The sequence below is a fragment of the Triturus cristatus genome, chromosome 6 (assembly GCF_964204655.1).
Source record: "Triturus cristatus chromosome 6, aTriCri1.1, whole genome shotgun sequence".
Classification (NCBI taxonomy): Eukaryota; Metazoa; Chordata; class Amphibia; order Caudata; family Salamandridae; genus Triturus; species Triturus cristatus.
In genome coordinates this window covers 526,890,758-526,962,846 of record NC_140589.1, presented here as the reverse complement: position 1 = coordinate 526,962,846, position 72,089 = coordinate 526,890,758, and positions in this window count along the sequence as shown.

Here is a 72,089-nt window from a genome sequence, read left to right as displayed (position 1 = left end):
TTTGTGTTTTTTCATAGGGATGAGTAGTAGGGTGCTGTAGCTCCTGAGGTTCCTTGTCTGACCAGCCCTCTTGAGTTTAGCAGCCAAATACTCAGGTTTTCCTGTGTGCAGGGCTTTGTGTGCGAGGCAGGTAGTTCTGAAACCGGCACGCAATTCAACTGGAAGCCATTTTAGTTCCCTGAGTGCTGGTGAAATGTGGTCGTATTTCCTGATTCAAGTGACCATTCTAGCAGCTGCGTTGTGAATAGTTTTCAGGGGAGCTAGGTGAGATTTTGTTGTACCAGTGAGTGTGGCATTCCCATAGTCGCATCTGGATAGCACCAGTGATTGGGTGGCTTGTTTGAGGTCGTTGGTTGGGATGAATGGTTTTATTTTGTTAAGTAGCTCCAGGTTGACAAAGGCACTCTTTGCGGAGTTCTTGATATGTTTGGCCATGTCGAGTTTTGAGTATAGGGTGATTCCTAATGATTTTACGTAGTGGGTCAGAGTGTGATTGTCATTAAGAGCATCCAAAGCTTTTAGCCATTCTGAAATATGAGGGTTCTCTTCTTTGTTGGAGATGAGGAGGATTTCAGTTTTATCTTGGTTGAGTATCAAGTGGTTAAGGGACAGCCATTGTTGTATTTCTTTTAGAGTGACATTTAATCTGTGAATGTCATCTATGGAGGAGGTTTCTAGATAGATCTGGGTGTCATCTGCATAGAGGTGGAAAGGGATGTTAGCATTTTTGAGTAGGGTGGTGAGGGGTTCCATGTATATGTTAAACAGTTGAGGTGAGAGCACTGAACCTTGGGGGATGCCTCTATTGACGGGGTGTAGGTCGGAGGTAAAATCTTTTATTTTTATCGTTTGTGTAACAAGAAGGAGAACCAGCATAGGACCACCTCATCAGCACCTACTCTTTCTTGCAAAGCCTTGATGAGAAGTTGGTGATCAACCATGTCAAAGGCTGTCGATAGGTCTAGGAGACTGAGGAGGCAACATTGGTCGGTATCGAGGGATTTGTGGATGTCGTCTGTGATGTTAAGGATTGCGGTCTCGGTGCTATAGCCTTTTCTGAAACCCGATTGGTGGGAGTCAAGAAGGTTGATGCTATCCATGTGCTGAGTCAGTTGTTGGAGGACGCACTTTTCAAGGAATTTGGATAGAAGGGGGTGATTGGAGACGGGTCTGAAGTTATTCAGTTCCTTGGAGTCGAGGCCTGGTTTTATTAGTAGTGGCGTGACTTGGCCAACTTTGAGGCATTCTGGTATGATGCCGGTTCTCAGGGAGCTGTTTATGATCTTGCACCAGAACGGGGCTATGGAGAGTTTCAGTTTTTTGGTCAGGTAGGTGGGTATCGGGGCAAGGACATGAGAGGCTGGTTTGGAGGTGGAGATCAGTTTGGGGATCTCAGTTTCCGGGATTGGTTTGAAAGACTTCCAGGTTTTTGTGGGGTGCTTGAGCATGATATCTACTGTCACTGTGGGCAGGATTTTGCAGACGGGGTTGACCTTGATGTCCAGTGAGAGCTCAATCTTAGTGATTTTTTCTTCGAAGAAGTTGGCAAAGTTTTCACACAAGTCCTTGGAGACCTGTAGGGAGGATTACGGGGGCGTGGAGATTTGTTGCCTGATGATTTTGAACAGTTTGGTGGGCCTGTTTTTTGCATTGTCCAGGGAGGCACAGAAGAAGGTGGATTTTTCCCTGCTGATGTGTTTTTTGTATTTCCTTCGGGCTACTTTGAGTTGTTCGAGTAGGCTTGAGGAGGGGTTGCTCCTCCATAGTCTTTCTGTAGCTCTTAGTTGTCTTCTATCGTTGTTAATGTCCATGTTGAACCAAGATCTGGATGGGATGTTCCTGTTTTTTTTAGTTTCAAGGGAGGCTACTTGATCTATAATGGATGATATGTTTGTTTTGTAGTGGGAGGTGAGTTCTGTTGTGGATAGATCATCCGTGGAGGCAGTGAGGGGAGAGTTAACCCTTCCATCTAGGTCAGTCATGTTAATCTGAGTGAAGTTTCTAGCCCATTTCGGAGGGTCATGGGTGGGGGGTTTAAGTGTGATCGGCTGAGTGAGACGGAAAAGGATTAAGTGGTGGTCGGACCAGTCCATGAAAGGGATGTTGATATGTTGATACTCACCATGTATGGTGCATATTTGAATGAATGGTTTAGGACACGTTTTAAAGGTTCTGTCCATCATCCAGGTTTGGCATTGTGTACCTTTCATTAAGTTGTTTGCAGTAGAAAAGATTAGGAATCGTTTTTCATTATTTAGATTGTCAAGTAAAAGGAAGAGTTCCTCATTATGTGTAATTTCCAAGTAGTCTGGTAATTGTATGTCTTAGTATCTTCTAGGAGCAGGTTGAGTATCGCTGCTTTTTTTTTTTTTTTTGAAAGGCCAACAAATGAAACTAAAAAAACACTATCTCCCCATAGGATGTAATTGGGAATATATTAGAACTGTTTATTAAATACAAATAAATGGAAAATTGGAAGAAAAAAATTAAAATTTTTAAACATAACAAACAATATTATGAAAAATGTGGCAACATTTGTAAGTTATAATAAAAAATTTTGAATAAAATATGTACACTTATTTAATATATACTAATTAAAAATATGTTAAATAATGTTGAATAAATATATGTAATTTTATTTAAAATGTGTAAATATTATATTCAATTTATATTAAATGTTAAAATACACATTAATAGAAATATGTATAAAATATGATTTTTTTGAAGACATTTCGTTTACTATAATTTATAATTATTAGTTTTTAATTAAAAATATGTTCAATTGTCTAATAAATACAAATTGTGAAAAAATAAAATGCATAAATATGTGTGACATTCTTTTATTATACTAAATGTTGTGATCGTTTTATACGTTAAAAAGTCTACATTTACTATTCCTACTCCAAACTAAACCAACTTGGGGAAGGTGCTGCACACTAAAAGAGTCATATTTACTATTCACACTCACACTCCAACGTGAACAACTTGAGGAAGATGTAGGACACTAAACAGTTTACTTTAACAATCCTCACTCCAATCTATCCCAACTCATATAATGTTTTGAACACTAAAGAGTTGATATTTTCTCTTACCACTCCATCCTAATCATATTTTGGAAGGTGTTGTACACTAATGGGATGCCATTTCCTATACCAACTCATAGAAGGTGTTGGACACTAAAGGGGTGAAATTCACTATTATTACTCTAACCTAACCATATTGGGGAAGGTGGTGGACTGTAAAGGGGTAACATTTACTATTCCCACGCCAATCTAAATCATCTCATAGAGGGTATTGCACACTAAAGGGGTGACATTTACTCTGCCCACTACAATCTAAACCAACCTGGTGAAGGTGTTAGACACTAAACGGGTGACATTCACTATTTCCACTACAATCTAAACAAACCTGGGGAAGGTGTAGGACAGTAAAGGGATGACATTTAGTATTTCTAATCCAACCTAAACCAACTCATAAAAGTTGCTGAACACTAAAGGGGTGACATTTACTAGTCTCACGCCAATCTTAACCAACTCATTGAAGATGTTGGATACTAAAAGGGAGACATTTATTATGCACACACCATTCTAAAGCAACTTGGATAAGGTGTTGGGAACTAAAGGGGTGATATTTATTATACCCACTCCAATCTAAGCCAACTTGGGGAAGGAATTGGGCACTAAAGGGGTAACATTTACTTTTCCCACTCTAATCATAACCAACACATAAAAAGGTGTCGGATGCTAAAGGGTTGACATGTATTATTCCCAACCCAATCTAAATCAACTTCGGGAAAATGTTGGACACTTAAGGGCAGACATTTACAAATTGGCACTCCAATCTAACCTTATTGGGGAAGGTGTGGGACAGTAAAGGAGTGCCATTTACTATTTCTAATCCAATCTAAACCGATTTTTAAAAGATGTTGGACACTAGAAAGATGACATTTACTATTCCCAGTCCAATCTAGGCAAACTTATAGAAGTGTTGGACAATAAAGTGGTGACATTAACTATTCCCACTCCAATCTTCACCAATTTGGGGAAGGTTCTGGACACTAAATGAGTGACATGTACTATTCCCTCTCTATTGTAACCATATTGGGGAAGGTGTTGGGCACTAAAAGGATGACATTTACTATTCCCGCTCCTATAATAACCAACTCATAAAGATGTTGGACACTAAAGGGTTGACATGTACTATTCGCACCCCAATCTATACCAACTTCGGTAAGGTGTTGGGCACTAAAGGGGTGACTCTTACTATTCATACACCAATCTAAACCAACTTGGAGGATGTGATGGACAGTACAGGGGTGAAATATATTCTTCCCACTCCAATCTTAACCAACACATAAAAGGTGTTGGACACTAAAGGAGTGAAATGTATAAGTCCAACTCTAATCTAAATCATCTTGGGGAAGGTGTTAGACACTAAAGGGATGACATTTTCCATCCCCACTCGAATCTAACCCAACTCATAAAATGTGTTGAGTATTTAAGGGGTGACATGTATTATTCCCACTCCAATCTAGAGCAACTTGGGGATGGTGTAGGGCACTAAAATGGTGACATTTACTATTCCTGCTCCAATCTAAACCAACTCCTAGAAGATGTTGGATACTAAAGGGGTGACATTTACTATTCCCACTCTAATGTAAACCAACCTGAGCAAGGTGTTGGACACTAAAGGGGTGACAGTTGCAATTTCCATTCCAGTCTTTAGCAACTCATAGAAGGTGTAGAACGTTAAATGGGTGATATTTAATATTCAGACTCCGACCTAAACCATATTCATAGAAGGTGATGGATACTAAAGAGGTTTTACTATTCCTACTCTAATCTTAACCAAATTGGGGAAGGTGGTGGACAGTAAAGGCGTGCCATTTACTATTCGCACCCTAATCTAAATAAACTTGGGGAAGCTGATGGACACTAAAAGGGTGACATTTATGATTCCCACTTCAATGTAAATCAACTCGGGGAAGGTGTGGACATTTTATATTCCCATTCCAATCGAAACCAACTTGGAGAAGGTGTTTGACACTAAATGGATGACATATACTATTCCCACTCATATCTAACCATATTGGGGGATGTGTTGGAGAGCAGAAGAGTTACATCTACTATTCCCTATCTACCAAACCTAATCGGGGGTAGGTGTTAGACGCTAAAAGGGTTACATTTACTATTCCCACTCCAATCTAAACCAATCTCATAGATGGAGTTAGAAACAAAAGGGGTGACATTTACTATTCCCACTCTTATCTAAACCAACTTGGGAAAGGTATTGGAAACTAAAGGGATGACATTTTCTATTCCCACTTCAATCTAAACCCAGTCATGAAAGGTGTTGAACATTAAAGGCGTGACATTTTCTCGTCCCACTCTAAACTTAACCAACTCATAGAAAGTATTGGAAACTAAAACGGTGACATGTACTGTTCTCACTCCAATTCAAACCAACTTGGGGAAGGTGTCGGACACTAAAGGTATGCTATTTAGTATCGGAACCTCCAATCTAAACTGACTTAGTGAAAGTGTTGGGACACTAAAGGGTGACATATACTATTTCCATTGCAATCTAAACCACCTTGGGGAAGGTGCTGGACACTAAAGGGAGGAGATTTATTATTCCCACTCTAATATAAACCAACTCATAAACGTTATTGGACATTAAAGTGGTGGCATTTACTATTCCCACTCCAGTCTTAACCAACTCATAGAAGGTGTTGAACACTACAGGGGTCATATGTACTATTCCCACTCCGATCTAAACAAACTTGGGGAAGGTGTTGGAAACTAAAGGGGCGGCATTTACTATTCCCACTCCAATATAATTAAACTTGGCAACAGTGTTGGACACTAAATAGTTGACATTTTCCATTCCCACTCCAATCTAAACATATTGGGGAATATTTTGGATAGTAAAGAGGTGACATTTACTATTCCCACTCTGATCTAAACCATCTCATAAAAGATTTTGGGCCGTAAAGGGGTGACATTTACTATTCCCACTACAATCTAAATCAAATTGGGGATAGTGTTTGACACTACAGGACTGACACTTGCTATTCCCATTCAAATCTAAGTCAACTCATAGAAGGTGTTGGATACTAAAGGGGTGAATTTTACTATTCCCACTCCAATCTAAACCAAATTGGGTAAGATGTGGAACACTAATGAGGTGACCTTTAATATTCCCACTTCAACATTACCCAACTCATAGAAGGTGTAGGGCAGTGAAGAGGTGACATTTATTATTCGCACCCCAATCTAAACCAACTCATAGAGGTGTTGGACGCGAAAGGGGTGACATTTACTATTTCCACTCCAATTTAAACCAACTTGGGAAAATTGTTGGACACTGAAGGGGTGACATTTACCGTTCCCACTCTAATGTTAACCAATTTATGGAAGGTTTTGGAAACCAAAGGGGTGACGTTTACTATTCCCACTCTAATCTAAACCATCTTGGGGAAGGTGTTGGGCACTGGAGAGTTGACATATACTATTCCCACTCCAATCTAAACCAACTCATAAAAGGTGCTGGACACTAAAGATGTGACATTTACTATTCTCACTCCAATCTAAACCAGCCTGGTGAAGATGTTGGACACTAAAGGGGTGGCATCTACTATTCCCACTCCAATCTAAACCAACTTGGAAAAGGTGTTGGACACTAAATGGGATGACATTTACTCTTCCTACTGCAATCTAAGCCAACTCATAAAAGGTGTTGAATACTAATGGGGTGACCTTTAGTATTTTTACTACAATGCTAACCAAATCATAGAAGATGTTGGACACTAACTGGGTGACGTGTACTATTCCCACTCCAATCTAAACCAACTTGGGGAAGTTGTTGGACACCAGAGAGGTGACATTTACTATTCCCACTCAAATCTAAACCAACTTGGGTAAGGTATGGGACCCTTAACGGGTGACATCTACTCTTCCCACTCCAATCTAACCATATAGGGGAAGGTGATGGACAGCAAAAGGGTGACATTTACTATTCCCACTCCAATCTAAACCAACTTGGGTATGGTGTTGGACACTAAAGTGGTGTCATTTATTATTCCCACTGCCATCTAAACCAAATTTGTGAAGGTGTTGGGGACTAAAGGGTGGCATTTACTCTTTCCATTCCAATCTAACAATATTGGGAAAGGTGTTGGACATTAAAGGGGTAACATCTACCATTCTCATTTCAATTTAAACCAAATCATAAAGCTGTTAGAGGCTAAAGGGGTGAGTGACATCTACTATTCCAACTACCATCTAAACCAACCTGGGGATGGTGTTGGACACTAAAGGGGTGACATGTACTATTCCCACTTCAATCTAAACCCAACTCATAGAAGGTATTGGACACTAAAGGGATGGCACTTACTATTCCAACTTCAATCTAAACCAACCTGGTAAAGGTGTTGGACACTAAAATGGTGGCATTTACTATTGCCACTCCAGTTTAAAACAACTTGGAAAAGGTGTTGAATACTAAAGGGATAACATTTACTAGTCTAACTCCAATCTAAACAAACCAGCTGTTAGACACTAAAGGGGTGACATTTACTATTTACACTACAAACTAAAATCAACCTGATGAAGGTGTAGGACACTAAAGGGGTGACCTTTGCTATTCCCACTCCAGTCCTAACCAACTCATAGAAGATGCTGGGCACTAACGGGGTGGCCTTTACTATTCCCACTCCAATCTAAACATTTAAGGAAGGTTTTGGACACTAAAGGGGTGACATTTACCATTCTAAATCCAATCTTAACCAACTCATAGAAGGTGTTGGACACTGGAGGGATGACATTTACTATTCCCACTCCAACATTTTAGAACTAAATGTGGGAAGCAGGCGGAGAGGTTGAAAAATTCTGAATACTTGCAATAAAGTGGAAGGGGTTTTGGATAGCTTGTGGGGGACATGAACTCAACCAAAAAAGAGTAAACAATGTTCTCCTTCAGAGGGTATCAATTCCAGGAGTTCAAGTGGCCTTAGGTTGTACACCAATGCATCCTTGGTAGATAAAGTTACAATTGGCCAAGCATTTATTCGGAATGCTGCATGACCTTTTGAGACTGGATCAAGTCTAGAGAAGTTTTGGCCACACATTTTTTTTTCTATGTAGAGGCTTTATTTTTGAAGCTCCTGGTTAAAATATACATTTTTCAAGTTGATTTTGTTTTTTGCATTGCATCCTTTTTGATGCTTACGTTTATCCTGAATTCTATAACTCTCACGGATATCATTCACATAAAGCTCCCACTGCTCTAGATGACCAGAGTGATTGATTTTGTTTGTCTGCTGAGAGACAGGTACATTTAATAGAATCGTCTCCAATTTAATGAACAATACTAATGCATTGCCTTTCCAATTCAATCTCTCTACAATCGCCAAGTTTATTTTTCCTGTTGTCAGATGTAGTTTCTTTAATGGCAGATTGTAATTTGATATTGAAATTACCTGTTGCAGATGATAATTTTCTGTCTGCAACTACTGTGTGAAATAATAATCAATATAAAAGAAAAAGGGGTCTCTAATACATTGGTTCTGATGAATACTGTTTGGCTGAAAACCTGAAGCTAAATCGGGTGGGACAGTCAGGGTAATCAAACTCAATTGCTAGGGATTTACTAATATGAACAAAAAAGCTTTTCTAGCATGTTTAGACCAAATGGTTGTTTACTACTGGAGGAGATAAAGTACTCTGACTCCAATTTTCTTAGGAGCCTTTCCGATTTCCACCCTTTCGGTTGGCTTTCACCCTTTCATTAATAAGATATGACCAAGTGTCAGAAATCAAACCATGCTTACCTTTCCAGTGTCTTAGGTTCAGATGAGTCATGACATTTTATCGGCTTCATATGTTCAAAGATCTGTTTTTCATGGTAATGATGGTGCTCACAACGTAATGTAATCCACATTGGCATTCCAGGACATTTACACAATGATTTGTTTGCCATAATATTCTTTTCTGTATGTGTTCTTTACTAACAGTGGGTAGCTTCAATCTGTCATTATTGCAATTCTATTTGCAAGTTTTACATTTCCCACACTTAAGGAATTTTCTTTGTTCCTCCAACCAATGAGTCATTATTTGGTTGGTAACATTACTATGTACTGGTATGTCCCTTCTGTATTTAGGTTTACAATAAAGTAGTTGTGGGTTTGTTAGACCTGGCACCTTGGCGTGAGTTTCCCTTCCACTTTTTGCTGATGTGCCTCATTGTGTTTTGTTGGTGTTAGCTGCTCAGGGCACTGTGTCACTGCTAATCAGTGCCACAGTACAAGTGCTCCCTTTTGAAAAGTGTATTCATTGATTGGTGTCCATGTTTGGCTTATTTGGTTTACTATCAGCCCCTAGTAAAGTGCACCAGGAGTGCCATGGCTTGTAAATGCAAATGCTGCTGGTAGGACTTCAGCACTGGTTGTGCCACCCACAGACGCGGCCTGTTAAAATGTGTCTAAGGTCTGCCACTGCAGAACCTGCGCGCGGTCTGGTACTGTCGCACTGATTGCGCAAGTGCACCTACTTGCCAGTCCCCAAACCTTCACTTAACTACATATTAGTCACCCCTCTGGTAGGCCCAAGGGCAGGGTGCATTGTAGGTATAAGGTAGGACATGCCCTGATGTGTGTGGCATGTCCTAATAGTGAATTACAGCCATTTTTGTTTTTCACTATTGAAGGCTACCTGCTCTCCATAGGCCAGAATGGGCTGCTGGAATTACTACACGCTGTAATCCCAGTGGACTCAGAGAGCATGGTAGAAAGTCAAGTATAGTGTGCCTGAACTCAGAATAATAAAATACTTATTTTAGTGAAGTTTATTTTAATATCCTGCGTTTGTAAATACTACTTTTACAAAGTTAGTATTTACTGACCTGGCCATTTCAGTCCGCCTCTGCTGTGTGTGTGTGTTCTGCCTAGTAACAGTGAGGAGCAGGGCTGGGGAATTCCAGGAGACAGGCTGGCTGCCAGGTGGTGGGTAGAGAGATTACACCAGGATGGAGGAGTACACCTTTGACTCTGAATAGACCTGTGCTCTGCCACCACAATGCCGGCTCCGCCCCCTGTGGAGCGGCTGATGTCTCTGCCCTGCTGCTGAAAGGAAAGAGCAGAGTCACCACAACAAAGTGCTCCAAAACTGGACTGAGCCAGGCCCAGGGCCCCTGGCGACAAAGAACAAAAGAATTGTGCTATAAAAGAAGGAGCCCTGCTCCTAAGAAATCAGATCCTGTTTGCGCCAAGAAGAAACTCTGCCTGAAGGAGAAGGACCTGGAAAAGCTGCATGGAGGAGTACTGTCTCTATGCCTGAGAGACTGGCCTGCGGTGGGTGCCTGACTGCTGGAAGGAGAGGAAAAGACTAAAGGAAAAGACTTTTGAATCAACTTGTGCTTTGAACAATCTCCAAGGGCTTGCTGGTGAACTTGCCCCCTGAACTGCGCCCCAGGAACAGTGGGCGCTACCTTTCCCCAAGAAGAGGAGAAGCTGCTGGAGGCGATCCTGTGATGCTGACCCCTGAGGACCTGTGTGCCCCTCATCTGAGCACCGCGACATCTGCCACCGGGGCTACTGCGAGCACCGCAAAGACCTGTCTACCTGGTCCAAGCACCGCAAGCATCTGCCCCCGAGCTGTAGCTCGCAACACGCAAAGAAGAAATTGACTAGGCTCCGAGCGCCGAGCCTCCGCGACCCCCCTGGCCGTGGAAGCGCCTGTAAGGACCTACGAAGCCCTGTGTGTCCTCTCTGTGAAGCCGGCAGCGCGACGCGCTGAAGAAATTGCCCCCGAGCTGCCCCTCCTGCTTCGACCCTCTGGTGCGTGTCCGGAAGCCTAGACGTGCCCCACGAAGCATCGCCATCCTCTGACCTCCAGGGACAGCAATGCGACGTGGGACATCCCTCACCGACTTCTTTAGCCGCCAGGACCTTTGCCCAAAAAGAATTTCAAGGTACTGTGTGCAGCGTGCGTTGGTACGACCCGTCCGTTGCTTGGTTCAGGCCGTACTGACGCTTTAGACCCGCTACGCTGCTCGCACGTAAAGCGTGCGCTTTAGCAACCTTCGGAGCGACTGTACGAAGCGATCCGGAAAGGTACGAACCGCCCCCCATTGAAAGTATAGTACGTTGCTCACGCGAGAAGCGTGAGGTTTGGGAAGAGGCGTACCGAACGTGTACGACACGTACCTACGAGGGTACGGTCCGTACGGTTCACGTCCCGAGTACGCTTGCTCACGCGAGAAGCGTGAGAAACGGCAAGAGTCGTCCAAAACTTAGTACGAAGCGTACAGAAGGTGCTACGAAGCGCACAGAACCCCAAAGAAGCCTATTTTAAGTAGAAAAGTGCAATTTTAAGAACTGTGGACTGCCTAAAAAGCATTTAAAGTAACTGGAACCTTATTTAAGTGAAAGAACTGTATTTTGACATCCTGCTTGAAGAAATCTTTTATATAAAGAACTTTATTTTGATATAAATACAGCCTTGTGTCTTTGTGTGGTGGGGTGGTGATTATTGTGTGAGATATCTTCAAATCATCAAATCAAAACTTTCTTTATTCGGCCTTCCGAGGAAAGGTCATAAAAGATACAAATACAAATACATGATAAAATGTCACATTAAAAATCCCATTCATTTAAAATTTCATCACAGACAAGAATGATCACAGTGATATCAATTCACAAATTTAAAGTGGCAATGCAGTGAAAATATCTGGGTAAGAAACATCAGTTTGATTAATTACAGTTGGTTTAACGGTAAAATCAAGAAATAGATTAAATCAGCCTAGGTTCGGTCTATGTCGCCTGATGTTCTGTAGGAAGTTAGAAACAATGTAGACCAGCCACTCCCCCTCGAGTGACTGTAAAAAAATTAGAGCTGGGAGGCAGGTACGAAAGCCCAAGCGTTTTAATAGGGGGATTAGTAATTTTCTTCGTTGTTCCGTATAATATTTACAGAAAAGGATGGTATGAATTGTGGACTGGGAGGAACTCCCATCACAAGGGCAAGGTGGTAGTATTTTAGCCCAATTGTTTCTCAACGGAAAAACTACTAGACGGTGAAAGAGATTCAGTCTAAACCTAACCAAAAGGAACAGCCCATAAGAAGTAATACTATAAGTTAGGTAAGGCTGGATCCCGAATGCCATCTGGACTGTTAGCTTCATAACCTCTGAGTTAAGTCTTAGGTCTTCAAGATGGTTAAAACAAAGTTTATAGAAAACCTTCCTTGTTAACTCCTGAATCAGAGAAGGGTCGTAATAGTATTTTACTAGCCCTAAATCAGTAAAAAAAAAATTGACATAGACTAACTACCTAGATCTGTGTACATTATCAAGGGCCTTACAGTCTTGGATGATTTTTGGGGTAAGGACTGTTTTTTCTGACGACCAAATTCGGTGCCACAATAGGAGGGGCTGGATTCTTGCCAGGTCTGTCACATACGGAAGACCCAGTTCCAGGTGGCAGGAATAGTTTGCGACTGTAATTGGTAGAGCGAGAAGGTATCTCAAAAAACCATTCTCTATTGCCTGGATGGGGCCCACAGCTGCATGGCCCCATACACCCGCTCCATATAGGGCCACTGATATACATTTGGCTTTATAGATTTTAACCATTTCCGCAGGTGCTTTTTTCCCAAGTTTCCTGGAGAAACTCACAAGTGCGGAAGTGGTTCTCGCAAATTGCAGTTTTCTCACTTCGACTGCTGGTTTCCAATTGAATTTTTTATCAATCATGACACCTAGATACGGATATTTATCAGTGGTCGCTAATCTTTCTTTGTTCAAGTAAATAGGTCTAGTTTTGTTCTTCTTGCCACCGCCCGCCTTCATAACAAAGGTTTTCCCGATATTGACTTTGAGGTCCAGACTGGCCATAAAAAGTGCATAGCTGTTTAGAGCCCTCTGAAGTTCGTTTGGGGTGCGGGCCAATATCACCGCGTCATCCGCATTCAGGAGAGCTGGTATGCGGCGATTGGCTACCATAGGAAGGTCCTGGGCTCCTCTCATCATCTCCCTCTCCAGACCATTAGTGTAAAGGGTGAATAGAAATGGAGCCAGGACGTATCCTTGTCTCACACCCTTCTCCACCCCAAAAGGTTCAGTGAGTTCTCCACTGGTCCCGAATCTCACTCTGGCAGTTGCGTCAGCATAGAGTTCTCTCATAAAGGTGACTGCAGTCAGGTCCATCCCTAGGTTTAATAAGATGGACCAGAGTTTGGAATGGCTAACGCAGTCAAATGCAGCTGACAGGTCTACATAGACCATGTAGAGTGCTCCAGCCTTGATATTAACATATTTGTCAATCAAAAGTGATAGATTCAAGGCTTGGTCTATGGTCCCCGGACCTTCACGGAACCCATATTGTAGGTCGGATAAGATGTTATTTTCTGCTGCCCACTCCTGCAAGCGATCAAGTATTATCCGCCCCATCATTTTCCCCGTTGAATCCAATAGGGAGATGGGGCGGTAACAGGAGACTAAATTCCTGTCCCCTTCCTTAAAGATCGGAACTAGGATAGATTTTTTCCAGGATTCCGGAATGCCGGTGGTACACAGTGCGTTGAAAACCCTAGTCAAAAGAGGGATCCAAAGTTCGACACGGGTTTTATAGAAATCTATAGGGACCCCGTTGGGGCCCGGGGCCTTCCCTTTCTTGCTTGCACTTCAAGCCCGAGTAACCTGGTCAAGTGTAATGGGTAAATCAATAGGGAAAGGCGAAGGCTCTTGACAGTAAAGATCGTTGTCCATGACATCAGTTGGTAATGAATTAATCTAAAAAAAAATTGAAAAATGATCTACCCAGTCCCTTTCGTCTATAGCGACCTCTACTCTTGGGAAGCTACCCTTATCAGTGAGAAAAGGTGTTTTTACCACTTTCCAAAAAGCAGTGTTGTTATTAGTAAAACAGCTCTCATGTAGTTCGTCCCAGAGTTGTTTTTTTAGCTCCAATTTTCTTTCCTTTATAGCAAAATTATAGGCCCTCCTCAATTTAGATATTTCTACGGAGTCCCTGACTGTTTTACGCAAAGCGGATTTTAATTTAGAATAGGCTGCTGTGCACATGTGATTAAACCAGCCGTGTCTGTTCTTAGCACAATGGCTCTTTTTTGCCATTAGGGCTTGTTTGACGACCTGGATCACAGTGCCAAAGTTAGTGATAACATCTGCGTCTGAAGTAGTCAGGTCCAAGCATTTCATAATGGACGAATATGCTCCAATGACCACAGTGTTAACAGTTTCGATTGGGTCAACTAAAGCCCATTTCAGAGAGTAACCGTTTAATCTGGATAATTCTAAATTATTTTGGTCCAGTAAACTAGGGATTTTAGGGTTGGGCCTGTTGGAAAGATAAAGTGTAATACTAATAGGATAGTGATCGCTCAATACGATCTGATGAGTATGAACACCGTTTGAAATCAGGATGTAATCGATGGTGGAATTACATCCCCTCCCGTGATAAGTAGGGGCCGGAAACGCGTTTAAATTGAACAAATTATTTGCGATTCCCAAATCTAACTTAAACATGATTTCATTTAGGGAGCTGCCTAGAGTCGAGTGAGTAAAATGAGAAATAGGATTATCATCCTCGTCATTTAAGCCGCATAGAAATTGATTAGAGGCACCACAAATAGTCTGGTTAAAATCACCACCCCATATAATAGTCACCTCTCCGGCTGATTTCTTAATGGTAGATGTTATTAGAGAAGAGATGGAATTAATTATTTCCACTGCTTCTCGGTCAGAGAGGTTATTATAGTAGTTGACCAAGAGGAAAGAATCTCTCGCATTTAGTGTAAGGCTAAAGAGCTGAAAGTTAGGGTCAAGTTTTATGATCCTTATCTCGTCCAACTTGATCAGATTTGATATGTAGGTAGTTAATCCACCCTTAGCCCTGCCAGACGCAGAAGGTTGGGCAGGTGAAAAGTATGTTCTATAACCATCCAAATGAATCACTGTTGTCAGCCATGTCTCCTGTAAGCACAGAATGTGAAAATCTAAAATAAAATTGATCCAAACGTCATTCCCTAGATTGGAGCGTAGACCAGCTACGTTCCAGAATACAACCGCTGTTTTTGATTTGCTGGTCTTTTGATCGTATATGGTTATAGGATATAATAGAGGGGTCGTAGATGTCGTCAGCTCATCTATCGATTGAGAATCGGTATTTAATACCAAAGGTAGTGAGTTCCTAATATCCGGTACAGTGTGGATTAATGGAAGAAAACAAAGGTCACTATTTGCTTGTACCTTCGTTGTGCCGCAAGAAGGGCCACGAGTGTGATCTCCTTAAGAAAGTCAGTCGACGTCCTCGAATCCTCTAAGAGGGGAAAATCGATTGGAAGTGGGTAAATTAAAATTGAAGGGCCCTACTTGGGGCCGTAAGTAGATGCCGGGCTGTGTTAAGTTCCTAGTTAGGTTCTGTGGATAGAAATAGGTCAGGTCATAGGTTCTAATGGGACTCTGATCTTGACCTTGAAACCAATTAATTATATGGCTAGTTGCCCTGTGATCTCTGAAATTGACAATAATCACATCGCCTTCAATTTCCTTCGGCCGTGAGCCAACCCAACCAAGTCTACGGAGATTCAGGATTTGACCATTAATGTTAGGAGGTAAGGGCCTATTCTGTCCCAACCAATGCATGACCTTGTTTTTTAGGTCATAATAACCCTCTTTCTTTCCTGTTTCCAATACTGGAACTCCTGTCAAAAGTACAGCATAGGGGACCGCCTCCGGGGGCAGGTCTATATGATGACAATTAGCACCATGAGTTTTACTCGAGGCAGTGACAACAGATGCATTACGTGTTTTGGGATCGGGGCCATTAATTCGAGAATTGGCAGTTGTCTGGCCATAGTCTAGCTCAGTGTTGTTCTTTCGATTGGGTGACAAATTAGTTAAGTTTAATGAGGATGGTAAAGTTTTAATTTTGGTTGCCTCTAGACTAAGTTGTCTATCATCTATCGCTAGAGATGGTTTAGGATGGATGGTACTATTTAGGGGTACCACTGTATTAGGCAATAGCTCTTTTAATTGGTCAGTATTTTTTAGAATCAGCTTCTCCATTAACCCTAGTTGTTTTGACATGCCCTTCATTCTTTCTAGGAGTGGGAGAAGGAGTGATTTGACAAGTAGCTCCAGTCGACCCACAATTTGGTTAGTTAATGAATCATAGTTGTGGGAATCCGACTGAGTTTCAGAGTCTTGTGATTGTTTAACCGCTGGGGGGAGATGAATCGCAGTATTATCCACTTGGTTGCACTTGTTGTTACCAGGTGGATTCATTTTGTTATATTTCTTTGCTCCCTTCTTTCTTTTTTTCAGAGGAGGAGGGCCTGCATTAATGATTCTCCTTCCCTTCTTTTGTTGAGGACTAGCAGTAATGGCAGTAGTAGCCCTTGAAGACTGTGTATCCGATAATGTATAGTCAGAAGAGGGATTAACATGGGGGTTAGAAACAGGCGGTGTTAAATGTGTATGAAGTTGTGTCACGAAGTTAGAGTCTCGAGTGGGCGAAGAAGATCTAGAAGCAGTCCGAGAGTTATTTATTAAACAGGGGACAGGCGGTACGGGGACCGGTGAGACGGCCATCTGAATAAGTCCGAGCGAGGAGCGTTTGCTTTGTAAATGTTCAGCCGATAGGCGTCGCTCCACCAAGGCGATCTCCTTCTCGAGAACTGAGGCGGCCCTTGTGATGAAGTTATCCAGCGTGCCTCGCACTGAGCCTCCCAACAATGATGTTCTACTTTTGGGAGTACGTGTTGTCATGATGATAATTTGGTAAGGTAGCTATACACGATGGTGGGGATTGTAAATGTCAATATCCAGTTTGTGCAGGGTACACAATCGTAAACAAAAGTAAATAGGGTTATAGCAATGACAATACAAGTAATTACAGGCTGTACCTTTCGTAGGACTACACAGATCTCAGGGAGTGGGCCCAGCCCTGCCTCCTCCTGCCCCAGACGGCCACAGACGGCCCGCCCTTTGCCCGGGCTTCGCCCGACGCCGCCCGCACGCGGTCCCGCGACGCGGGTGTTGCGGCGATCTTTTGTACGCCTCCTGGCACGAAAACGGCATCGGCGGCTCCCCTGCCGCAAAGGTTTTGGAATGTGTAGTCCCATCCCCACTCCGCGGCCGCAGTTGGTGGTAATGGCGGCGGGAGACGGGAACAAAGTGAGGGGAAAAGCACTGCTGGAACAGGAAGACAGGGTCACAGGTAGGGTCCGCAGATTCAAAACAGAAGCCCGCTCTGCCGGGGTTGCGGCGATCTTTTGTACGCCTCCTGGCGCAAAAACGGCATCGGCGGCTCCCCTGCCGCAAAAGTTGCTGGAATGTGTAGTCCCGTCCCCACTCCGCGGCCGCAGTTGGTGGTAGCGGCGGCGGGAGATGGGAACAAAGTGAGGGGAAAAGCACTGCTGGAACAGGAAGACAGAGTCACAGGCAGGGTCCGCAAATTCAAAACAGAAGCCCGCTCTGCCGGGGTTGCGGCGATCTTTTGTACGCCTCCTGGCGCAAAAACGGCATCGGCGGCTCCCCTGCCGCAAAGGTTGCTGGAATGTGTAGTCCCGTCCCCACTCCGCGGCCGCAGTTGGTGGTAGCGGCGGCGGGAGACGGGAACAAAGTGAGGGGAAAAGCACTGCTGGAACAGGAAGACAGAGTCACAGGCAGGGTCCGCAGATTCAAAACAGAAGCCCGCTCTGCCGGGGTTGCGGCAATCTTTTGTACGCCTCCTGGCGCAAAAACGGCATCGGCGGCTCCCCTGCCGCAAAGGTTGCTGGAATGTGTAGTCCCGTCCCCACTCCGCGGCCGCAGTTGGTGGTAGCGGCGGCGGGAGACGGGAACAAAGTGAGGGGAAAAGCACTGCTGGAACAGGAAGACAGAGTCACAGGCAGGGTCCGCAGATTCAAAACAGAAGCCCGCTCTGCCGGGGTTGTGGCGATCTTTTGTACGCCTCCTGGCGCGAAAACGGCATCGGCGGCTCCCCTGCCGCAAATGTTGCTGGAATGTGTAGTCCCGTCCCCACTCCGTGGCCGCAGTTGGTGGTAGCGGCGGCGGGAGACGGGAACAAAGTGAGGGGAAAAGCACTGCTGGAACAGGAAGACAGAGTCACAGGCAGGGTCCGCAGATTCAAAACAGAAGCCCGCTCTGCCGGGGTTGCGGCCATCTTTTGTACGCCTCCTGGCGCGAAAACGGCGTCGGCGGCTCCCCTGCCGCAAAGGTTGCTGGAATGTGTAGTCCCGTCCCCACTCCGCGGCCGCAGTTGGTGGTAGCGGCGGCGGGAGACGGGAACAAAGTGAGGGGAAAAGTACTGCTGAAACAGGAAGACAGAGTCACAGGCAGGGTCCGCAGATTCAAAACATCTTATAGATATCTTGAATGCTTAACCTAATGCCCTCTGGAATCTAGCCTGACTATTCACGCCACGTTACCTAGAGGGTGAGCAGGGGTTATTTTCTAAGAGTAATCCTTAAGCCTGACTTAGAGGAAAGGGTCCCTGCTTGTCGCAAGTGCCTACCTGCGCCAACCAGAGACCCTGGATTCTAACAGGGTTGGTAACTAACAATTCCACCAATGATAAGTTCTGACTTTACTATGCACCGATGTTTGGCCATTATGCGTCGCATTTCCTGTGATACTGCATTATAGGTTGTTATCCATCTGACTAGAATAGCCTTGGTTTTTACTTTTACTTTCTACACAAGTAATTTGCCTCTGTGCTTGTTTCAGTACATTAAATGGCTAACCTCTCTCCTTAAAGCGAGACGTGATTTTAGTTTCTTCTTCCTAAAAGGCTAGATCAATGCTGCAATTTTGTTTCTCACAGAGGAGACCCCTGTATGAGATACTACGTTTTAATTGGGGTGGATAATGACTAACTCTGGGCGGAGCTCGCGGAGGTTTGCTCTGCAAAGCTCTGTGAAGTGACTAAAATACTCTGCCATGCTAAGCGGAGTTCTGCAAGCAGACGGAGTAAGCTGGTCACAGAAGTCACATAATCATGATAACTCCTTCAGCCTCCCTGTGTAACTACATGTTATGGATGTTACTCTTCTAACCTCTGCCATGACAACACACTTACCAATGATTGTGTGTGCTGCCGTGGGGGCTGCCCTCTTCCATCTTTCGCTTCAAGTTTGCACTCTGCAGGCTCCGCTCTGATTGGCATCTTGCAGTCAGCATTGCAACTAACGGTTAATTGCAACATGAAGTGACGCACTTCTGAGTCATGATGACTCATGATGCCAGGTGCGGGCCTGATGGCTCCCATTCCCAATGCAGTGGAATGGTGAGAGAGACGACGACGAGTCACTAACGAGTCAGGCACACTCTGGCGTTGGGTGCTGTACCGGTTTGAGCCGAGCCCAGAGAAAGGTGGTGTGGGTCTCTCTATGATGACAGCAGGGGTGCAACAAAGGCCCCCGCAGCCCCTGCAACCCCCGCAGTGTGGCGGGTTCCCCGAGCTACAGGGGCTGCCTCAGCGCACTGTACACTCACACTCATTACACTCACACAAGTGGCGCAGTGGCCAACGAACACTATTTCATGGATTATAGCTTCGTGATTCTGTGCACGTCATTTCTTCTCCGTGTTCCGGAAATCGAAATGATTTAAATGTAAAAATAAGAAAAGTGCGCTCTCTTGTGTTCATGAACGATCACCTGATCTATTTAACCCTTTCACTGTCTGTGGTCAAATGCAGGGCTTTATTACTATGCATAGTTTATCGTAGAAAAGTCTGTGTGTGAATAGTTTAAATAAAGTCCTGCCAGTGCTGCAGATCGGTACATATAAATTCTCCCTACTTCCACGGACAGAGTAATTCCACAGTCACACGCACATACACTCATCATACGCTAGGGCCCATCACACTAACATTCATTCTATTACTCTATCCACACTGAATATATGAGAGAAATCCTTAACCATCTGCGTCTAAAGCGAGGTCAATGCAACCTAAAGAAACTGTCTTGAGTCATGATTTTTTGAACATTAGAAATACATTTGAAAATCAATAAATGACAAACAAATAACCACCCGACACTGTAATTCAAACAAAAGGGTTATTTATCTAAATTAGTTCAAATGAAAGTCAATCAATAACAAAGTCATTATTCTCATAGTTACCTATTCTAGCTAAATGTCATAAATGGGTCAGGACAGGTCTCTCAGTAAAGTCTCTCGAGTCGCCGTCCTCTCAATCAGCGTCGATCCTCTCGAGCATAGGTTCAAGAAGAAGTGGCCTTAGACCCTCTCTAGTCTAACAATATTTATAGGGAAACTAACAAATTGAAAGTAACAAACTCTAAACGTCCATTGAGCCATTGAGCAGAGCTAACAGGAAAGGATGTTGACTTGCAACATTTAGAAAATCTCCGCTCACAAAAATCACAAAAATAAAAACACGGAAGAAGGAAGCTCAAACTAAAAAATGTTACATCCATGAATGCTCTTCCTCGGATTCATAGTGAAACCACCGCAAGTTTATCAGAGTTCATTGTGGCTTTATTCTTCTCCAAGGACAGCTGGCAGCAAGCCTGGAGCTGCTGTCCTCACGGAAACTTTTAATACAGTCAGAGGCCGAGGTCAGGTGGTTTCCAACCATATTCAGCGAGGCCTCTCGTCGTATTTCATCTACTCAAATGCAGGCTGTAAATATCGGGCATCTTGGATTAGGCCAAAACGGACCATCTTAATTAAAAGAAATACAAAACAACGTTACTACATCGTAATGATTAAACAGTGTTAATTCCCACTAATTTCCTTATGTGTATGTAATTATCTAGCCATCTGCAACATAAAGAAGCATTGAAAGCACGTTATTTAAAAGCGCAAACACATTACAAACAGCACTTTAGCCACACATATTTAATTAATTCGCTCACCAACTTAGTTCACGTAATAATAAAGCAACATAAATGCAATCCCGCATGTAATTCTTTCATTAGTAAGGTTGATTAGTCAGAAACGTTAACAAAATTAATATTTAATAATTAATTATCAGTAATTTTAATTATGACATATAAACATAAACTGGAGTTTAAATCTCAATAAATTTGCAATAGAAAACCCTGCTCCAGCAATCCCCCCTTTGGTGATATATTATCACCACAAAAACCAACCCAAAAAAAAAGTTTTGTCCCCATTTCTTAGGAGAAATTGAAATGTCTTTTTATGACACTACACACCAGACTCTCTTTCATCATCCCTCTTCGACTCCAAGTAAACACTCTCCCTCAATTCTTCTAATTCTATTTCTTGTAGGTCTCTCTTTGACCTCTTTTGTTTCTTTTCAGTATTTTCTCTTATTATTTTCTTTTTCCCTCCCCTGTTTTTACAACACAAACACCCTAATCTAAGCATCAATAAAGCAACAATTACACATGTCAAAGGAAATAATATCTTACCAATAATGGTACTACCTATCTTAGCAAAAAAACTCTTAACAGCAAGTAGCTTATTAGCCATTTTAGTCCAGATACTTTCAGCTTCCAGTGGTACTAATTCTTCATGCAAATCAGTAATATTTTTGATATAGACCTTTAGATCTCTGCTTTCGTCAGGAATGTAAGTGCAACAATGTTGAACTTTCAGCATTCCACAGACTCCACCCTCTTTGGCCAATAGAATATCAAGGGCAAGTCGATTTTGCATAGACATGGCGCGTAAGGCAACCATCTCCGTATCAACCAAAAGAAACCCTCCAGCGGTACTTGTCGATAAGCGATCCACCACTGTTGACAGTTTCCGAATTCCATATGCATTTAATGAAATTCCCACTGCTGGAATTAAAGCTCCAAAAATATCACCTACAATTTCTGACCAAGTTTCTCTCTTAAAACATGTTAGTAGATTAATTTGTTCTGCATCTTCTATCTTATCTATATGAAAAATCTTTGGAAAGACCAGGCCAACATAACACGTGCCATACCAATGGTCAAGCAACCTGTAATAAGCCTTATTCCCACAAATATAATACACTCCCGGGAAAACTGGATCTTCTCCTCCCTTGAAACCCCATCCTGTTGCAATAAAGTATGTATCATGACACTCACTAGTCCCAACAAAATACCTATCATATTGGGATTTCCTTCTGGTAATGCATAATTTACCCTTCTGTGGTGCATCTAAAGCCAAAGTTGGACTGGCCCCATTCCTCAACTCCTTTCCCATCTCAATATCCCATATTGTCTCACTCACTTCATATTTCCCTGCCTTTTCATGCAAGCTCACTCTCCTTTTCTCTACCATGTCTAGAAAAGCTTTTTCTTCTTCTTTCAAACTACAAGTTAAATTGTTTCTAAAAATATAATCTAATGTTAATTCTTCTGTCTCAATAAAAATCTCACCAAAAATGTTAGCTTCTTTAGCTGGATTCAGCTTCTTATTCATAGGTAATTGCCCAAAAATGTTATCTTTGTTAGACATCTCATAATCTATTTTCCCTAACAAATAAAAAACACTACTCAACACACTACATGAAATTCCATACGTAGCTGGTAAATGATGATAAGTAACACCCTCTGAAACGGACGCAGGCAATTGCATACAGACGTAGCAATCCCTTACTTCCATTGTCTTTACGTATTCGTACAACAACTTTGAAAAAACATTGCTAGAAAAATCATTAATCGATCTATCTTTATGTATGTAAATGTTACTACTTCTATTTTCTGTGAACTCTTCTCTATGTTAGTCACATTTTCAGCATGTATTCCAAAGGTGTCTATTGTAACTCTAAAAGTAACTAGTAAAGCAAGTACACCCCATAGTAGCATTAATAATCCTGTACAACAGCAGCACATTCTACACCATCTTTTCAAGAAGGCACATCTACTTTGATTATTTTCTGTGTTAGCCATGTTATAACTCTGGCAGTGTCTTTTGACTTAGCCTCTACTACTCCACTACTGAGTTTCTAGAACTCTAGATTATTTCAAACAGCTAATTTTAGATTTTCTTCTTTTCACTCCTCTCCAAGTGACTCCTTCAGTTCACTCAATTTGGATTTTCATCACTTTTCACTTCTTCTTCAGCAACATCAAATTGTATCAGATCTTCAATATCCTGAGCATCTGACTCTTCTCCAATGTCAGTCAAGATAACTTTCAGGATTCCAACAGTTTTCTCCTCCTCAACCACTTCTCGCAAGGCCCCCTCTGGATTTCCCTGACTTTCTGCCTCTTCTTCTTCAGACAGTGCCACGTACGTCCATTCCGGTGACCTATACTTCTGGTTAGGTTTTCTGATTCTCTTGATCTCCTCTGGTTCGTTTGAGACCTTTTGTTTATCACCCTTTGCTTGATTCTGACTGGACACCTCGTTCACCTGTTCAGCTTTCGATGAATTTGCTTGTGTCAGTCTGTACCTCAGTCTCTTTATCCTGTTAGGCCAAAGATCTCCTTTTTGGTCTCACTTCTTTATTATTTCTTTCTCCGATCCAAGTTCTCTTTCTCAGAACTCGACCCTCTGATTTCTCATTCTCACTTTCATCCGATTCTGTTTCATTCGCCTCGGGTCCACGAACAATTTTCTTTTGCTCCACAGACTTCTTCTCCACCAATTGAGATTTCCCTATTTCTGCCCCTCCTCGGGTCTCCGACACGCAATCTTCTTGCTGTCTACTTGTCCCTTCACCTAGCTTATCAGGAATGTTCCCTACACCTCCTCGGGGGTCTTCCGCAATCTGTCCCTCTCTATCTTCTTCTGACCCTACTTCTTCAGGAATAATCTCAAGTGGATTTTCAATCTCTTCATCTGACTCTGGTGTAGTCTCTGTGGAATTGCTCTTTTCCCCTCTTTCCTCTCCACTGCTTGTTGGAACTTCAGGCAATCTTACAGAATCCGATCTCTCCTCTGAGACTCTCAATGTTTCTCTTGAAACCTCTCTCGGAAAGAAAAAAGAATCACCTGACTCCCTTTCTCCTTCCCCCCTTTCAGGATTCTTTTTTCTTCTCACTGGTTCAGTCTCTGCATCATCACTGGAATCTGACTCTTCAAAATACTCTTTACCAGTCCCATCCTTTGGATTCGGAACTCTTAGAGTATGACTTGCATGAACCCAGTTGTTCACACCAGCACACTTTACTGCAGTTGTCGTAGTCAGAATAACTTGTCTTGGCCTTCCCCACCTTGGAACCAAGCAATTTCTTCTTCTGTGCACTTTTATCCTCACCCAGTCCCCTGGACTCAGATCATGGGCTTGCTTCTTTTCAAGTGTGGTGGCGTCTCCTCCAACCTGGTGAAACACAGAATGAACTGCGTCAGCCAGGCCTTTACAGTAATCCAAAATCATGTCATCAGTTATTGTCATCAACTTGTTGACAGGCACGAAAGCATGTCTCATCGCACGTCCCATCAATATTTCATGTGGACTCAACCCTGTGGTTCTATCTGGAGTAGACCTAATAGTCACTAGCACTAGAGGCAAGACATCAGGCCATTTCATTCCAGTGGCTAAACACATCTTACCAATTCTGTTTTTGATTGTGCCATTCATCTGTTCAACAACACCAGAAGCCTCTGGTCTGTATGCACAATGTAGCTTCTGCTGTATGCTCAATGCTTCACAAATTAAACCCATCAGCTCATTGTAGAAATGTCCCCCTCTGTCAGACTCAATTGTCACTGGGAACCCGTACTTAGGAATCAACTCTCTTAGCAGCAACTTTGCCACTGTTATTCCATCATTTCTCCTAGTCGGATAGGCCTCCACCCATCTTGAGAACAAACAGACTACCACTAGAACATACCTCAATCTATTCACTTGGGGCATTTCAATGAAATCTATTTGCATTCTGGTAAAAGGACCTCCTTCTCTGCCTATTGTTCGTAGACTCACCACTGTCTTTTTTCCAGTATTGAACGGCTGACAAATCAAACATCTTTGACAGATGCTCTCTGCAATCAACCTGAACTTTGCATTGTACCAGGTTTGTTTAAAGGACCTAATCATAGCGTCCCTCCCCAGATGTCCCTGGCCATGGTACATTCTTGCCATTGTTGATAGCATCGAGTTAGGCATGACTGGTCTTCCATCTCTATAGATCCAAACATGATCTGTCTCTCTTGGGGCACAACCTGCCTTGATCCAATCTCTCATTTCCTCATCTCCTGCTTCATCCTGCAACTGTTTCACCTCATCCCATGTTTCCAGGACATTAGTAAACATCACAGAACAAAAAGACATTTCCCTTTCTCATCCCCTATTAATCGAATGATTGTTCTTTGCACAATACTGTGCTATGTCATTAGCAAAACGATTACCAAGAGTAACAAAATCATCTCCTTGTCCATGAGCAGCACATTTTACAACTGCTAGTTCTTTAGGCAGCTGTATCGCCTCAAGCAACTTTCCAATCACTTCAGCATTATTTATTGGAGTCCCACTCGACGTCAAGAAACCTCTCTGCAGCCAAAGTTGGCCAAAGTCATGAACCACTCCAAATCCATACTGACTATCAGTCATCACAGTCACTCTCAGATTTTTCCCAATCTTTCAAGCTTTTGTCAATGCCACCAATTCAGCCACTTGAGCAGATCTAACTCCCTTCAAATGCGAAGCTTCCATAACTTCTGAAACCTTGCACACCGCATATGCTGCACTCAGCACACCATCATCAGTTCTCAGACATGATCCATCCACAAACAGCACATGATCACTCTCAGGTAATGGCAAATCTCTTATGTCTGGTCTGGGTTTTGTGCAGTAGTCAAGCACATCCAAACAATCATGATCAACATCATCTCCCACATTCACATTTTCAGCATCTGGCAACAGAGTTGCTGGATTCACATTTACACATCTCTCAAGGGTCACATTTGATGCTCCCAGAATGATTTTCTCATATTTAGTCAACCGACTGTGTGACATATATTGAGTCCTGCTTCTTGTCAAAAGAATTGCCACATCATGAGGTACAAACACCCTTACAGGATATCCCATTATTATACCCTCACTCTGTTCCAAGCTTCTGCATGTAGCAGCTACTGCTTGCAGGCAACCTGGCAAACCCACAGCCACGGGGTCAAGTGTTGATGAGAAATACGCAATTGGCCTTCTCAGTCGTCCATGTTTCTGAATTAACACTGAAAGTGCACATCCATTTCTCTCACTGCAGTACAACTCAAACTCTTTCTCATAGTCTGGCATTCCCAAAGCAGGAGCTTCACACATTCTGCTCTTCAATTCTTCAAATGCTGCCATTTGTTCTGCATTCAGTTCCAATGGGTCTTTCACTTCACTTTTGGTCAATTTAATCAATGGATTTGCTATCAGGGAGAAATTACTTATCCACTGACGACAATAACCCACCATTCCCAGAAACATCCTCACTTCTCTCTGGGTCATTGGGGCTCTCATTCCTCTGATAATTTTGATCCGGTCATCGGTCACCTTTCTCAGACCTTTTTCAATATTGTGTCCAAGATAATGCACCTCTTTCTTGCAAAATTGTAATTTGGCTGGAGATACCTTTAACCCTCCGTCTGCCAGATGATTCAGTAAAGCTATGGTATCTACTTCACAAGCTTCACGTGTCTTCGATTCCACAAGTAGGTCATCGATATACTGCACTAGTACTGAACTTTCAGGCATGATCAAACTCTCCAATGATTTTTTCAACAACTGATTGAATATTGAAGGACTCTCTGTATACCCCTGTGGGATACGGCACCATGCCAAAATACGCTGTCCAAACTGAAATGCAAAAATCGGCTGGCTGTCATGATGCAATGGAATTGAAAAGAAAGCATTACACAAATCAATTACCGTGTACCATTCAGCATCATGAGGAATCTGATACAAAATCACTGACGGATTTGGCACAATGGGACAACATGCTACCACAATTTTGTTAACTTTTCTCAAATCTTGTACAATCCTGAACTTTCCATTAGGTTTCTTTAGCCCCATTATCGGTGAATTACACGGGCTACTCAGTAACTCTCTCAAAACACCCTGTTGAATCATCTTATCAATTATAGGGGTTATTCCCTCAATTATCTCTGGTGTCAATCTGTACTGTGGGATATTAGGATAAACGATTCCTTCTTTCACTGAAATCTTCACTGGATCTACATTATTCATCAATCCCACATCTTCTCCAGTAAAATCCCAAACCGCTGTTTTTACTGTGTGTCTCAACTCTTGAGGCAAATCATCCGGATTAAACACAGCATACGTACCAACAATCTCACTCTCTCTATTATCTAGAGTCATCCTGTACAGAACATCCTCATCTGGTGTCTCAAAAGCTATTCGATCCGGAGTACAGAAAATTGTGCAATTCATCTTACACAATAAGTCCCTACCTAACAAGTTCACTGGACTAGTGTCACAGACTACAAATCTGTGCATGTCTGAAAATTTCCCTATTCTTACCCTTACTGGTTCGGTAAGACGAGTTTTAATCTGTGTATTAGCTACACCAACCACTTGGATTGCTTCGTCCGAGAGAGGAAGATTTCTTATATCTGCTGACCTGACAGTTGATCTCGTCGCTCCTGTGTCTACCAAAAAAGTAACACTCTCCCCATTTATTTTCCCATCTACAAATGGTCCTGCCTGGTCTATTTCTAGAGTTACACCAAGTATGCACTCTTCCTCCTCTCTTCGGCACCGTCAGTAGTCCCCTTCAGACTCACTCCCTTCATTCTTTAGCCAGTACTGTTGTACCGGGTTAGTACGTCTCGGTTTGTTTACCTGCTCATCATTGCAGAATCCCGAGTCCTGGTTATACTTTTGGGACCCTCTATTCTGCGGCAAGGGCGGTTTTGGCTCTTGACTCTGCTGTCTGACAACCTTTTGCTGTTGTTGCTGATGTTTACACCCCTCGTTCTGCACCTGTTGATTCAATGATTTATTCTCATTGCTCACTAATGGTGGATTGGTACACTCGGATCTCCAATGCCCCAATTGTCCACAGTTGTGACATGGGAACTTCTTCTTGGCCTCTTCTAAATTTCCCTTTCCTTTTCCTGCACCATATCTGGGCCTATTTCCTGGATTATTTGCTTGTTCCACCAGCTGTGCTTCCTGTCTTTCTGCAACTTTCACCTGTGCCCACATTGCTTTCTCTTTCAGCTTTCTCTGTTTTGCCTCAATCTCATCACTGAAGTACTTTGCATGTCTCAAGATTTCATCAATCTTTTTACTCTGCCAATCAACTGTGTGCTCACGAATCCTTTCACTTATTTCAGGTCTCAAGCCATATACAAACCTGTACACAAAATGACTCAAATCCTTATCACCCAGGTGTTCATCTCCACTGAACTGTTTAAAAGCCAGTATCAGCCTTTCATAAAAAGCATGAACTGATTATTTTGCTTCTTGATGTGTTCGATCTATCTTAACCCAATCTGTCTCTTTCGGGGGTACCTTATTTTTCAGGAACACAATAACCTGCTCGTACTTCCTCATAACCTCCGGGTCTGGAGATCCCGTTTTCGGATCTCTTGGGTACTCCTTAGCAGGCCAATCTACAACTATCTTACACTCTGCCCACAAGTCTGCTGGAACAATTATATCAAACAGACTATTCAGGTCAATCCACAGCACCTTTGACAATTTCACAAACCTATCTACCTGCCTATACCACTCGACGGGCTTTTCTCTCAGTCGAGGGAAATCATTCGTAAATGACAAAATATCCTGTCTAGTCCATGGGACATGTACATATCCTCCTCCAGGAATCTCTCTCATAGGATAAGCATCCACTGTTTTTTCTTTTTCTCTCATAGGAAAAGCTGAGTAAGTCCTGTCCGCTGAATCTTCACTTTTCTTGTACCACCTATCCTTCCATTTTTCCACATCACCCAATTTTCGCAATAAGGAAATCATCTCCTAAATCTGCCCTGTTCTACCAATATCAGTTAGATTCTCATTGTCCTTGTCGGAGAAATCCACCCTGTAAGGCTTCTGCAAAGCTTTCACCTTATCTATGTCAACTCCTATTTCACTCGCTATTCCTCTCAATCTGTCATGTGTACTCTTAGCCCTCCATGTAATACTTTTGCACATGAATAAAAACTCTCCATCATGATGATTTTTCAACATCTCTGTAGGAATTGTCCCTGCTATGAGTTCCTCCAGTTCTATGCGTAACCTGGCTACATCCACTGCCTGTGAATCTTTATCCTTCTTTTGGAGAACTTTCAACCAATCATTCAAATCCTCAGCTGTTATTTCTGTAGATCTTTTCACTGCACCCACTTGTTCTGCCATCCTCTGTGGTTCCAAAATCGATCCTCCCATACAACCAGTATTCAATCCTGAACTAGGCTGTACATCTGATCCTCCACTACAGGTGTCATGTCTCAACTGTCTCAAATTATTTTCTCCCGACCTCATTCCTGATTCCTCCAAAGAACAAGAACCAACCAAACCATTTCCTACATAGGGAACCGTCAAACCATTTTCACCCATTCCTTGCTTATCAAAAATAGGCATAACCGGACCAATGGTTACAGGCACTGTAACAGCTTCTAGATTTTTCGTCAGCTCTCTAATTTTCTCAGTCAGCTCAGATGTGGTTCTGGCTAATTCTCTTGTTTTCTCATCACCGATTTGATTCTCTCTCTCTCACTCTCTCTCTCTCTCTCCCTTTCCGTGAAAGAGCTACCACTTTTCAAATCAGGTGTCACAATCTCAGTTTTAACAATTCGTAAAGTATCTCTTATGGGAGTAGCAACCGGCGTTCTCTCTTCTGGTTTTGGTCTATATGGAGGTGGTCTCTTATAAATCATGTCATCCAAGACCTCATCCTCATAATCATTAGCCCCATACCTTCTCACTTCTGCATCAGGCACCTTTTCCGTACCCTTCTTCCCTTCCTTCTCTTCCACTGTCCTCATAGGATATAATCCCTCTGACATACTAGCATCTCGCCATCTCCTCATTCGATCATGATGAGTTTCACGATCATATTTTCTCCCAAAAATATACCTATAATTGCCTCCACTCCTCTGCTTTTCTCGCTCATGCACCTCATCTTCCCATTACACCAACGCCTCAAACTGTGTCGCCCTTGGTCTAGGCTTTAGACACATCATCTTTTCCCGCAAATTTCTCAACACGGCCAGATTAAATGAACCATGTTCCGGGAACGCTAAAACACCATCCTCCTTAGTGTACTTAGCCCAGTTGTCTAACCAAATACAGGTATGATACCCATATTTCGCAACCATGAAGGATGCAGGAGTTCTTGTCGGAGGTAGCAATTCACCTTCTCTAGTTATTATGTCTTTATCCTTGTCGAACCATCTTTTAATTTTACCGAACAAGGATTTCTTCTTCTTTTCCTCCGGTTGATAATACATTTTCGCGTTTACCACTATTCTCTAGTCCTTTCCGCAACTATACGATCTTTTGCCCAATAACAGCGCGACTCACACTAACGCACCAATCCTGGAGCGTCTACGTCACCCTGTACTCCTTCCAATCCCAGCGCGGCTCACACCAACGCACCAATCACAGCGCGAGCACTGTTCTAATCCACTGTCCAATCACAGCGCGGTTTGTCTGACGTCAGTAGTCGCTGCAGTCGCTTCTGCTCTGTCTCCTGTCACTCGTCTACCCCTCCTTTACAAAGCCTTCTCAGTAGACTTCGTTTCAGATTCTACAAAATCTATTAGTTACAACATAAAAACATCTCCATTGTCTGCTTCGCTAACCACAGAATAGTAAAGGAAAGTCTTTATCACAAGAATCCCGCTTCTCTCTATAACAGCGCTTACCTCTGCTCTACCACGGAATTATTACTCTCGTTGACACAGTAGCACATCCCTCTACTCTGCCGTTCTAACATGCATCCATTAACTGCTTCCTCCAGGAATGCTCCAAAGAGTCTCACAATCAACTAAATGCTCATACATTCACGCACTTTCACACCAGAAAATGTAGCACATCCACACAGAATCCTGCCTTTCCCGAGAACAGCAAATAGTCTGTCCCACTACAGAATTATAACACACGTTAACCAAGCAGCACTTTCCTCTGCCCAGTCCTTCAAACAAGCTCAGAGAATACCTATTACTTCTCCAGCAGTAAGCTTTAACGGCAAACCTTACGGATCCCTGGGACTTAAGACCAGAGTTTCACAGATAACCTTCGCTACCATACGCACTCCTTTATACTGAAAATATGTCTCTAATAGTAACACGCGACGATGTCACTGATTCCGAACCCAGACAATGTGACGTGCAACTTCAATTGTCACACGTTTTTCCCCGCATACGTACAGGGCCAACAATCCCGTCTTTCCCGAGAGCAGCACTCACTTCCCTCTGCCCTACTACGGAACCGTCACCAGCTCCCCACGTTCCAGAAGCCGTACACACTACATATAACTCAATACGATGACTTCAACATATAGTATTAGTACATATACCAACATCAATCAATAAATCAATGAATTCAAAAGCCTATGTACAAGCAATCTATCAGATCAAGACAATAATCTAACCATCATACTGCTACCAGGAAACTGCTGCAGATCGGAACATATAAATTCTCCCTACTTCCACGGACAGATTAATTCCACAGTCACACACACATACACTCATCATACGCTAGGGCCCATCACACTCATTCTATTACTCTAGCCACACTGAATATATGAGAGAAATCCTAAACAATCTGCGTCTAAAGCGAGGTCAATGCAACCTAAAGAAACTGTCTTGAGTCATGATTTTTTGAACATTAGAAATACATTTGAAACTCAATAAATGACAAAGAAATAACCACCCAACACTGTAATTCAAACAAAAGGGTTATTTATCTAAATTAGTTCAAATGAAAGTCAATCAATAGCAAAGTCATTATTCTCATAGTTAACTATTCTAGCTAAATGTCATAAATGGGTCAGAACAGGTCTCTCAGTAAAGTCTCTCGAGTCGCCGTCCTCTCAATCAGCGTCGATCCTCTCGAGCATAGGTTCCAGAAGAAGTGCCCTTAGACCCTCTCTAGTCTAACAATATTTATAGGGAAACTAACAAATTGAAAGTAACAAACAAACTCTAAACGTCCGTTGAGCCATTGAGCAGAGCTAACAGGAAAGGATGTTGACTTGCAACATTTAGAAAATCTCCGCTCACAAAAATCACAAAAATAAAAACACGGAAGAAGGAAGCTCAAACTAAAAAATGTTATATCCATGAATGCTCTTCCTCGGATTCATAGTGAAGCCACCGCAAGTTTATCAGAGTTCATTGTGGCTTTATTCTTCTCCAAGGACAGCTGGCAGCAAGCCTGGAGCTGCTGTCCTCACGGAAACTTTTAATACAGTCAGAGGCCGAGGTCAGGTGGTTTCCAACCATATTCTGCGAGGCCTCTCGTCGTATTTCATCTACTCAAATGCAGGCTGTAAATATCGGCCATCTTGGATTAGGCCAAAACGGACCATCTTAATTAAAAGAAATACAAAACAACGTTACTACATCGTAATGATTAAACAGTGTTAATTCCCACTAATACCCTTATGTGTATGTAATTATCTAGCCATCTGCAACATAAAGAAGCATTGAAAGCACGTTATTTAAAAGCGCAAACACATTACAAACAGCACTTTAGCCACACATATTTAATTAATTCGCTCGCCAACTTAGTTCACGTATTAATAAAGCAACATAAATGCAATCCTGCATGTAATTCTTTCATTAGTAAGGTTGATTAGTCAGAAACTTTAACAAAATTAATATTTAATAATTAATTATCAGTAATTTTAATTATGACATATAAACATAAACTGGAGTTTAAATCTCAATACATTTTCAATAGAAAACCCTGCTCCAGCACCAGGACCTCGAAAATGTAAATATGATTCTGGTGGGCAGGGCCGTCTGAAGGGGGAGGGGGAGATGTCATTATTCCCTAGTCACTCCTCTCACGCCAGTTCAAGGCCACACGCTCCACCTAGCACATTAACTTATGGATTTGAAAGCAAGCGTGATGCATTTTTTTTAATGCAAATGGCATTTAACATGGTAATCTTGGCACTTCCATTCTTTGCCACAGCCGAGAGCGCTTAGAAACAGGCTGATCAGCGCTTCGACGAATTAGATACAATTTGAAGATGTTCCTAAAGTCTCCCCTCGGCTTCGAGAGGCGGCCCTGTGCCACACTTTGCCACCTCCTGACACTGGCAGCCTTCATTGCTTTACTTGCCAGCTCGCTGAGCCACACCTGACAGCAGGGCAGGCCTGTATCTTTAAATGGCGGCTGCACTGCTGCTCGCTTCCAGGCCGGACCAGCCAGGGCCAATGTTTGGACGTGAGACAGGAATTTTAATGTCTCTGTCCTATTTTAACTGGACATTCAGGCCAGGAAGACACTGCTCATGGGCAGAAGAGGGGTCCAGTTACCCCAGTCTGGCTCCCAGGGAGGTGAAAATGTCATGACCATGGGGAGTGAATTGTACACCTGACTGTGTTCGCAGGCAGAAGCCAACACAAGTGTGTCTGTGAGTAGGGAGCAAGAGGTGCATGTGTCTGTGAGTAGGGACAAGGTGGTGTGTGTGTGTCTGTGAGTAGGGACAGGGAGGTGTGTGTCTGTGAGTAGGGACCAGGAAGTGTGTGTGTCTGTGAGTAGGGACAAGGTGGTGTGTGTGTCTGTGAGTAGGGACAAGGAGGTGTGTGTGTCTGTGAGTAGGGACAAGGAGGTGTTTGTATCTGCGAGTAAGGACCAGGATGTGTGTGTGTCTGTGACTAGGTACCAAGAGGTGTGTGCGAGTAGGGACCAGGACATCTTTATGTGTCTGTGAATATGTGTATGTGAGTAGGGACATAGAGGTGTGTGTGTCTGTGAGTAGGGACCAGGAGGTGTGTATGTGTGTGTGCTTGTGTGTCTGCCAGTAGGGACAAGGAGGTGTGTGTATCTGCGAGAAGGGCTAAGGCTCTGTATATATGTGTGTGTGTCCCGGAGGAGGAGTGGGTATTACATTACTCTAAGATAGAGGTGGATTTAGAGCTCTTATCCACCCGAAATAATCTTAGAATGGACTTCACTTTGAGTGAGGTCAATACGGCTATTATGGCCAGCATGGATGGCAAGGCACCGGGCCCGGATGGTGTCCCGGTTGACTTGTTTAAAAATAATGTGACAATATGGGGACCACTGCTTACTAAATTTTTTAATGCATGTTGTTCAATGGGGCTGCTAACGACATGGTATGAATCCATTATTGTCCCTATCTTTAAAAAGGGCGATAGAACAAGTCCGACTTGCTATCGCCCAATATCTTTATTGGATTCTACTGTTAAGATAATAGGTTGTGTGGTCTTAAACAGACTTCAAACATGGTTGGAGGAGCACTCAGTTATCAGTGACCTCCAGTTTGGTTTTTGCAAAGGTTTGGGCACCATTGATCAGGGCCTAAACCTCCACATTCTTTTAGACAAATATACGAAAGCTAAAAGGGAAAGTTTGTTTTTAACTTTTGTTGATTTGAAATCAGCATTCGATTGCGTCGTTCACGAAAAGCTCTGGGCAATTATGGAAAGGCTGGGGGTGGATGATCATATATTGTCCTTCCTTAGGCAGCTCTATTCAGGGGTGAGAGCGAGCGTCCGTTTTGGACAGAACGGGGATTGTACCAGGGACTTTCAAATATCAAGAGGAGTGCGTCAGGGCTCCGTCCTTGCTCCATTCCTGTTTACTTTATATATTAATGGTTTAGAAGGCACTTTACTTAAGGAGTGCAGGGATCTGCCTTCTGCTTCTGCCCGCCCTATCCCTGCACTCTTTTATGCAGACAATGCGGTTTTGTTTGCCCCCACGCCCATTGGTCTGCAAAGGATCGTAACATCCTTTTCACAATTTATGACAAACTTGGACCTGACAATTAACTGCTCTAAAACGTTCTCGATGAGCAAATAAAAAGAAAAATTAAATTCTAATTAATTCGAAGGCTTTAGAGAATTCTAACACATTTTCCTATCTAGGAATTCTGTTTGATCAGTCTGGATCTTGGAGTAGTGCAATTAAGACTAGAAGGCTCTTATTTTGTAAGTCATTGATGGCATTAACGAATTTTATCAGGAAAATGGGTAGACGTTTGCCAGGGGAATTATTATGCATTTGCAGGGCAACATGCGTAGCGATTGCTACCTATGGTGCAGGCATATGGGGGTATGCTAATGTTAACTCATTACAAATGGCTGAAAATATTTTCCTTAAGTATCTTCTGGCAGTACCGGACAGCACGTCTACACTTATCTGTCATACAGAACTTGGATTGCCTTACCTGGAGGACATGATTAAAATACAACCTGTCCTTTTGTGGCACAGGGTTTGGACCAATAAAGAATCTGCATTTAATCGCCTAATTTTAAAGGATGCATTGGGTATTGATGGGGTTAACAAGATAAGATGGCTATACTATGTTAAGATGTGTTTAACTCAAATAGGTCATAGGGAATATTTTAATGATCCTCTTTCCATGTGTCAGGTACCCAGAAAGGATTTAAAAGATTTACGTATGTCATATTTGAGTGAACTCAGAATTACTAGTGAAATGACTACGTCCACGGTGGTGGCACATCACCTTACATTGATCACTGTTAATATACAGCCTTACATCCTGTTAACTACTAAGGACAGGTTCCTGCTAACGCGCCTCAGAGTTAACATCTTGCATAGAACCCTGAGCTTCCCCGAGGTAAATGACTGGTCTAGATCACTTTGTAACTGCCCCTGCGATGATATATCAGCCCAGTCATCTATACATATCTTGTTTTTCTGTAAATTTTATTGCATACCTAGAAAAAGATGGATAGTCCCAGCATTAAAGAGAATGGAACCGAGATGCTGCCGCCAGGCATTCTTGGAGTTACAGAATTTAGATAATGTATTTACTGTTGCTTCTGTCACTGCCTTTTTAAAAAGCATTTTTAAATTTCGTAAATCAATTGTGATATGACTTCCTATTTATTTGTTTTTAGCTGTATTTATCTTTTCTATTTTAATTGTGGAAGTTGTCTGTGATTTATAAATTGTACTTTTATGGTTATTTGCTCTAAACAATAACCAAATAAAGTTCTTAGAATTGAATTAGAAGTGTATGCGTGTGTGTCTGGAAGAATCGACCAGGAGGTGTGTGTGTCTGTCAGTAGGGACCAGGAGGTGTGTGTGTCTTCGAGTAGGGACCAGGAGATGTGTATATCTGCGAGTAGGGACCAGGAGGTTTGTATGTCTGCGAGTAGGGACCAGGAGGTGTGTGTGTCTGCAAGTAGGGACCAGGAGGTGTGTGTGTCTATGAGCAGGGAGCAGGAGGTGTGTGTGTCTGTGAGTAGGGACCAGGAGATGTGTGTGTGTGTCTGTGAGTAGGGACCTGGAGTGTGTGTGTCTGCGAGTAGGGACCAGCAGGTGGGTATATGTGTGCGCACGAGCGTGTAATTACATGTAGACGTGTGCGCTGTTGGTGCTACCGATATGTGTGAGAGTGCGTGCCTGTGTGTAAGATATATTTTGGGGCCCCATGTTTGGCACAACTTTGCATTAATTACCTCTTTGCCGCCCATTCTAGCCGCCAGAATGCCAAATAATATTAAATTATATTTTAATCCTTCAGAAATCGATTCGGAGCAGGCAAAAGCAGCTAAAGGCTCAAGCTGCCTGGGGTCCCCAGCCACATAGTACCAGAAGAAAGACTGAACAAGTATTGATAAAGCCATTTCCTTTTGAGCTTGGAGCTAGATTTCTTTCACTTGCAACCACAACATTTTATGCAGAACTCAGTGTCTAACCAGTTTGTTGCTCCCATTGCAAAAAAAAAAACATACCATAGATATTTACTGGACTAATGCATAATAATAAAAATATCATATGCATGTGGTGCTTCAAATTGTACCTTTAGTTGCTGCTTGTTTGTAATCAAAATTATATAAACCTTTACTACTGGTGTTTTTGCTGCAACAGTGAAAATCAAAGCGCAGCTTTAAGGATTTTCACAATTCTGTTTGTCAAAATCTTGTCCCCTGCTTTATCTCCCTCTTTTCCTCTTTATACATTTGCACTTCTCTAACTAGACTGTAATTGTAGCCCTGAGTAAGAGAAACCGAGCAGTACATAGAGAGATGAGAAGTAAGAGGAGTAAGGGTGTTGAGATAGAAATGATGTTGAAATACAATTGAAGTAGGGAAGTAAGTAAACTATAGAGAGAAATGAGAGTTACACAGAACCAAAGATAAACAAGCATTTGCAATGCAATAGGACTCGCCTTTACGCAAGTTTGAGCTATTGACATTGCAAATAACAATGCCTTTTTTTTTTTTCGTTTTTAAAATATAAATAAAAGGCAGTGTCATTTACAATGTCAATTGCTTAAACTTGCATAAATGGGAGACCTATTGCATTGCAAATGCTTGTTAATTTGATATCTTGGGGTTCTTGCAAGAAAAAGTAACAACAATGCTTTTGGACTATTTTTAAAATGCCCCCCTTCACCCAGAGATTAAACATTAAAATGTTGGCTTGCTCACTTTGTTTTTCAGTGCATATATTTACTGTGGTAAACTAAAAAGCACCACTACAAACCAGTTTAGTTGTATTTTTGTTTGTTACAGGGAGTTCCCTTAAGCCCAGGGCATTTCTTCAGATTGCTGACAGTGTTTAACATGTTATGTAATATATGCGAGCACATCTGTTTTTTCATTTTGGAGCGGCTCAATTAAACTAGTTCGCATGGGGCGCTATGAAAGTTTGGACCAGTGTGCGGGCACATGTGGCTTGAGCGTGCTGCTCTGGTCCAGCAAGCTTGGGGCTTGCAGCAGTCTGCTGGCAGCCTCACCCAACTGCTTGCTGCAACGTATCATTATTGTGCTTTTCAATCCCCCCGGCGCAGCCTCTGACTATCAGGGTGACGTCATTGCTGGGGACGTCATATCCTGCTGTTGGAGCATGGCCCGCACGGGGAATTTGTTTTGCAAGCCTTAGGGCGGCTGGCTAGATTGAGGCAGTGCTGCGGAGACGCGCTGCAAATAATCATAGCGCAGGCGGCTGTGCTATGAAGCTTCGGCCTCCAGGAGCGTCAGAGCAGGTTCAGGTGAGTGACCGCTCTCTGCCCTTGGAAGAGGCGTGGGTGCCCCAGTAAGGTGTCAGTGGCCGATCGTGCTGCAAGATGCAAGAGGAGGTGGCATAAAATAGTCGGACTTATGTACTCACCAATAACCCTGACGACTGCTGCAGTTACCTAACGGCCCGGCGTGTTGGCACTGTCACTTAGCAATTTGAAAATTGTCCCCTTTGTGTGCCCCATTGCTTATTTCCACCAGTCTCCCGTCCAGTGGCATAGCAGGGGTGCCCTGGGACCCTGGTATGAGAGTGGAAGATGTTCCCCTATCTGTTTGCTGGGTGGATAGTAAAATACATCTAAAAATGGAATTCCGGGCCCCTAAGACCAGTGCACTTGCTGCATTACTTACAGCTATGCTCCTGTTTCCCCAGTATGTCCAGCCCCTTCCTTTCGCCCTGCCTTCTTCACCTCTTAGCAAATAGTACCCGAGGTGCACTGCACCCAACTCCAGGGGCGGCTGGTGACATTTGAAGGTTGTGGGGCGTAAAAGTTGTAGATGAGTAGCCTGTGATGAGTGAGCATAACGAGCGAGCCCTACTGGCATAAGGGGGGGCCACTTTCAAGCAAATTTGAGAAAGCAAGAAGGTTAATAATGTACCTCTGAGCTTCCACTCTCCCTCAACCTTTCTCTTATCTTTCTCAAAGCCTCAGCTTCCCCTCAGCTTCTCTCTCCTCCACTTCCAAGTCTCTGCACTCTCTCCTCCGCTTCCAAGTTTCTGCTGTCCCATGGCCTCTGCCAGTCTCTCCCTTCAAGTTTCTTCTCAGCCTCTGTCTCTGCCACCTCCAAGCTCCCGCTCTCCCTCAGTCTCTCTTTCCCTAGGCCCTGCTGTCCTACATTCCGGGCAAGAGAATGCATACTGTAGTGCACACATGTCCTTTACACATACAAACAAATCCCCTCCTGTCACTTTAGGACTGCTTGCTCTCCTCTCTTTGCAGGTAGAAAATACATCCCCAAGCCACCTATACTGGCTGATGACTTCTTTGCTCTTAGCCCTTCATAAGAGACAACCAGAAAGGAACTTGAGGGCTCTGAGGCCCTACACATGGCAGAAACTATATAACTGTTTTACATTGGCCTTCCACTTAACTTGGATGAAGATTTTTTTACAATTATAATGCAGCGCATGAGTGCCATAAACAGGTTGCAGCACACACCTCACATTGATGGCCTTTTTAGGGTTTCAGAAATTGTTTTTTTTGTAGAAAAGTTAACAAAATCAACATCCTGTGCTATACAAATCTATTGTATCTCTGGAGCGCTTGCATGACACTTGCACCAGTTGTCTGCACAAAATATGTGACTTTACATAGCACTTCCCATTGATGGATTCCTCCCAAACTTCCTGCACACCCATGAATTCCCCCTCCCTACCACTCACAGCAGCCCCGTTCCTCTCGAGCAACTGGAACACCCTAAAAACCACTTCTCCACCACCTCAAAAACGCCCTTTGGATAACATCGCACTTCCCCTACTTCAATCCTCTTGAAACTCACTGGGACAGTAGTTCCAGTGATTACGAAGAATCTCACCAAGAATTACACAAATCCATCCAGTGGAAGGGGTACGACTTTTCGATCAAACACGCGCCCCCCGCAAACCCACAAAAACACCCCAAAATCAGCCAAAACTCTATCGAATTTTGCCAAACCACTGGAAAACCTTCCCAACACCAACCCAAGCAAATCAAAATCAAATCCAGCCAAACGTTCCCAACCCCAACCCAGCCAAACCACCCTATAACTAAAATTAAAAGACACTTACCTGACCGCCTCTTCTCCTGGTCCGCGTTGGCGCCTCTTCCCTCTTCGAACTGGAACAGCACGACGTCAGCACTGCGTGGCAACTCCTCAGCCAATCCTGGCGCTGCTGCAGTGCCAGGATTGGCTGACGGCACAGCCTACTCCTCGCCCGCCGCCTGCCCATTAGGAGACCGAGGGGCTCCTAATGGGCATGCGCAAGGCAGTAAAAACACAAGTACGCATGACTGGGCACGGAGTAAAAATTAAGCTCCATGCTCACTCATGCGCACTTGTGCTGCCTTTCCCTGGGGTCTGACAATGCATGTCAGTCAACATGACGCCGGACCGCCCACGGTCCGACGTCATGCTGACTGACATTTACGAGGAGGGAGCTGCGGGCAGAAGCAGTAATTCGCTAGTGGCTCTGGGTCTTAGAAGCAAAATCCAGAGAGCAGTGTTCCAGTTCTGAGAGGAGCAATTTCAGTGAGCAGTGTTCCTGGCCAACTCTATTCAACACTTGCTCGCTCTCAGGGCACATTTAGTTCAGAGTCCATGACTCCTATATGTCTGGAGCTGCCCGAGGCTCTTTGCACAGAGGTGTGTAAGCCTCGCCCCTTCCCCTTACAGGCCATTGTGCAAGATCACCTCTGAAGTAAATCTTGTCCAATTAGACTCAACTGCGAGCTATTGAAGATAAAATGGGCGCAAATCACGGCACGAAATATGTTAAAATCATTAACCCGCACTGTCATTAATTCCAGGTTGGTACCATTTTAAAACGGAATCGTGTGCTACACATTTTAATTGCATGGTGGCTACCCTTTGTGCATTGTTGAACAATTTTGTTCAATCAATATTATGCTATATGAGAAAAAATGTAGCCCTGTTTTTAGTATATACTTTTTGTCTCCTACTGGAACTGAAATATGCAAACATTAAAATGCTCCTTCATAACAAGAGTGCAAGTCACAGAATGCAAAACACAAATCTGTACTGGATGTGTTACTCACCTATGAAAACTGAGAGCTTTGCCGGTGATATTAATTTTGTATTCATTTATTTGTGGTCCATTCATGAACATGTTATGCATGTATAGGCATTTATACAGTAGAGACGGGGTAGGAGCCCGTTTTAAAGTGTGACACGTACCACAGCATGTTGGAGATTGGTGGCAGTAGTTCATTCATAGCTATGATGAAACAAGCATTGGCAAAGACAATAGGCCTGGCATGACAAGCTGATATGATAGCAGGTTTTATATTTTTTTTATCGGAATTCTATGCCAGAAATATAAAGAGACATGCTGCCTAAATATGATGTATATTTTTAATAGAACAATATTGCTGCTTCATAGCAGGCAGGTGAAATTAAACAGGTATAGAAACCCTCCTAATGTTAATACCTATCACAGGAAAATATGATTTTTGTTGGCACAAAGAGAAATGTACTATTGACTTTGAATTACTGCAACTTGGAAGCACATAATGGTGGCTAAAAATTCCAAAAGGCAAAGAATAGAAACAAAAAGCATTTGCAAAGTAACATATTGGCCCATCTACCCTGACTCTGGGTGCTTGTTTTAGGTAAATGTGCACCTGATCATGCAGGAAAAAAGAAACATTCACAATAAAAGAGAACCGGTGCCTCTCCTCCTCCTGCTTCAACACCCTCCGCATGCTTCGCAAGATCTACAGATGGAACCCCATCGGAACCAGAAGAACGGTCACCCAGGCCCTCGTCACCAGCAGGCTGGACTACGGCAACGCCCTCTACGCGGGAACCGTTGCCAAACTCCAGAAGAGACTACAACGCATACAGAATGCCTCCGCACACCTCATCCTCGACATCCCCCGCCACAGCCACATCGCTGCCCACCTGATGGACCTGCACTGGCTCCTCGCCACACGAGGCTCACCTTCAAGACCCTCACCCACGCTCACAAAGCACTCCACGACGCCGGACCAGCATACCTCAACAAACGACTCACCTTCTACACCCCGAACTGCCAGCTTCGCTCTGCTGACCTCACCCTCGCCACCATTCCACGCATCCACCGAACGACCACCGGCGGCAGATACTTCTCCCACCTCGCCGCCAAGACTCGAACACCCTCCCCATCCACATGACACAGACCTGCTGACCTTCAGGAGACTTCTCTAGACCTTCTTGTTCAAACAGTAGTACCCCACCCCCTCAGCACCTTGAGACCCTCACTGGTGAGTAGTGCGCTATACAAATGATTGATTGAAGTTGGCACCCATGCTGGTGGGTGGAAACAAAATGTGAATGGCAGTTGAACAGACCGATGGAGAAAGGGGGCTGGCACCTGTTGCATCAGGTGCCTCCTATGGCACATGGGCATCTGCAGTTGCCCTCTTACACTGTGTAGAACCCCCCACCCACATAACCCTTCAGTGGTCCTACATATGCACTATGGGAGCGGGCAAGCTGGATAACCTTGTAAAACAACACGCGTGGTGCGCGCTGAGTGAAACAATCCCAAGATAACGCAGTTACTCTGTAACGTTTGCGCTGGGATTAAGAGCACAGATAGAGCGGTGTAAACATGAAATGTGATGATTAGCATCTGAATTAGCTGATGAGGATCCTGTATGTTCGCCGTATAACCTGCAGGGCCAGACACCCGTAATCACTCATTATGACCACGTCTGCCGAGAGGATCGTGTAAACAAACCTCTGTGCATTTATTTTGACGTGCACTCACACAAGAAACTTTGTGTTTAAGAAGCAAGGTTTATTTTTATTTTTTTAACATCTGTTTGTAAGAGGGTGACATTTTACATGTCAGCTCATTTGTACGGCCTTAAAGACCCCATAAAAATGCCCCGCGCACCCTGCTCGTGGCCCTCCATGACTCCCATGTGAGATACAGATTAGTGATTACTCATTGGTGGGTGGTGGTAGGTGGGGGGCTCGGCCGCTGGGAGACCCCCTCATTGTGCTTTACAGGGGGGCCCCTCAAGTTTCGTTACGCCACTGGACGATAGCGAATTCCGTGTGGGCACATACCCCCCAGGCTTTCCTTTTGAACAGTGGCCCTGGGCTTCGAGGAGTGCAGATTCCCTCACCAGACCTCTCGCCTGGTGCGAGGAAGAGAGCAGAGGCAGCACTCTGTGTACTCAGCCTGAAGCAGGTGCTTCACTGAGGGCTTATCAGGGCCACATTTATCTTTATGAGGTGGAAATCTTTCTTCTTTCAAGGAGACCCTTGTGCTTACTGTCTCTGTGCACTGGTTCCCAGGTTAAGACGAGCGGTGCTCAATCCCCTTGCATGCTGTGGGTCACCAGCCCAGTACCTGGTAAGGAAGGAAGCTGCACTTTTAATTTAATAATAATGTAATCAGGTGCTGTTTTCCACAGATTATGCAGCACTTTAAGAAGCGTACGTTCCTACTTAGGTCACACGACTATAATTATATACTAGGGTGAGCGCTGCCACGCAGGTAAACTCTGATCTCTGGCCGGCGAAGTTTTTTTGCCAAATTTTGCTTTCTACGTGGAACACGGTGTTGCAAAACTCCGTGAACTCCACAGGCAGAGCAGAGTTTGTGGCCAACCCTTAATAATGACTATGTGCATGTGGCATGCTGCTGCCTGCTCCAAGGTTTTATTGTAGTGTGGTTTGAAATTGCCCATCTTCAGCTTCAAAAAATATATACAGGAATTCAATTTCCTTTCTGTGTACTTGTTGTGTGAATTTATGATTCAGGTCATTGTTTGCCGGAAATTGTAAAGATGATTTGGCTTGGGTTATGGCATCACCCCAGATGACAAAGTCGTCTTCTATATATCTGGTCCGCACATGCACCAGGCATTTTTCTAAATGCAAAAACTGTATCTACGAAAATGCTTTTACCATCGACTCCAAGTTGATGATAACCATGTGCCAAATTTTGAACAATGCACAAAAATGCATTTTTCTAAGTGCCATGTAGTGGTATGTGTACACTTTACATGTGCAGAATTTGTCTTTGGGATGCTTAAGGGAGGCCTTAGGTCCCCGGGCACCCTTGGCTTTGCATTACCTAATTCGCGATTACAAATTAGGTAATGACAAATCAGCTAATGCAACACCATATGCACCTATGGGCTAGGTCCATAGAAACAAATGGAATAGTATTACCTAATAGTGATTACCTATTTACCGAATCACCATTAGGTCATATTAAGGAAACACAAAATCTTTGGTAATTCCTTACATACATATCATTTTGGGAATACCAAAAAGCGATTCTGTAAAAATGCTATTTGGTAATTGCAAAAATCTTTTTTGATACATGTGGCCCTATGTGTCATGTCAAGAGCTCATACTCATACAGCTTGCTCTTCCAACCATCCCATAAAAATACAAGCATAGCTGGGCACAAAACAACTTTCCATTGCAGTACCAGTGAGGTGCCTACACCATTCATCATTAAATACAAAAAAGGTTAGTTTGGGGTTTAAAAAAACTCTAGAAATGCACTGAAAATCCAAAGTTTAAGTGACTTTCCAGTTAGGTGTTAAAAGAGCACAACATCTAACATTTAAAAACACTGAAATTCACCAGTTATCTTTTACTAAGCTAACTATAACTTGTGCATCTGCCATGCACTGCTAATGACCTCACTTATTACATCACTCATGACATGTTAAATTACATTATTGATGATGTCACTGATGACACCTCCTAAGTGGGACCAGCCAATCAGATCTCTTGGTACAGCAGGACCAGTCCCTATCCCCTGGTAGCGAAAAGGCCAAACGGAGGAAAAGCTCCTTTGGGCAACCAGATGGAATGACTATTTTTTATTTTCAATACTGTTTGACTCCTGCAGGAACACATATGCCTAACAAATTCCTCAAAAACAGCTGAACAGATTTATACCAAGATGACAAAAAGCATGCTTTCCGAGTAAACTTCAAATTTGTGCCAAATCTGGTGTAATTATGAACAGCCGTTTATTCTGGATTGCATCACAAAATCTCCTTTTGGAATTAACATGGGGCATCAATATCTTGGGATCACCTTTTTCTTAGCCCCTACTTCATGCATCACGCCGAAACTGTCGAGGAAGGAACTCGGTTTGCTGAACATTTGTTTTGAAAGTTTCTTGGAGATTTCTCAAACAGTGGCAAGTTATCATTGAAACAGAAAATAATCTAACGATGGAAACTCTTATGAAAATATAACTACAAAGTGGTGATATATATATATTTATATTTATAAATATAAATATTTATATATATATATATATATATATACATATATGTATATATACATATATCAAATACATAAGTTGTGTAAGAAACAGAAACATTTCTAAGCATTTCATTCACATTCTTAAAACTTGTGAAGATAATACATGGAGCTGACTATTGAGGATTGCTACAAAATCTGTATGATTAGTCCATTTATAGAGATATGTAACAATTCTTTCAAGCAGACAAAAGTTTTGTTTTTAAAAGTTGTGAGTCACATGGAATGTATTGTATAGTTATCAAACAATAGAGGCTATGTTCTCATAATCAAAGCCTACAAAAAAACACGAGTACATTTCCTATGAAAAATGTCATTACCAATTTTACTTTTACATACCCAAAATGTCGGGTATAAAAGCATAATACGAGTTTAGCATTTAAGTATTGTGTTCCACTTCATGAAACTTACATACAGGCAATGTTATATGCCATACTTAAACAGGCGTGAAACATATTTCAGCTATCTTTTGCACTAACATTAATATGAACGTCCTTGAAGTATACTTGCATAAACCCTCCCCATGTGGTTTTGCTTAATTTTCTATTACCAATTATTTAGTAACTTTGTACACACTTTTAGGTACTCTGATTATTATAGATTGGTAGATGTGCAGTCTGCAAAAAGAACAATTGATGGACAGACTACAGAATAATATCATACATGCACCACAGTACAGAGAGCTGGGCCTAAATCCATCGTTTGTTTGGACCCAGCCATATGCAAATCCGTCTTGACCCTGGGCCCAATGGGAACAGTCCAGCCATAACTGCCATTCCAGGTCCTCCCTGGACTGGAAACAAGCATCGTAGAACTGGTATCGGCCTTTCAGTCCTCATCAGCCAGGATAGCTTGACTCCAGTGGCATGGAGAGCACGGGACCTACATCTGGGCATACCTCTCCCACTCGGGTGACAAATGCAAAAAGAACAATTGATGGACAGAATGCAGAACAATGTCATACATTCACCCCAGTACAGAGATCTGGGCCTAAATCCTTCGTTTTTTTGCTCACCATGCCATTCCAGTTAGGACCCAGCCATATGCAAATCAGTCTTGAGCCTGCACCCAATGGGAACAGTCCAGCCCGAACTGCCAGGCGGGTCCTCCCTGGACTGTAAACAAGCATCCTAGGAACGATTTCGGGCTTTCAGTCCTCATCAACCAGGATAGCTTCACTCCAGTGGCATGGAGAGAACGTGACCCACGCCTGGGCATACCTCTCCCACTCTGGGTGACAAATGCACAAAGAACAATTTATGTACAAAATGCAGAACAATGTCATACATTGACCCCAGTACAGAGATCTGGGCCTAAATCCATCGTTTTTTTGCTCACCATGCAATTCCAGTTAGGACCCAGCCATATGCAAATCAGTCTTGACCCTGCGTCTCATGGGAACAGTCCAACCTGAACTGCCAGGCTAGGTTCTCCCTGGACTGGAAACAAGCATCCCAGGATGGGTTTCGGGCTTTCAACCCTCATCAGCCAGGATAGCTTGACTCCAGTGGCATGGAGAGCACTAGACTCATGTCTGGGCATGTGCAATCTGACCAAGATTTTTCTGTGTCAATCAATGAGTGTGATGCACTGACCCATATCATGTAAACTTCTTGTTTGAGTTATATGAAACCCAAAACCTTCCTGTGACCTTCCATGTGCATGCTGACTGTGTGTAATAACTGTATGGGAGTGAGCCTCTTTCTTTGTGTATGTTGGTAGGAACACTTAAGCCAGTATGATCCATTTTAGAGGATCTGGTTTAGCATACAACATCATATAGGATAAGAAAAGTTTACAAAAAACAGCGGAGGTGTATTGGCTTCGTTCATATAGCTAGTAGTGGAGAATAGAGAACCAGGCACCTGCATACATTTCGTTTGATGTTTACAATTTTAGGCAATTGCTGTTGATTGAAATGAGAAGTACCATAATGCATTATGTACGTTTTAGATAATATATTCCCTACTGACATTATAAGCTTAACTTAGCACTCAATAGTAAAAACTTAGATTTAAACTACAGGGTGGCAGGCATAAATCTATGACATTATGGTGCCATCAGGTAAGAGTCCACACTTTTACAGACACTTTGGGGCATATTTACAAACAAATGTCAGAGCGCAAAGCAGTGCAAAATTTGGCAGCACCACGCTCCGACATTTTTAAAATGCAGGGATGTGCCATATTTACAAGAATATGGTGCACCCTTGGGTTTCCCATAGCGCTGGCACAAAAAAGCTGCCTAGCCCCAGCTCAGGCACTCTGCTGCCATGTTCAAAGGGTGCCTGTGCTGCAGGGATTATTGTTTGTGTGCAGGTAGGGACACCTTCCTGCACATAAACAATCAATCCTGGCAATTTGCACTTTCCATGTGTGCTTCATAATGCAGCACTCATGGAAAGAGCAACAAACGAGGAGGAATTACACATTTCTCTTCGTATGTCCATCTAATGCCAGGTATTCCATGGAGTTAGTTTTCGACACTGCCTCAGCCATGTAAATCTGGGGCAGTGTCAAAAAGCAATGGGTGTTGGGTTGGAATGCCCACAGCAAACACCCACTACATGCCCCTTTGCCACAGAGGACTGCAGCAGAAAGAGGAATATACACAAGGTGGCGTTAAGCCACACAAAGGGCCTGATTATTAGTTTGGTGGTCCGGATGAGGACCACTACACCAGTGGCTTGCTCCTGCACCTCCAAACCCGTGGTTGCAACGCCCACAAGATTAGGAGTTTCCACGTGTCTGGCAGGCTGATTTTGATAGTCCCACGACAGTGCCTCTGAAAATGGGCACTGTAATGGGAACGCCAAAAACAGTTCCTGCAACTGTAAAGTCCATGCCGTACAGGAACTGCTGTGCATTCACATAGGCGGGCACATGTTGTGCCCCCCTGCATGCATCCCATTGCACATGGGCAACAGGGCTCCTGTCGGACCTCCTTTGTTTTAGGACTGCAAGCTTTTTCATGGAGGAAAGACCCCCATGACACCACTGTCGGTCCTGAAACTCGTAATATGCATGGCAGTGCTGCAGAGGCACCACCAGCATATTAATGAGGCCCTGACCACTGCGCCACTGCCAGAGAAAAAAAGATCCCCGGCAGCTGCGGCATTGCCAAACTCATAATTAGGCCCTAAGTTGCCTATTGCCACCTACGCCACCGGAAAGTCCCAAAAAGTGATGCTCCGGTGGCAATAGGGGTTTGTAAATATGCCTCCTAGTTTGGATTGCATGAAGAAGGAACAACGAGTACATATTGGGTGAGTAATATCTTACATGCGCACAGCACCTCATGCCATTATGGATGCTGTTTTCAATCCTGTCTTTTTGTGTGAAAAAACAGTCCCTATTTGAAATGAATATAAGGTAAGCCATCACCCCTTTAGTATGAGCATAGGGCTTGAATAATTAAATACAAATGTTTCACTTTTTACAATTGTACACCAGTCTGTCATTGTGAACTCATTGGCTGTTTTCAGGCTCTGTACATGCCAGTCTTTATATTACAGAACATTGTGAATGGAAAACACAGCCATTGTTGTGAGATGTATATGTCATTAAGATTGTTCCAGAATTTGTCTCTCCTATGAAGAGAAATGGATCCTATTGGATGCGTAATTGATGGCTGATTTGTAGTACTGTAAATAGATGTAGGCGCTGTGATGAGGAGTGTGCATATGAATTGATGTCAGAACATTTTGACAATTTGGACACAGCACTATATGCCTAAAAGGGGGTTAAAACTTTTGAGAGAAGGCCTAAGGAAGGGGAAGGAACACAAGCACTTGACTGTGAAAAGCAGTGACGGAGGAGTGGCTGGAAAATGGGGAATACTTACTACTAAAGAGAAGGCGTTTTGGGCGGTCAAACGGGATTATATTCTGGGTGTCGAACATACAACCGATATGTTGCAGCCTCCCTCCCACCATCACTGAAACCCCTCCTGGGGCATACCTGGCAAAAAGTCAGGGTTAGCTAATATATGAGTCATAGGAGAATTTAAGGAGGTCACACTGGCCTGGATCTCCATGGGGTCCCAAACTGTGATGGTGGAGTGGTCACCGGGGATTAATAGAGACCCCACACTCTATGTCTGTGAGATGGTCACAGCTCTTTCCATATATTGAAACCCGCCACGGCCTGGCCCATAAACCACCAGTGTTTCTCAGAGGCATGGTGACTCTACTCAACCAGAAGGCCAAGTTGATAGGCTTGGAAGTATGGTGCAACCATGGGTACAGCTAACCCCCCACTCCCAGGTCGAGCAATAAAGTAACTGCCAATGGAGCTGTGTTTTTTTTCCCCATCCCTGGTGAATTTATTGATCTAAAACTGCAGGGTCCGAGGGGGGGCTTTGGTGATGCCAGCAACAAGGCCTGGAAGACGTTGAGGATCTAGGGGAGGACCTTCATTTTGACAGCCAATATCCTTCCTAGCCCGGACAGTTGCAACCAACGCCGGTTAATAAAGTCTGACAGGACCTGCGAGGTGAGGGCAGTGTAATTGAGTGCCACAGACTTAACAACTGAGTGCAACAGTTTAATGCAGAGGTAACGTATGTACTCTCCCGCCCTCCAAAAGTGAACACTAAGTAGAGATAGGCTTTGTGTGGAGGAGCAAGCAATAGGTTTAGTATTTGGGACTTTTGTTTGTTAACCTTGAACCCAGAGACTTACCCCAAAGGAATGAAGCTCTTTCACTAGGTCAGGGAGGGACGACATTGAGGTAGCGAAGGTGAGAATAACATCATCAGCATACAGGCTAATAATATGGTGGTCTCCTCCTAAGGGGTTTCCCACAATGGCAGGATCAGCCCTCATCCTTTGGGCTAGGGGCTCATGTATAAGTCAAACAGCAGAGGGGAGAGTGGACACCTCTGCCACATGCGCCTCTGAATGGAAAAGAGTTGGGATGACATACAATTAACTCCCATCAATGCCTGTGGGGAGTGATAGACACTCCAGACCCAACGTCAAAATCTATCTCTGAAGCCAAATTGTTTCAGGGTCTCAAAGAGATAGGGCCAGTGCACTCTGTCAAAAGCCTTTTGAGTGTCGATTGAAAGGAGGAGAGCCTCCCTCTGGGGTCGGAGGATCTTGTCCATGAGGTGGAAGTTGTGTTTGGTGTTAGCCCCACATTTATGGTTGGGGATGAAACCGTCCTGATTGGGATCGACCAGGCCAGGCCTAAGGGGTTTAAGGCAGTGGGCAAGGATGCTGGTGAACAGCTTAGCATCGACATGAAATAGTGATATAGGGGCCCGATTCACAGAAGTAATGTGAGACAAAATCCTAAAGGTACTACTTTTGGTATTCACAGAAGGCATTTAGTAGTAGTAAAGTTAGGATTTTGTCTTAAGTCAAACCTAAGACAAAATCCTAACTTTACTACTACTAAATGCCTTCTGTGAATACCAAAAGTAGTAAATTTAGGATTTTGTCTCAGATTAGTTCTGTGATTCGGCCCCTAGGTGTGTAGGACCTGCATAAGGTAGCGTCTTTCCCAGGTTAAGGGATAACTGAGATAGATGCCTCTAGCATGGTGCCTGCGATTGTCACAGATTGTCCTGGTATCGGTAAAGGAGTTAAAAAACCAGGTAAGTTGCAGGGCCAGGTTGACGCAAAATATTTTATAGAACTGAGGAGAATAGCCATCGAGCCTGGGGTATGCAGCGGCTTCAGGTGAGCTATAGTCAATCCAGATGGACTTCTCCAAATTATCAGTCATGTGGTGTAAGAGTAGTCTCTATAGTCACCTCCAGGTAAGAGGAAATACCATCAACAGGTCCGTAAGGGGCTATGTATAGTGTTCTATAAAAGTCTTGTAAGACTGCTGCTATTTGTGTATCTCCATGAACCTATTTTCTCAGCTTGTTATGTATCATTTTACCAGTATCCCTATGTGTTTTAGCCCAAAGTCAGTGGGCCAGCATCTGGCCACAGTGATTACTCCCTAAGTAAAGGAAGGAGGCAGATGTGCTGCTAGACCTTTGCAGGCGAGGTAGGATAGCGGCCCACATAGTCACGTAAAATGTATGCTTTAGATGTGATATTGTGTATTCCGCCATCAAGGTCCATGCGCTTGAGGCACAGGTGTGCTTTTTCCAATTCCTGCCACACCCTATGGGCTCCTGTGCATTTGTGTATGGCTTCCAATTCTAGGACCTTCTACTACAAACCCAGTCGCTTCTATTTCAAGCAACCGATGCCAGCTGCCGAAATAGCAATGAACACCAGCTTCAGAGCCTCCCAAAGAGAGCCCACAGATAAATCCCCCGTGACTTTGTTCTGGAGGAAGTCAGCGATGATCTCTAGTAACACAGTTACAGTGGACTCGGACTGAAGGAGGCTATCTCAAAGCCTCCAGTGAGGATGCCAAATTAAGCTTCAGTACACTCGAATACCTAACAAGAACAGAACATGGTCAGAAAAGGACATGAGAGTGATGTGCACATCGTGGACAAAAGCCTGTATCGCAGGGGAGGCTAGACAGTTGTCAATGTAGGCACATGTTTTTTGAGCTGCAGAGTGAGATGTGTAATCCTGGGTATTAGGGTTGGAGAGTCGCCACAGGTCCCCTAGACCACAGTCACCCAGCCATTACAGTCCCGGAGGCAAACAGGCAGCAGATTGGCCAAAATATAACCAGATCGGTCTAATTCTGTATCCATGACAAGGCTCAGCTCGCCCCTTACCATGACGGCAGCATCAGGGGGATGCAGTACTCATGTGAGGGCTCCCACAATGAATTTCTCCTGGTGGTCATTAGGTGCTTACAGAAAAGCAAGCGTGATGTGGAGGTGACTTACTTGTATCTGGTAAGCAAGCAACCGCCCTATTATCTCTGCTACTTTAGGCAGGCTCTATCCCCTAAAATCCCCACAGAGAAGGATCACCACCCCACCCTTTTTCGCAGGACCTGAGGACCAAAACTGACATGGGTGCCAGCTGGATTTCATCTTCCCTTCATCCTTGGGGAGGAGACAGGACAGAGAACCACTTAGTCGGGGTATTAAGGCCTTGGACATTGAGGCAGATAAATGTAACCTCTGAAGGGATGGGAGAGGAGATAAGCCAAGTCCCCACCCGCCATGATCGCACCCATGTTGCTGGTAGGGCAAAGACGAACCTGAGGAGGACAGCTGGGACCCTAAGCATGTTGGAAGATGTGTTCAAACTGTTATGTATGAAGGTGTGAGGAAACAGACCCCCAACAACATTAGAAACAAAACTGTGAAATTAGCAAGTCCATTAATAATGGAAAACTGGAAGATGGGCATAGTCCAGTGAGGTAGGTACAGTGCGGTGTTCTCTATATGTAGGTGTTTAGCCAGATCTCCTTTTCACCTCAGACAAAGGGAGAAAAGAGTAGTCCCAGGGGAATGTGTTTGCCAAAGTCACCAAGAGCAGGAGATGTTGATGGTGATGTGGAAGTCATTCCAGTTCCAGGTGACAGATCTTCCAGCACCTCTTGACATTCCTGAACGCATTTGTTTGGGCCAGGACGAGAGTGTTTGTTTTGTTTGATAGCCTTTTGCTAAAGCAATGCAGGTGGGGAAGGCCTGAGGGGACCCTGACATTGAGCGGGCAGGAGAGTCCCCAGGTAGATGCAAAATGCGGCAAGCCTCCCCAGCATCTTGGGTTGAAGCAGTTGGTCCTCCCAGTGAAAGACCAGTCTGAAGGGATGACCCTATTCATAGTACACTACTTTGGAGCATAAGAACTCAGTGATCAGCTTAAAGTCTCTGTGGCACAGGAGGGTGAGCACTAAGATGTCCTGTAAGATCCCTATTTGATGCCAGATGGAGTGAATAGGTTGTGAGGCCGTGGCTTTTTTCATGATATCTTCTGGTCTAGAAATTATGAACACATGCCAGGATGTCCGGTGGCTTGGCTTTGGGGCCACCAGAGCGGCCAATCTGATGCACCCTGACAAGCCACAGCGCGGTGTCTTCAGCCCCGCCCAGGACAGAGCATAACAGCACCTGGACGTAGCTCTATATATCGAGCCCTCGGAGTCCACTGGTATTTCTCATAGGCAGACGTTGTTCTCCAGGTCCTCCACCTGGGCATGGAGCTCATCTTGTCGTTCGTGCAGGTGGATAAGCCCTTGCCTCAGCTTCTCAACCTCCTCGCCCCTACCAGTTCATTGTCTGTCCTCCAGGGGGGAAACTCGCTCACCCACGGAGTTCAACTCCTACTTCACATCATGCAGCTCCTGAGAGAGGTCCTTCTTGAAGTCTTAAATGTCTGCGTTGAGGTAACTGAACAAGGATGCCGAAAAGGCCTGGGTCACCGGTGTGTGATCCTGGTCGGATCCCCTTCAGAAGCCACCTGCTGGGATCAATGCAAGTTCAGTGAAGGATCCTTGGAGGCAGCTGGGGTAGAGCAGATGAGCATGTCACGCACTGAGTGCTCGTGTTTGCCTTTTGTTGCTGCTATGACAACATTTTGGTGGATATAGGTTGTGGGTCTATGGCATTACCGCAGCAGTGCCCCACTCGGATCATCTCCCAGCAGGCACCTTCAGCATCAAGTGCCCCCGCAGGTGAACACTGCAAAGGACAAGAGGCCCCGGGGGATCATCCTCACCACCAATAAGCATTCTGGTGCATGATTGAGTGACTGATACACCCACTAGGACTCACTGGGACTTCCTCAGATAAATGCAGCCCTAGGTTCACCGCACCCCCGAACCGATCCTTGTACTCACTGCGCCATGAGTAACAAGCTGGAGCCAGCCAAGGAGGGGCGAAGCTGAACCCCCAATCGGTTCCAGTGGTTGCTGGTGTAATTCCTTCATCAAGAAAGGGCATCCCGTCCCAGACGCAGAACAGTAGACAGGCCCGCCAGTGCAGGGGACCATTACCCCTATGCCCAAGAACCCCATTTTGGGCCCAGGGCACTTTCAGTTTCAGGGGACATGCTGGGGCCTACCGGATCACAGTGTGGTGGGCTGGCCCTCTCTGATTCACTGGTCAAGCTGTGGCCTAATGACTGGGGCCCCCACCACCTGCAGCCCCCAGGTGCCGCCGCAGGCTGTGCAGGAATGTTCAGAGTCTCCAATCTCCTCCTAGCTGCTCCTCCATCTTCCCACTGTCTTCTGCTCAACAAGCCAGCCGCTGCTGCAGTGGGGTGCTGTGTTGCAAGGTCGACTGGTTTTAAATGCCAGCGACCACCATTTTACCTCTCCCGTGACTGCGCCAAAGGATCAGTACATGCCGGCAAGACTTAGGAAACTCTGTTACACCTGCATATCTGTAGCATGACAGAACAACGCAGGTAAAAACATTGCATGCCTTTAAAATGCATTTTCCCCCCCATTTGTTTAGCACGCATAACCTCTTACCTTGTATGCCACTACCATGCAATATTAGTCTAACTAAGGTAAGTATTAGTAAGACAAGTTTGAATATATATATATATATATATATAATTTAATTTTTATCATTTTGGGGAGACACCCCCCCCCCCCAACTCCCAAACTTACCTTAAATACATGGTGAAAGCATGCGTGGTAAATGTCTATGTGTGGTAAAGTCTTGCATGGTAATGAATGCGTGGTAAAGGCATTGCAATGTAAAAATGCAGTTCTAAAGACTGTCTCTCCCTCTTATTACCAGGCAGTCATCGCCACAGAGGCCGCAAAATAGCATGGATAGCGGCCCTCAGGCGTGGGCAGCTGCTATCTTGGCTGAATTGTGGTTGGCTACCTGAACCACCACACCACTGTCAGAAAACCTCTGGGGCTGGGAAAAGCCCTCAGATGGAAGCCTTGCAGTCATGGCAACATCTGGAGCATTCCCCGAGCGTTCCCCGAGCCTCCTAAAAGAGCAGCAAATGATGGTCTGGGCGGTGGAAGAGGGATTGGCACTTTTCACTCCATCGACATCTTGGCCACACCCCTGCAATTGTTTTTAGAGCTGGACAGTAACAATGTATCCCCGGTACTGCTGGGAAAGGTATTTCAAAAGCAGCCACTGATTTCTGAAAGAAATTATCTGATCTTCATTTTTCCAAGTTTAAGGCGCTTCCAGTCATGGATAGTAACTATGATATTCCCAAAAGCAAGCTATGCAATTCATTGCCTAGGTAAGAGGGAGAGAGCGAAAGTATTATCTCCCCCGGGCTTGTGATTTCACCGATATTGGCACTGTTTGGTCTGCTTTATTGTCGTTTTAAAAAAAATGCTTTTTACTTGTTTTTAAAAACTGTTTTTTTATTCTGCTGTCATCTTGCAGTCTCTGATGGGACATTAGGGGGCTTTTTTTAAACTTTGTGACAGTTTAAAATTGATTCCGCTTACCCGCACTATCACTGCACCCCACACTAGCTCGAGGCAATTGTCCTGTCCAGCCGCCATCTTGGGTCAGGCGTGCTTGAGCATCGACACCTGGGGACTTTAGGCAACACGCTATATAGCATGCGCGCTGCGCGAGCGCGCCGCTGGTGCGCCGAAGGCGCGCCTAAGGCAAGCCCGTCTGCGCCCGTCCGTGTCCCGGCTGCGGCCATGGCCTGTTACTCGACGGGCGGGGGGGGCTCGTGCAGCGCTGACTTACGGTAGGGATGAGCTACTAAATCTGTTTTTGCCCTTAGGCCCCTCCCACCCTCATTTTGACCTGTTGGACGCTCAGGAGCATGTCTGTACTGTATGTGGTTTTTGTCTCCCGGCCACTTCTCCAGCTGCTTCACTCGCCCCAGGCCGACGGCCTAAGCTTGATACTGCACCATTCATCTCTGCCGCCTTAATCAATGTACGCTCCCTTAAAAAACATCACTCCGACATCTTCGAGCTGCTCTCTGATCACCCTGTTGACCTTTTGTTCCTTACGGAAACATGGCTCGATTCCAACTCTGACCCTTTTGTTACTCTGGCTATCCCTGCGGGTTACAATGTTGCTAGGGCTGACCGCTTAGAAGGAAGGGCTGGCGGTGTAGCGGTTATTTTTAGAGAAAAGATGGAAGCTTATCAGGGGCGAGTCCCATGCTTGGGGGTCAGGAGAAGCGTTAGATTTTAGTATCAGGCTTTCCCCCCATTTTCTACTTGGGGGGATGTTGGTCTATCGCCCCCCTGGTTCTGCCAACGCCACCATTCAGGAGTGGGGCGATAAGTTAATTTCTAGGGCGCCTCGTTTTTCCCAGTTCCTGTTCCTCAGAGACCTGAATATACATTTGGATCAAGGGTCGTGTACTGATGCTATTGCTCTAAAAGATATGCTTCAGCTTGCCCAGCTGTCTCAATGGGTTGTCCACCCAACACATCAGGGTGGTCACATCCTTGATCCTATCTGCTCTAATTTTAATATTCTAGTAGAGGATCCTCTTCCCCTTGTGTGGTAGGACCACTTCATCACTTTTTTCTCCTGGAAGGCTGGCCCGCCCCATGTTGCCGAATCTATCTCGCGGAAACCAGCCTTTAAGAAGGTGGATCCCGCTTCCCTGGCTGGGGCCTTGGCGGCCTCCAGGCCGACCCTTACTGGTGATCTTGTGGAGAGTCTCGCTAGCTTTACTAACTGGTTAGACAAGTCCATGACCTTGCTGGCTACTCCCACCTCCTCTCGGTCCTCGAGAGTTTCGCCATCAAAACCGTGGTTTTTGTCTGAGCTACGCATGCTCAAACAAGATTGCAAAAAGCTGGAACGGAGTTGGCGTCGCCAGGATTACTGTCCTTTGGCCAATGCCGCTCTGAGGGCCAGTCAAAAGATCTATTACTCGGCCATCTTCCATGCTAAAAAGCAATATTTCACCGAGCGCATTGAGCAGGCTGGTAATAATTCGAAGGAGATTTTCCACATAGTCCAGAGTTTTACATCCCCTGCCGCTCTCAACTGTTCGGGCCCGGACACGGATGACTGGTGCAACACCCTCTCCTGTTTCTTCTCGGATAAAATCCGTTTGATACAGCAGTCCCTGCCGGTGTTTGTGGCTTCCCGGGTGGAAGATGGACGGACTGTGCCTCTTCAGGGGGCTCTGAATCACGCCTTGACGGTCTTCTCTCCTGTCGATCGTGCTAGCACTCTCAAATTACTTAAGGGCCTTAAGTCCGGCTCGCCCTCGGATTTCTGCCCAGCCAGACTGCTGGCAGCAGTCGCAGAGACCATTAATCCTGAGGTCAATGCTATTATTAACCTCTCCCTTGGGGAGGCTTTGGTTCCGCCGGAATGGAAACAGGCCAAAATTCTTCCTTTACTGAAGAAACCGTCCTTTGACCCCGCACTGCCCGGTAATTACCGCCCTATCTCCCTCCTCCCCAGCCTAGCTAAATTATGTGAGAAGGCAGTGACTAGACAACTCTCAGAATTTGTGGAAAGATCTGAGGCTTTGCACCCAGCCCAGTCTGGGTTTCGGGCATTTTATAGCACGTAGTCAGCGCTAGTTGAGATCTCAGAAGCTATTCGGAACTGTTTAGATGCAGGTGGCAGAGCAGCTTTGGTGATGCTTGATTTGTAAGTTGCATTTGACACAGTGCCGCATGCCAGACTGCTTTCCCGCCTCTCCGAGATTGGGGTCTCTGGCTTGGCTCTGGCCTGGCTGAGGTCCTTTCTGGAGGGTCGTACCCAACAGGTTTGGTTGCCACCCGCAGCCTCGTCCCTGCAGGAGGTCTCCACAGGTGTCCCCCAGGGCTCATCCCTTAGCCCCCTCCTCTTTAACATCTATGTTACCCCTCTGGTCTTTCTGGCCGAGATGTTGGGAGCTAAGGTGATAGCCTATGCCGATGACACCCAGCTTCTTTTCACCAGGGGCAAGGGGGATGATTCCGTCCTGCCTGTGCAGAAGTGTTTGTCTTCGGTATTTGGCTGGCTTGCTAGAGCTCAACTCAAGTGCAATGAAGACAAATCGGAGATCCTTCTCTATGGTAACTTCCCCTTGGACTTTAGATGTAAGATCTGGCCCCCGGATTTCCCCCCTCCCTCTTCTAATGGGAGCTCCGCTAAAAACCTTGGAGTTTGGTTCGAGGAGAATCTGTCATTTTCGGTCCAGGTGAAGAAGATCTCGGGCGGCTGCTTTGGTCTTCTTAAGGTTCTTAGGAGTTTTCTCCCTCTTCTCCCTAGATCTGCTAAGGAAACGGTTGTTCGGGCACTGGTTTTGTCCTGCCTGGACTATGCCAATGCCCTATATGTTGGCCTTCCCGGCTATTCCATGAACAAACTACAATTGCTACAAAATCTGTATGATTAGTCCATTTTTAGAGATATGTAACAATTCTTTCAAGCAGACAAAAGTTTTGTTTTTAAAAGTTGTGAGTCACATGGAATGTATTGTATAGTTATCAAACAATAGAGGCTATGTTCTCATAATCAAAGCCTACAAAAAAACATGAGTACATTTCCTATGAAAAATGTCATTACCAATTTTACTTTTACATACCCAAAATGTCGGGTATAAAAGCATAATACGAGTTTAGCATTTAAGTATTGTGTTCCACTTCATGAAACTTACATACAGGCAATGTTATATGCCATACTTAAACAGGCGTGAAACATATTTCAGCTATCTTTTGCACTAACATTAATATGAACGTCCTTGAAGTATACTTGCATAAACCCTCCCCATGTGGTTTTGCTTAATTTTATATTACCAATTATTTAGTAACTTTGTACACACTTCTAGGTACTCTGATTATTATAGATTGGTAGATGTGCAGTCTGCAAAAAGAACAATTGATGGACAGACTACAGAATAATATCATACATGCACCACAGTACAGAGAGCTGGGCCTAAATCCATCGTTTGTTTGGACCCAGCCATATGCAAATCCGTCTTGACCCTGGGCCCAATGGGAACAGTCCAGCCATAACTGCCATTCCAGGTCCTCCCTGGACTGGAAACAAGCATCGTAGAACTGGTATCGGCCTTTCAGTCCTCATCAGCCAGGATAGCTTGACTCCAGTGGCATGGAGAGCACGGGACCTAAGTCTGGGCATACCTCTCCCACTCGGGTGACAAATGCAAAAAGAACAATTGATGGACAGAATGCAGAACAATGTCATACATTCTCCCCAGTACAGAGATCTGGGCCTAAATCCTTCGTTTTTTTGCTCACCATGCCATTCCAGTTAGGACCCAGCCATATGCAAATCAGTCTTGAGCCTGCACCCAATGGGAACAGTCCAGCCCGAACTGCCAGGCGGGTCCTCCCTGGACTGTAAACAAGCATCCTAGGAACGATTTCGGGCTTTCAGTCCTCATCAACCAGGATAGCTTCACTCCAGTGGCATGGAGAGAACGTGACCCACGCCTGGGCATACCTCTCCTACTCTGGGTGACAAATGCACAAAGAACAATTTATGTACAAAATGCAGAACAGAGTCATACATTGACCCCAGTACAGAGATCTGGGCCTAAATCCATCGTTTTTTTGCTCACCATGCAATTCCAGTTAGGACCCAGCCATATGCAAATCAGTCTTGACCCTGCGTCTCATGGGAACAGTCCAACCCGAACTGCCAGGCTAGGTTCTCCCTGGACTGGAAACAAGCATCCCAGGATGGGTTTCGGGCTTTCAACCCTCATCAGCCAGGATAGCTTGACTCCAGTGGCATGGAGAGCACTAGACCCATGTCTGGGCATGTGCAATCTGACCAAGATTTTTCTGTGTCAATCAATGAGTGTGATGCACTGACCCATATCATGTAAACTTCTTGTTTGAGTTATATGAAACCCAAAACCTTCCTGTGACCTTCCATGTGCATGCTGACTGTGTGTAATAACTGTATGGGAGTGAGCCTCTTTCTTTGTGTATGTTGGTAGGAACACTTAAGCCAGTATGATCCATTTTAGAGGATCTGGTTTAGCATACAACATCATATAGGATAAGAAAAGTTTACAAAAAACAGCGGAGGTGTATTGGCTTTGTTCATATAGCTAGTAGTGGAGAATAGAGAACCAGGCACCTGCATACATTTCGTTTGATGTTTACAATTTTAGGCAATTGCTGTTGATTGAAATGAGAAGTACCATAATGCATTATGTACGTTTTAGATAATATATTCCCTACTGACATTATAAGCTTAACTTAGCACTCAAAAGTAAAAACTTAGATTTAAACTACAGGGTGGCAGGCATAAATCTATGACTTTATGGTGCCATCAGGTAAGAGTCCACACTTTTACAGACACTTTGGGGCATATTTACAAACAAATGTCAGAGCGCAAAGCAGTGCAAAATTTGGCAGCACCACGCTCCGACATTTTTAAAATGCAGGGATGTGCCATATTCACAAGAATATGGTGCACCCTTGGGTTTCCCATAGCGCTGGCACAAAAAAGCTGCCTAGCCCCAGCTCAGGCCCTCTGCTGCCATGTTCAAAGGGTGCCTGTGCTGCAGGGATTATTGTTTGTGTGCAGGAAGGGACACCTTCCTGCACATAAACAATCAATCCTGGCAATTTGCACTTTCCATGTGTGCTTCATAATGCAGCACTCATGGAAAGAGCAACAAACGAAGAGGAATTACACATTTCTCTTCGTATGTCCATCTAATGCCAGGTATTCCATGGAGTTAGTTTTCGACACTGCCTCAGCCATGTAAATCTGGGGCAGTGTCAAAAAGCAATGGGTGTTGGGTTGGAATGCCCACAGCAAACACCCACTACATGCCCCTTTGCCACAGAGGACTGCAGCAGAAAGAGGAATATACACAAGGTGGCGTTAAGCCACACAAAGGGCCTGATTATTAGTTTGGTGGTCCGGATGAGGACCACTACACCAGTGGCTTGCTCCTGCACCTCCAAACCCGTGGTTGCAACGCCCACAAGATTAGGAGTTTCCACGTGTCTGGCAGGCTGATTTTGATAGTCCCACGACAGTGCCTCTGAAAATGGGCACTGTAATGGGAACGCCAAAAACAGTTCCTGCAACTGTAAAGTCCATGCAGTACAGGAACTGCTGTGCATTCACATAGGCGGGCACATGTTGTGCCCCCCTGCATGCATCCCATTGCACATGGGCAACAGGGCTCCTGTCGGACCTCCTTTGTTTTAGGACTGCAAGCTTTTTCATGGAGGAAAGACCCCCATGACACCACTGTCGGTCCTGAAACTCGTAATATGCATGGCAGTGCTGCAGAGGCACCACCAGCATATTACTGAGGCCCTGACCACTGCGCCACTGTCAGAGAAAAAAAGATCCCCGGCAGCTGCGGCATATTCATTCTCATAATTAGGCCCTAAGTTGCCTATTGCCACCTACGCCACCGGAAAGTCCAAAAAAGTGATGCTCCGGTGGCAATAGGGGTTTGTAAATATGCCTCCTAGTTTGGATTGCATGAAGAAGGAACAACGAGTACATATTAGGTGAGTAATATCTTACATGCGCACAGCACCTCATGCCATTATGGATGCTGTTTTCAATCCTGTCTTTTTGTGTGAAAAAACAGTCCCTATTTGAAATGAATATAAGGTAAGCCATCACCCCTTTAGTATGAGCATAGGGCTTGAATAATTAAATACAAATGTTTCACTTTTTACAATTGTACACCAGTCTGTCATTGTGAACTCATTGGCTGCTTTCAGGCTCTGTACATGCCAGTCTTTATATTACAGAACATTGTGAATGGAAAACACAGCCATTGTTGTGAGATGTATATGTCATTAAGATTGTTCCAGAATTTGTCTCTCCTATGAAGAGAAATGGATCTTATTGGATGCGTAATTGATGGCTGATTTGTAGTACTGTAAATAGATGTAGGCGCTGTGATGAGGAGTGTGCATATGAATTGATGTCAGAACATTTTGAAAATTTGGACACAGCACTATATGCCTAAAAGGGGGTTAAAACTTTTGAGAGAAGGCCTAAGGAAGGGGAAGGAACACAAGCACTTGACTGTGAAAAGGAGTGAAGGAGGAGTGGCTGGAAAATCGGGAATACTTACTACTAAAGAGAAGGCGTTTTGGGCGGTCAAACGGGATTATATTCTGGGTGTCGAACATACAACCGATATGCTTGCAGCCTCCCTCCCACCATCACTGAAACCCCTCCTGGGGCATACCTGGCAAAAAGTCAGGGTTAGCTAATATATGAGTCATAGGAGAATTTAAGGAGGTCACACTGGCCTGGATCTCCATGGGGTCCCAAACTGTGATGGTGGAGTGGTCACCGGGGATTAATAGAGACCCCACACTCTATGTCTGTGAGATGGTCACAGCTCTTTCCATATATTGAAACCCGCCACGGCCTGGCCCATAAACCACCAGTGTTTCTCAGAGGCATGGTGACTCCACTCTACCAGAAGGCCAAGTTGATAGGCTTGGAAGTATGGTGCAACCATGGGTACAGCTAACCCCCCACTCCCAGGTCGAGCAATAAAGTAACTGCCAATGGAGCTGTGTTTTTTTTCCCCATCCCTGGTGAATTTATTGATCTAAAACTGCAGGGTCCGAGGGGGGGCTTTGGTGATGCCAGCAACAAGGCCTGGAAGACATTGAGGATCTAGGGGAGGACCTTCATTTTGACAGCCAATATCCTTCCTAGCCCGGACAGTTGCAACCAACGCCGGTTAATAATGTCTGACAGGACCTGCGAGGTGAGGGCAGCGTAATTGAGTGCCACAGACTTAACAACTGAGTGCAACAGTTTAATGCAGAGGTAACGTATGTACTCTCCCGCCCTCCAAAAGTGAACACTAAGTAGAGATAGGCTTTGTGTGGAGGAGCAAGCAATAGGTTTAGTATTTGGGACTTTTGTTTGTTAACCTTGAACCCAGAGACTTACCCCAAAGGAATGAAGCTCTTTCACTTGGTCAGGGAGGGACGACATTGAGGTAGCGAAGGCGAGAATAACATCATCAGCATACAGGCTAATAATATGGTGGTCTCCTCCTAAGGGGTTTCCCACAATGGCAGGATCAGCCCTCATCCTTTGGGCTAGGGGCTCATGTATAAGTCAAACAGCAGAGGGGAGAGTGGACACCTCTGCCACATGCGCCTCTGAATGGAAAAGAGTTGGGATGACATACCATTAACTCCCATCAATGCCTGTGGGGAGTGATAGACACTCCAGACCCAACGTCAAAATCTATCTCTGAAGCCAAATTGTTTCAGGGTCTCAAAGAGATAGGGCCAGTGCACTCTGTCAAAAGCCTTTTCAGTGTCGATTGAAAGGAGGAGAGCCTCCCTCTGGGGTCGGAGGATCTTGTCCATGAGGTGGAAGTTGTGTTTGGTGTTAGCCCCACATTTATGGTTGGGGATGAAACCGTCCTGATTGGGATCGACCAGGCCAGGCCTAAGGGGTTTAAGGCAGTGGGCAAGGATGCTGGTGAACAGCTTAGCATCGACATGAAATAGTGATATAGGGGCCCGATTCACAGAAGTAATGTGAGACAAAATCCTAAAGGTACTACTTTTGGTATTCACAGAAGGCATTTAGTAGTAGTAAAGTTAGGATTTTGTCTTAAGTCTGTCTTAAGTCAAACCTAAGACAAAATCCTAACTTTACTACTACTAAATGTCTTCTGTGAATACCAAAAGTAGTAAATTTAGGATTTTGTCTCAGATTAGTTCTGTGATTCGGCCCCTAGGTGTGTAGGACATGCATAAGGTAGCGTCTTTCTCAGGTTAAGGGATAACTGAGATAGATGCCTCTAGCATGGTGCCTGCGATTGTCACAGATTGTCCTGGTATCGGTAAAGGAGTTAAAAAACCAGGTAAGTTGCAGGGTCAGGTTGACGCAAAATATTTTATAGAACTGAGGAGAATAGCCATCGAGCCTGGGGTATGCAGCGGCTTCAGGTGAGCTATAGTCAATCCAGATGAACTTCTCCAAATTATCAGTCATGTGGTATAAGAGTAGTCACTGTAGTCACCTCCAGGTAAGAGGAAATACCATCAACAGGTCCGTAAGGGGCTATGTATAGTGTTCTATAAAAGTCTTGTAAGACTGCTGCTATTTGTGTATCTCCATGAACCTATTTTCTCAGCTTGTTATGTATCATTTTACCAGTATCCCTATGTGTTTTAGCCCAAAGTCAGTGGGCCAGCATCTGGCCACAGTGATTACTCCCTAAGTAAAGGAAGGAGGCAGATGTGCTGCTAGACCTTTGCAGGCGAGGTAGGATAGCGGCCCACTTAGTCACGTAAAATGTATGCTTTAGATGTGATATTGTGTATTCCGCCATCAAGGTCCAGGCGCTTGAGGCACAGGTGTGCTTTTTCCAGATCCTGCCACACCCTATGGGCTCCTGTGCATTTGTGTATGGCTTCCAATTCTAGGACCTTCTACAACAAACCCAGTCGCTTCTATTTCATGCAACCGATGCCAGCTGCCGAAATAGCAATGAATACCAGCTTCAGAGCCTCCCAAAGAGAGCCCACTGATAAATCCCCCGTGACTTTGTTCTGGAGGAAGTCAGCGATGATCTCTAGTAACACAGTTACAGTGGACTCGGACTGAAGGAGGCTATCTCAAAGCCTCCAGTGAGGATGCCAAATTAAGCTTCAGTACACTCGAATAACTAACAAGAACAGAACATGGTCAGAAAAGGACATGAGAGTGATGTGCACATCGTGGACAAAAGACTGTATCGCAGGGGAGGCTAGACAGTTGTCAATGTAGGCACATGTGTTTTGAGCTGCAGAGTGATATGTGTAATCATGGGTATTAGGGTTGGAGAGTCGCCACAGGTCCCCTAGACCACAATCACCCAGCCATTACATTCCCTGAGGCAAACAGGCAGCAGATTGGCCAAAATATAACCAGATCGGTCTAATTCTGTATCCATGACAAGGTTCAGCTCGCCCCCTACCATGACGGCAGCATCAGGGGGATGCAGTACTCATGTGAGGGCTCCCACAATCAATTTCTCCTGGTGGTCATTAGGTGCTTACAGAGAAGCAAGCGTGATGTGGAGGTGACTTACTTGTATCTGGTAAGCAAGCAACCGCCCTATTATCTCTGCTACTTTAGGCAGGCTCTATCCCCTAAAATCCCCAGAGAGAAGGATCACCACCCCACCCTTTTTCGCAGGACCTGAGGACCAAAACTGACATGGGTGCCAGCTGGATTTCATCTTCCCTTCATCCTTGGGGAGGAGACAGGACAGAGAACCACTTAGTCGGGGTATTAAGGCCTTGGACATTGAGGCAGATAAATGTAACCTCTGAAGGGATGGGAGAGGAGATAAGCCAAGTCCCCACCCGCCATGATCGCACCCATGTTGCTGGTAGGGCAAAGACGAACCTGAGGAGGACAGCTGGGACCCTAAGCATGTTGGAAGATGTGTTCAAACTGTTATGTATGAAGGTGTGAGGAAACAGACCCCCAACAACATTAGAAACAAAACTGTGAAATTAGCAAGTCCATTAATAATGGAAAACTGGAAGATGGGCATAGTCCAGTGAGGTAGGTACAGTGCGGTGTTCTCTATATGTAGGTGTTTAGCCAGATCTCCTTTTCACCTCAGACAAAGGGAGAAAAGAGTAGTCCCAGGGGAATGTGTTTGCCAAAGTCACCAAGAGCAGGAGATGTTGATGGTGATGTGGAAGTCATTCCAGTTCCAGGTGACAGATCTTCCAGCACCTCTTGACATTCCTGAACGCATTTGTTTGGGCCAGGACGAGAGTGTTTGTTTTGTTTGATAGCCTTTTGCTAAAGCAATGCAGGTGGGGAAGGCCTGAGGGGACCCTGACATTGAGCGGGCAGGAGAGTCCCCAGGTAGATGCAAAATGCGGCAAGCCTCCCCAGCATCTTGGGTTGAAGCAGTTGGTCCTCCCAGTGAAAGACCAGTCTGAAGGGATGACCCTATTCATAGTACACTACTTTGGAGCATAAGAACTCAGTGATCAGCTTAAAGTCTCTGTGGCACAGGAGGGTGAGCACTAAGATGTCCTGTAAGATCCCTATTTGATGCCAGATGGAGTGAATAGGTTGTGAGGCCGTGGATTTTTTCATGATATCTTCTTTGGTCTGGAAATTATGAACACATGCCAGGATGTCCGGTGGCTTGGCTTTGGGGCCACCAGAGCGGCCAATCTGATGCACCCTGACAAGCCACAGCGCGGTGTCTTCACCCCGCCCAGGACAGAGCATAACAGCACCTGGACGTAGCTCTATATATCGAGCCCTCGGAGTCCACTGGTATTTCTCGTAGGCAGACGTTGTTCTCCAGGTCCTCCACCTGGGCATGGAGCTCATCTTGTCGTTCGTGCAGGTGGATAAGCCCTTGCCTCAGCTTCTCAACCTCCTCGCCCCTACCAGTTCATTGTCTGTCCTCCAGGGGGGAAACTCGCTCACCCACGGAGTTCAACTCCTACTTCACATCATGCACCTCCTGAGAGAGGTCCTTCTTGAAGTCTTAAATGTCTGCGTTGAGGTAACTGAACAAGGATGCCGAAAAGGCCTGGGTCACCGGTGTGTGATCCTGGTCGGATCCCCTTCAGAAGCCACCTGCTGGGATCAATGCAAGTTCAGTGAAGGATCCTTGGAGGCAGCTGGGGTAGAGCAGATGAGCATGTCACGCACTGAGTGCTCGTGTTTGCCTTTTGTTGCTGCTATGACAACATTTTGGTGGATATAGGTTGTGGGTCTATGGCATTACCGCAGCAGTGCCCCACTCGGATCATCTCCCAGCAGGCACCTTCAGCTTTAAGTGCCCCCGCAGGTGAACACGCCAAAGGGCAAGAGGCCCCGGGGGATCATCCTCACCACCAATAAGCATTCTGGTGCAAGATTGAGTGACTGATACACCCACTAGGACTCACTGGGATTTCCTCAGATAAATGCAGCCCTAGGTTCACCGCACCCCCGAACCGATCCTTGTACTCACTGCGCCCTGAGTAACAAGCTGGAGCCAGCCAAGGAGGGGCGAAGCTGAACCCCCAATCGGTTCCAGAGGTTGCTGGTGTAATTCCTTCATCAAGAAAGGGCATCCCGTCCCAGACGCAGAACAGTAGACAGGCCCGCCAGTGCAGGGGACCATTACCCCTATGCCCAAGAACCCCATTTTGGGCCCAGGGCACTTTCAGTTTCAGGGGACATGCTGGGGCCTACCGGATCACAGTGTGGTGGGCTGGCCCTCTCTGATTCACTGGTCAAGCTGTGGCCTAATGACTGGGGCCCCCACCACCTGCAGCCCCCAGGTGCCGCCGCAGGCTGTGCAGGATTGTTCAGAGTCTCCAATCTCCTCCTAGCTGCTCCTCCATCTTCCCACTGTCTTCTGCTCAACAAGCCAGCCGCTGCTGCAGTGGGGTGCTGTGTTGCAAGGTCGACTGGTTTTAAATGCTAGCGACCACCATTTTACCTCTCCCGTGACTGCGCCAAAGGATCAGTACATGCCGGCAAGACTTAGGAAACTCTGTTACACCTGCATATCTGTAGCATGACAGAACAACGCAGATAAAAACATTGCATGCCTTTAAAATGCATTTTCCCCCCCATTTGTTTAGCACGCATAACCTCTTACCTCGTATGCTACTACCATGCAATATTAGTCTAACTAAGGTAAGTATTAGTAAGACAAGTTTGAATATATATATATATATCATTTAATTTTTATCATTACCTTAAATACATGGTGAAAGCATGCGTGGTAAATGTCTATGTGTGGTAAAGTCTTGCATGGTAATGAATGCGTGGTAAAGGCATTGCAATGTAAAAATGCAGTTCTAAAGACTGTCTCTCCCTCTTATTACCAGGCAGTCATCGCCACAGAGGCCGCAAAATAGCATGGATAGCGGCCCTCAGGCGTGGGCAGCTGCTATCTTGGCTGAATTGTGGTTGGCTACCTGAACCACCACACCACTGTCAGAAAACCTCTGGGGCTGGGAAAAGCCCTCAGATGGAAGCCTTGCAGTCATGGCAACATCTGGAGCATTCCCCGAGCGTTCCCCGAGCCTCCTAAAAGAGCAGCAAATGATGGTCTGGGCGGTGGAAGAGGGATTGGCACTTTTCACTCCATCGACATCTTGGCCACACCCCTGCAATTGTTTTTAGAGCTGGACAGTAACAATGTATCCCCGGTACTGCTGGGAAAGGTATTTCAAAAGCAGCCACTGATTTCTGAAAGAAATTATCTGATCTTCATTTTTCCAAGTTTAAGGCGCTTCCAGTCATGGATAGTAACTATGATATTCCCAAAAGCAAGCTATGCAATTCATTGCCTAGGTAAGAGGGAGAGAGCGAAAGTATTATCTCCCCCGGGCTTGTGATTTCACCGATATTGGCACTGTTTGGTCTGCTTTATTGTCGTTTTAAAAAAAATGCTTTTTACTTGTTTTTAAAAGCTGGTTTTTTATTCTGCTGTCATCTTGCATTCTCTGATGGGACATTAGGGGGCTTTTTTTAAACTTTGTGACAGTTTAAAATTGATTCCGCTTACCCGCACTATCACTGCACCCCACACTAGCTCGAGGCAATTGTCCTGTCCAGCCGCCATCTTGGGTCAGGCGTGCTTGAGCATCGACACTTGGGGACTTTAGGCAACACGCTATATAGCATGCGCGCTGCGCGAGCGCGCCGCTGGTGCGCCGAAGGCGCGCCTAAGGCAAGCCCGTCTGCGCCCGTCCGTGTCCCGGCTGCGGCCATGGCCTGTTACTCTGCTCGACGGGGGGGGGGGGGCTCGTGCAGCGCTGACTTACGGTAGGGATGAGCTACTAAATCTGTTTTTGCCCTTAGGCCCCTCCCACCCTCATTTTGACCTGTTGGACGCTCAGGAGCATGTCTGTACTGTATGTGGTTTTTGTCTCCCGGCCACTTCTCCAGCTGCTTCACTCGCCCCAGGCCGACGGCCTAAGCTTGATACTGCACCATTCATCTCTGCCGCCTTAATCAATGTACGCTCCCTTAAAAAAACATCACTCCGACATCTTCGAGCTGCTCTCTGATCACCCTGTTTACCTTTTGTTCCTTACGGAAACATGGCTCGATTCCAACTCTGACCCCTTTGTTACTCTGGCTATCCCTGCGGGTTACAAAGTTGCTAGGGCTGACCGCTTAGAAGGAAGGGCTGGCGGTGTAGCGGTTATTTTTAGAGAAAAGTGGGAGCTTATCAGGGGCGAGTCCCATGCTTGGGGGTCAGGAGAAGCATTAGATTTTAGTATCAGGCTTTCCCCCCATTTTCTACTTGGGGGGATGTTGGTCTATCGCCCCCCTGGTTCTGCCAACGCCACCATTCAGGAGTGGGGCGATAAGTTAATTTCTAGGGCGCCTCGTTTTTCCCTGTTCCTGTTCAGAGACCTGAATATACATTTGGATCAAGGGTCGTGTACTGATGCTATTGCTCTAAAAGATATGCTTCAGCTTGCCCAGCTGTCTCAATGGGTTGTCCACCCAACACATCAGGGTGGTCACATCCTTGATCCTATCTGCTCTAATTTTAATATTCTAGTAGAGGATCCTCTTCCCCTTGTGTGGTCAGACCACTTCATCACTTTTTTCTCCTGGAAGGCTGGCCCGCCCCATGTTGCCGAATCTATCTCGCGGAAACCAGCCTTTAAGAAGGTGGATCCCGCTTCTCTGGCTGGGGCCTTGGCGGCCTCCAGGCCGACCCTTACTGGTGATCTTGTGGAGAGTCTCGCTAGCTTTACTAACTGGTTAGACAAGTCCATGACCTTGCTGGCTACTCCCACCTCCTCTCGGTCCTCGAGAGTTTCGCCATCAAAACCGTGGTTTTTGTCTGAGCTACGCATGCTCAAACAAGATTGCAAAAAGCTGGAATGGAGTTGGCGTCGCCAGGATTACTGTCCTTTGGCCAATGCCGCTCTGAGGGCCAGTCAAAAGATCTATTACTCGGCCATCTTCCATGCTAAAAAGCAATATTTCACCGAGCGCATTGAGCAGGCTGGTAATAATTTGAAGGAGATTTTCCACATAGTCCAGAGTTTTACATCCCCTGCCGCTCTCAACTGTTCGGGCCCGGACACGGATGACTGGTGCAACACCCTCTCCTGTTTCTTCTCGGATAAAATCCGTTTGATACAGCAGTCCCTGCCGGTGTTTGTGGCTTCCCGGGTGGAAGATGGACGGACTGTGCCTCTTCAGGGGGCTCTGAATCACACCTTGTCGGTCTTCTCTCCTGTCGATCTTGCTAGCACTCTCAAATTACTTAAGGGCCTTAAGTCCGGCTCGCCCTCGGATTTCTGCCCAGCCAGACTGCTGGCAGCAGTCGCAGAGACCATTAATCCTGAGGTCAATGCTATTATTAACCTCTCCCTTGGGGAGGCTTTGGTTCCGCCGGAATGGAAACAGGCCAAAATTCTCCCTTTACTGAAGAAACCGTCCCTTGACCCCGCACTGCCCGGTAATTACCGCCCTATCTCCCTCCTCCCCAGCCTAGCTAAATTATGTGAGAAGGCAGTGACTAGACAACTCTCAGAATTTGTGGAAAGATCTGAGGCTTTGCACCCAGCCCAGTCTGGGTTTCGGGCATTTTAAAGAACGTAGTCAGCGCTAGTTGAGATCTCAGAAGCTATTCGGAACTGTTTAGATGCAGGTGGCAGAGCAGCTTTGGTGATGCTTGATTTGTAAGTTGCATTTGACACGGTGCCGCATGCCAGACTGCTTTCCCGCCTCTCCGAGATTGGGGTCTCTGGCTTGGCTCTGGCCTGGCTGAGGTCCTTTCTGGAGGGTGGAGAAGGTGACCTTACGGACTTAGAGCGCCTGCGCGCGCTGCTTAGCCTGCCATAGGTTTTAATTCCCCATTCTGGTATTTCTGTTGCGCTTAATTTGTTTCGACCTTGTTTTTAACTACTGTTCTTAAATTGCAAGCGCCCCCCCCCGGCCTACCTCTTGCACCATAATACCCCCCCTGGGGACCATTTGCACCGCCTTTGGCGGGTCCGGGACCACGGGCACCTGGGGTGATTGGGAGCGCCATCTTGGATTGGGGCCAGGGAACTCTCGCGGATTATCGCGAGAACTCGCCCGGAAAAGTCTATTTTAGGCAGTGTGAGCTAGTGGTCAGCCTGGAGAAGGTGACCTTACGGACTTAGAGCGCCTGCGCGCGCTGCTTAGCCTGCCATAGGTTTTAATTCCCTATTCTGGTATTTCTGTTGCGCTTAATTTGTTTCGACCTTGTTTTTAACTACTGTTCTTAAATTGCAAGCGCCCCCCCCCCCGGCCTACCTCTTGCACCATAATACCCCCCCTGGGGACCATTTGCACCGCCTTTGGCGTGTCCGGGACCACGGGCACCTGGGGTGATTGGGAGCGCCATCTTGGATTGGGGCCAGGGAACTCTCGCGGATTATCGCGAGAACTCGCCCGGAAAAGTCTATTTTAGGCAGTGTGAGCTAGTGGTCAGCCTGGAGAAGGTGACCTTACGGACTTAGAGCGCCTGCGCGCGCTGCTTAGCCTGCCATAGGTTTTAATTCCCTATTCTGGTATTTCTGTTGCGCTTAATTTGTTTCGACCTTGTTTTTAACTACTGTTCTTAAATTGCAAGCGCCCCCCCCCCGGCCTACCTCTTGCACCATAATACCCCCCCTGGGGACCATTTGCACCGCCTTTGGCGGGTCCGGGACCACGGGCACCTGGGGTGATTGGGAGCGCCATCTTGGATTGGGGCCAGGGAACTCTCGCGGATTATCGCGAGAACTCGCCCGGAAAAGTCTATTTTAGGCAGTGTGAGCTAGTGGTCAGCCTGGAGAAGGTGACCTTACGGACTTAGAGCGCCTGCGCGCGCTGCTTAGCCTACCATAGGTTTTAATTCCCTATTCTGGTATTTCTGTTGCGCTTAATTTGTTTCGACCTTGTTTTTAACTACTGTTCTTAAATTGCAAGCGCCCCCCCCCCCGGCCTACCTCTTGCACCATAATACCCCCCCTGGGGACCATTTGCACCGCCTTTGGCGGGTCCGGGACCACGGGCACCTGGGGTGATTGGGAGCGCCATCTTGGATTGGGGCCAGGGAACTCTCGCGGATTATCGCGAGAACTCGCCCGGAAAAGTCTATTTTAGCCTTACCGCCAAGCGCGCAGCGGTGACGCGCAGCGGGAGCGCCTTTCACTGCGCCTGAGTCGTGCCAGAGTCCTGCCCGTCTGCGCTCGTCAGCGTCTCGGAAGCGG